Source organism: Miniopterus schreibersii, assembly GCF_964146895.1.
Source record: "Miniopterus schreibersii genome assembly, chromosome: 12".
Classification (NCBI taxonomy): domain Eukaryota; kingdom Metazoa; phylum Chordata; class Mammalia; order Chiroptera; family Miniopteridae; genus Miniopterus; species Miniopterus schreibersii.
Genome location: NC_138112.1, coordinates 25578514 through 25650602, shown reverse-complemented (window position 1 = coordinate 25650602; position 72089 = coordinate 25578514). Strand labels below are relative to the sequence as shown.

Sequence of the window (72089 nt, the reverse complement as noted above, 5' to 3'; positions counted from 1 at the left end):
GTTGGCCAAGTGTCCCTCCATTGAAAACTACTGCCTTATAACAGGCTAAGGGAAACCATTTACCCAACCTAAGTAATCTGTTCTCCTGAAAAATTATTGAAATATCAAATTACTTAAGGCAATATGTTAGGGGCTGTGGGAATGAAAATGCATAAAATATATTCAAAGAACTTAATAAAAAGGCTTTGGAATCAAGGAAAGGAAGCTGGGCTCGTGTGGGGACAATAATTTACTATACTGTTCACTAACCTTACCAGCATTATCAATATCCTATAATGATATAATAATGAGAATAAGAACAGTCACAGTTATGACAATAAATGTGTGATATTGAAAGTTTTACTGATTTTATAAATGAGGAAATTGAGGCAGGGAGAAATAAAGTAGCCCGCCTCAGATCAGGCGCCTGTGAAAAGAAAAGGCCAGGATGGGCATGCATTTCTGCCTGGTTCCTAGCATTCAAGAAGATCACCAGTGGTGGACAGTCACAGATGCTGGGACAACAGACCCAAGTGCAAGTGGTAGAGAGAAGCTTTGGAAGTGAAGGGCAAATAGCAAATATGGCATGAGTTGCAGTGCTGAACAAAATGAGAATATTCATTGTACATATTTGGAAAAGACATCCCAAATGTCTACATATTTAGCCTGTTTATCTACCATAAATGAAGACATCCCTTTATTTAATCATTTGAGAATCAAATTGCAATATGTATTTGCCTCAAAAAGAGGGGTGATTCTAACTAGTAACATATTACACTAGAGCAACTTAGGAATATTGAGGCAATAGAAACAAACTTATTTTAAAATATAATCTTAATTGCCTATAGGGAAAAAAACCTCAAATGAGAATATTTTATATTAGTTTGTTTGTAAATGGAACCCATTCGGGAGATTTTTCTACCCTTTGTGTATATGAGAAATTTCCCTATGCTGTAGAGAACTGCTCTGTATGATTCTGCACAGGTGTGAGGCCTGACTTCCTCTCATGTGAGGACTTGAAGTTCATGAGCAAGACCTGCCAATGCACTCTTCTGGGAGCTCATCTGGCACCATGAAGAGGTGTCACAATGAGAGTAAACATGTCATGCCCACTTTGCTGTCCTCTTCATACGGCTGCAGGTCTCCAATTCAGGAAGGCTGGATTCAGTTCACCCTGAAACAGGGTCATTTTTCTAACTGAATTTTTTTTATAATTTTGATGAGGGAGAGATCTTTTTGATCATTTTAACAGATGCCATACAAAGTATTTATAGTACTGGGGGAAATGTCATGAAAAGTATATATTACAATTTTGAGAAATATTTCTGACACATATAATAGAAAAGGGCCCTAGGTTTTTAATGTATAAAAAGCTTTTGTAAGTGTGGAAGACAAAGATGAATGAATAATTTTATAGAAACAAGATAAAATATAAAAGAATTTCACACAAAGAAATGCAATTGGCCAAACAATATAAGAAAAACCTGTTCACCATCATAAACTTTAAAAATTAAAGTGAGGTACATTTTCTACTAATTAGCTTGATATAAATTTCATACATAAAATATTGTCTTCGTTAATATCCTCTTAAATTTTGCTATTCCAGAACTATTGTTTCATTTAAAGTTCTCACTTCCTTGGAATTGTCAGATAAACATATCCTCATATTTTCCCATTACTGAATATAATAGGAAAGAAAGGGAGGAAAGTTCAATGAATAAAGAAAATTAAAGTAAAAATATTTAAAGAAATAGATTTGGCAAAGAAATACTAACTTTACAATGCTATGATTTTGTCTGTTTATTTAGTTAGTAAGTTACTGTCTCTATTTTTGTTTTGTAAATCTCTCTAGAAGTATCTCTACACTTCTTATGAAAGGTAGCACTTGTTTTCCTTAAAAAGTGATAAACATACAATAGCTGCTTAATCGAATTGCCCTTAATCAACCTAAGCAAGGAAAAAGAACTAGTCTAAGACTCCAGAGATTCATACAGTTGCCTTAAGAGATTACACAAGGCATACTTATTGGGGATCCCCCTAAGGTCTACCCTGTAATTCATTCCAAAAAAGTGAACTAGAATCGAATTACCAATTTTCAGACGTACAGTTGGCAAAGGAACAATTTACACATCGCCATGAAATTGTGAACAGGAAAACCCAAACTATAAAAAACTTTCTCCCACCTTGCCTGACTCGCCTGGAGCCAGCGGGTGGTTTTTCACACACCCAGCATCCAGCGAGATGCTTCCCGCACCAATGGAGCGGACGTATGCAGAGCGATGGTGGCGAAGCTCCAATGGGCGCTGCAGCTTCCCGCGCTGCTCCTACACATGCAGATTTATTCAAATCTAACAACTACTGCACCACCTGCAAGTAACCTCTGCCACAATACCTCAACTCCCCCAAGTCCCACGAATGCCGCCATCAAGGCAAGTGGTGGTGCTCTGCAGTCAACAGCCAGTGTCTTTGTGATCTCGTTCTATCTTCCACATCATCTACTGTTAAAAGGCTCGGGCTGAGAAATGTCTATACAGAGAAGTTAAGTGGCTTCCTAATACTGCAAGCTAGTAAGTGACAAGGCTGGGTGGGATTCAAGCTTCTGTCCAACTCTAAAGCTACACTCATTTTAATAGATCACTATGATCCCTACATTAAAAGACATATAAGGAGAAAGAAAAATAACATTATGTCTCAAAATGATAACATGTTAAGCTTAGTGCTTTCCACACAATATCTCAGCTAATCCTCAGAGAGGTTAGTTTTCTCCCCACTTTACTTCTGAGGAATCATACTTAAAATTTTAGTCTAACTTCAAATAACATCTATCTATCAAAAGAAAGAATACTTGGGTGAAATCAGATCCCAAAGACTCAACTCTCCCAAAACACTCCACAGAAGGCCAACTGAAATCTCAATATTTAGATTTGAGGTTAAAAAATGTGATCAAAGACTAGAGTTGGAAATATGGTATGGTGTTAAATCTAGGCAGAATATCCTTGTTCATTACATATGCATTACATATACATTCATTACATATACATTCATTACATATACACTCATCGCATATATATTCATTACATATACCCTTATTCATTAAAGCATAGGTGGGTTTACATAAACTATCTGGGTGTTGCTGAGTCATATTTACTTTGGATAGATAATAATCACTTATACTCTAAATTCTTGGAGCTATTTTAAAAACTCTGTTTTTTCTTTTATATATGAAGGTGTTGTCTGATCTTGGGATCTAGAACTATGGCAATGACTTATAGAACACTAAAGAACCTCATTGTAAAACAGTAAATTTTAAGACTAGGATGCAAACTGAGACTGAAACAGGATTTGGAATTTCCAGACCCTGTAAGAGATCATTCTATTTCAGCCATAAACAACTTCCTTTTCATTCAACTAATATTTAAACACAACCAAGTGACACTTTTCATTTTAAAAGTCAATATTTTTATGTTATTACAGAAATATATGGGCCCAAATCAGCATTTTATGTTATTATAAGTTTATACTTTTCCTAAAATGGAAAGTCAACCTTTTCAATCAGGCTATGCTAAACAATGTATTGCTATCTATATCAAGAAATTACAAAATCAAGAAATTTGGGGGGCCAATTAAAGTCAAAGGATCTTTAAACCCAGCTCCAATCCATTTTAATTTAATGAAAATACATATAGGGAGGCAATTTTCTCAGTTCACATAGTACTATCTTGAGTAGGGCACTAGAAAGCAACATGGGACTGACCTATTATAAGAAATGACCCAGAAATTAGAAATATGAATATCTTCTATATGATAGGTAATGTTTTCCTAAGAGTGTGTATGTATGTGTGTGCGTGTGTGTGTGTGTATGTGTCAGCATGTGTGTATGTGGGGGGAGAGAGGGAAGGGGGGAGGGGGGAGGGAAGGGGGGAGGGGAGGGGAGGAGGAGGACCTGAAGATTGAGGTCATTTATAAGACATCAGAGTATCAAAATGGAAAAAAATTCCACTTTCACTCTAGATGGTGAAAGCAGAAAGATAATGTTGTTCCCACCAAAACAACAAGAAAAAATACAACAAGCAATCTACAAAATTATAACTTTTCTGGAGCCCATCAGATAGCTGAAATTGCAAGACAGTAAGACCTGGATTGAATTTCAATGAGTGGTAAGTTCCTCCAAGAAGAGGCAGAGCACTTGAACTATGTCACTGTTTATAGAATCTGGGAGGAAAAGTGTCCGCGATAAAGTTGTTAAGAAAACATCAGGTAAAATTGTGATGGGTTTTTTAAGGACAAATGTGTGCTAGCATAAAAGTTTAAAATAACTGGGAGCCTAAAAGACTCAGGAGGAGTTCACAAGTATATACTCAAAAGCTCTTTTTCATGGGCCTTGACTAGATGCTCATAAGAAAGAGTATCAGGAGGGCAGGAGGGTGAAAACAGTCCTGCTACGTGGTGCAAGCATGCGGGTGCAAGCATGCGGGCCACTGGAGGATAAGCACAAAATTTTCTCTGCCTTCCAGGATGTTTCTCTCATAGAAGTCAAAAACTTTAATCCACTGGAGAGGGGAAGAAAGCTTTCTACACACACAATCACGGGCCTGGGCTTAGGCACAGACATACCACTTTTGAAGGAAAGATGGAAAGAAAACCATCTGCCTATGGAGGAAGGATAAGAAAACACCTCTCACAAGCACAAAGGCTGGCAAGATCTGTTGTTTCTAGGAGAGTGGCAGAAGCAAAAGCCACCTAACCTTGGTAAAGGAGCAGGGACTTCTCTAGGGTTTAGGATTCTGCACCAATTCAGGGCAGAACTCTGCTACCATTGCAGGTGCAGCAGGAGAATCTCTGCCACCTAAGGAACACTACAGTTAAAGGCACTGTTTGCAATTTTGAAAGTGCAGGAATATTGAGAAAGATCCATATGCCCACCTTAAGTTCCACAAGGGTTACCTAAAGCTAAGATTGGACAAGGAGATTTGAAGCTCTCCCCTCAATCCTGCCACAAGTAACAAGCATCACCAATCTACTGCTGAAAGGAACCAGAGCATAGAGGAGTAACCCCAAGGTGCTATGCAAATGCAGGGACTCCCAAAAGCTGAAGACAGATCAGGAACACTGGAAAGAGTCTTCTGATACTCCAGACCCCACACTACACACATAAGAGGGTGGATTAGAAGGCTTTGGTGCACTGAGAATAATGGTAGCTACAACAAAACCCAAACCAGCTCAATTTTTTATTAGAATCACTCAGCCTCTCACATTACAATCTGAGAGAGGAGACATGTCCATTGCAGGGCTTAGATATAATCTACCTGTACTTCTACCTTTCATATATACACAATGTCCACAATTCAATAAAAAATGACAGAACACACACAAACACAAGGAAAAGATATCCCATTATCTAAGAGATAAACAACCTATATTAAGAGAATCAGAGATAATTTATATGTTGGAACTACAACACAGAAACTTTAAAATAGTCTGATTCAGCCCAGCCGGGCATGGCTCAGTGGTTGAGCATCAACCTAGGATCCAGGAGATCGTGGTTCAATTCCTGGTCAGGGAACATGCCCGGGTTGCAGGCTCGATCCCCAGTCAGGAGGGTTCAGGAGGCAGCCGATAAATGACGCTCTCATCATTGGTGTTTCTCTCTCTCTCCCTCTCCCTTCCTCAATATGAAATCAATAAAGATATATTTTAAAAAATAATAAAATAAAATAGTCTGATTCATGGTAAAGGAGCTATGGGGGAATTTCAGAAGAAAGATGAAACTTATTAAAAAGAGTGCAATGGAATTGCTAGAAATAATATACACAATATCAGGTGAAGAATTCCTTGCCATGTTCATCACTAGACAGGACACAGCTGAGGGAACAATCAACTACTTGAAGACAGGTCAACAGTTATAGTGGGAAATAAACAAACACAAACACAAAGAGCATAAAGCACCACAGAGCTGTAAGACAATGTCAATGGCCTTACGTACATGTAACTGAAGTCCCAAGACAAGAAGACAGACTCATAAAAGTAATTACTTAAGATTCAATGGCTAAGAATTTCCAAAATCAGTTACAAGCTGAAGTTCCAGGAATTTCTGAGAACCCTAAGCAGATTGACTAAATTTTAAATAATAATAATCTATCAAATAAACACACCTAGGTCCATCATACACAAACTTTTGACACAACAAAGAAAAAAGGAAATCTTGAAGGTAGCCACAGGAAACAAAGAAACATAACACTTCCTTTTCCATAACTGCAGTTCAGTGAGGTCTACCCACTTGTTTTCACAGCTAGAGAAGCAATGGGGTTTGGTACAAAGGAAACATCTTTCAATTTACATATACCCAGAAATGATTGTTGGTTCTAACACTCAATAGCCCTGAGACCTGGGCAAACTGCCTAACTTATTTGGGACTCTAGCTACTCTCTTAAGGAATGGGGCAATACTTACTTCATAGATTTTCATAGAATTAATGCTTATCTCTTTCCCTGGAATGTCCTGTCTCTTCTTATTCAGAGGACTGAGTCTTCTCTCTTTCATAACCTTGTTTACGTTGCCAGTAGAGGATCCTTGCTTGGATCCTAGTTGTGCCTTATGCTTAAGTCTAGCTAGCCTAGAAATTTAGCAGTATGGTGTTCGTAGGTTACAGATTCAGGTCTGAATAAAAGTAATTTATTTTTCTTTACTGACATATTTTCTCTACCAAATTCCTATCCATCTTCTAACAATCCTAATCTCCCAATCTTTTCAGTAAAATAAGCATTTCTCATACACCATCCCCCCAAGTTTGTCTAATGTGACCATCGTGTGTGTGTGTGTGTGCATGTGTGCATGTATGTGTGTGTGTTTTGAGGGCAGAGGGTTGTTTGGGACCCTGGTATAGGCATCTCTCTATAAGGTAATTCAAAACATGTCATTATTCCCACATCTGATGGTCATTCTAAACAAGACACACCAGTGGTAAAACATTTGGCTCCTCTCAGTTCTGAGAGGCTGTCTATGGCCCCTCTGCCTAGATTGTGCCACAGCTGTTTCTGTTCTCCTGCTCCCACATGACAAGAGGTTCGGGGAAGCCTAAGGATTCACTCACAGGACTTAGTTATAGAAACACAGGGCCCTGTGAACTAGAACCTTCCATCAGGCAATCAATGTTCAGAGCCCATCTTCCTGGAATTGCTCATCTTTAATGGAAAAATTCCAGGAAAATGTAATCAACAACCCTCATTAGAGGCCTGCGTGTTGAGTTTCATAACATAGCTTTTAGTCAATGTGACTAATAAACACAAATGCCCCAAGGACTACAACTTCAAGTGTGCTTTTATATTACAACATATGAATGAGTCCTAGGAAGTTCACTCCGTCACTGGGAGAGCAGCTGTGACTCACACAACAGGCGGTTCATTGTAAAAGCATTTCACATGTGAGGTAGTTTGGCTTAGTGGTTGAGAGGACATTTAGTCTCAAATCTCTGCTCTCCTTCTCACTAGCTGTGTGACCTTTCTGTGTCTCAATAATCTCTTTGAAAAACGGTAATAGTTGGCCCACATCATGGATTTGATAAGGGGATTAAAAGAAGTTATGTATATAAAGTTCTTGGAACACTGCCAGGTATATAATAAATGTCAACAAAGTGCTAAATATTATTGTTAATATAGATAAAAACAAAATATTGATTTATGGAAAAAATGGGAAGTCACTAGATTCAAGTCCTAAATCTCAGGCTCCATTTTCTGCAAATTTATTAATTATAGACATTTTTCTTGTTGAACTTTTTACTTTATTGGATTAGACCTACATTTCAGAGTGCAATGGATAGCTAATGGTGGGGCAATGCTCCTAACAAGAGAAAAAAGGGGGGAAAAGCAATAATATAAAATATGTTAGAAATTAGCAGAAAGTTTCTGATACAACTAGAAGGGACTGAAATTCTGGAAAGAAAGACCCTCAATCTTATGGACTGACCCTCTGTTACATCCTTGACCCTGGGGGATATTTGTTGATTCTGGGCATGGACAGGAGGCTGACAATTCAGGCTCTGAATCTGTGGGGAGAAGGGGGTAGAAAAATTGGCAGAGTATTTGGAGGGGACTTGAGGGGCTTCAAGCAAACTGCCAGCTTTCTCCTCAGGACTTGTGCTGAATACTGGGCTACATGGCGCAGGAGGCTATAAGGCAAGTGAAAAGTCTCTAAAGAGCTGAGCAGGGTATTTTGGTAGTCTCAGAAACAAAGATGAGATTTCTGCACTCATGAGAAGTAGGACAATATTAGACTCCCAGCTGAACACCCTAGGAGGATAGGGAGAACCAGGGATAAATGAGAGCTTATAGGACTTCAGTTCAGCCTTTACTCAGCACTGCCTGTGATTGGATTAAGGCCTAGAAAGAGTAAAAATAACATCACGTGGAGTCTATATATTTTTAAAAGACAATCAGAACATTTAAAACATTAGTTAGACCACCAATAACACACAGACCACCTGGCAAAAAAACAAAAAACAAACAATAGGAAATTAAAACAGACAGCAGAAACAGATCCACAAGTCATCCACCTGCTGGAGTCAGGTAATGGGGGCTTTAACTATAATTAACATGACTCAGGTGAGGAACAGAGATAAGAAATGACAAAAAAGATTAAAAATTTAGCTAAAATTGAGTTTATAAAAGATAATTAAATGAAAACTCTAGAATTGAAATATATATCTGAAATTAAATTAGTTGAATTGAGGTTTTAAAAATAGAACTGATAAGACTCCTTCTTTTTCATTTATATGCAGTGAAATTGTGGTAGTAGGGTACTACATGCATAATGAATGATCATTCACTGTTCTTTTCCCCTTTTAGTGTCCTTTCTCCCAGCTCTGTCTCTCAGGCTCCAGTATTAATTCAACCATATATACAGCACTGAGTGCCATACACAAAAGGCCCAAGATGAGTGACTGCAGGTGGAAAGAGGAGCTGAGAGTTCAAGAGAAAAGACTGATAAGGTAGGGTCAGTCCCCTCAGAACAATGAAGCTCAGAATACACATTAGAAATGCAGGGAGTAGCTTCTAGTCCAAGCCACTTCTTAACTAGCTGTGAGACCTTGGGAAAGACTTTTTTTCTCTAAACCTCAACTGCATCCTGTGTAAAACAAGAGGGTGATCCAGATATCTATGCCTACGATTCCTCCCAATTCTGAGGTTTAAACTGAGCTTTAATGAGACATAGTTCGGCCTGGCCAGCGTGGCTCAGCAGTTGAGCATAGACCTAGGATCTAGGAGATCAAGGTTCAATTCCCAGTCAGGGCACATGCCCGGGTTTCAGCTCAATTCCCGGTAGGGGGCCTACAGGAGGCGGCCGATCTATGACTCTCTCATCATTGATGTTTCTCTCTCTCCCTCTCCCTTCCTCTCTCTGAAATCAATAAAGATATATTTAAAAAATAAAATAAGACATAGTTCAGAAACCCCCTATATAATTGTAAAAGAACCTACTCATGGTTCTCTTAAAGATGTTTTAAACTTAGCTTTGTTGAAGTATAATTTACATAAAATCCATTTCACCCATTTTAAGTGTACAGTTCAATACTCTTTGACAAATATACATATAGTTATGTAGCCACTACCACAATTGAGATATAGAACACCTCCAACAGCCCCCAAAGTCCCTGTCTCTCTCTGCAGTCAATCCGAGCCTCTGGTAATCACTGATCTGATTCATGTCAATATAGTTTTGTGTTTTCTAAAATGTCATATAAATAGAATCATTACAGCATGTAGTCTTCTGTCTGGCTCTTTTCATTTAACATAATGGTTTTCAAATTTATTATGTTAATGCATTTATCAATAGTTCATTCATTTTGTATGTTGCTGAGTTGTATTCCATCTTGTAAATAAAACATGATGTGTTTATCAATTCATCAGTAGATGTGTAATTGGGTTGTTTCCCATTTGGGGCTATTATGCATACAGTGGCTATGAACATTCTTGTAAAATTTGTTGTTGAGATATGTTTTCATTCATTTGGAGGAAATACCTACAGGTAAGATATCTGGTTCATATGACAGCTGTACGTTTAACTTTATTTAAAAATCTACCAAACGGTTTTCCAGAGTAGCTGTACTGTTTTGCATTTCAACCAGCAATGTATGAGAGTTCTGTTGCTCCATATCCTATCCAACACCTTCATGTGGTTTCAAGTAGCATTCTTCTAATAACTAATGATGTTAGTTCTCTTTTCATGTACTTACATATCATATGTCTATCTTTCATGAAATAAATGTCTATTAAAATCATTGGCTCAATTTTCTCATTTTTAATTGAAATTTTTACTGAAATAATTATAGATTCACATACATGTTTAAGAAATAACTTATAATGATCCCTTGTAAAATTTTCTTAGTTTCTACAATGGCAACAGCTTGCAAAACTGTAGTATAGTATCACAACCAGAATATTGATATTGATAAAGTCCACCAATCTTATTCAGATTTCCTGTTATTTGTGTGTGTTAAATTTTCTACAACTTTATCACCTGTGCAGGTTTGTGCTTTCATCCTCTCCCAGTTAAGATAATGAACAATTCCAGTACCACAAGGGTCCTCCTGTTACCTTTTTTTAAAAAAAAAAAATATATCTTTATTGATTTCAGAGAGAGGAAGGGAGAGGGAGAGAGAGAAACATCAATGATCGGCTGCCTCCTGCATGCCCCCGACTGGGGATCAAGCCCGCAACCCGGGCATGTGCCCTGACCGGGAATCGAACCTCAATCTCCTAGATCCTAGGTCAGTGCTCAACCACTGAACCACGTCCAGCTGGGCGTGCTACTCTTTTATAACCACTCCTATCTCCCCAATTTTCACCTCTCTCGTGTCCATCCCTAACCCCTGGCAACCACTAATCTGTCCTCCATTTCTAAAATTTGGTCATTTCAAAAAATTATATAATTGAAATCATACAGTATGTAACCTTTTGTGGTTGGATTTTTCACTCAGGATATTTCTTGAAGATTCATCCAAGTTCTGTGTTTCAATAGTATGTTCCCGTTTGTTGCTGAATAGTATTCCATGGTATGGCAATAGCACAGTGGTTAAACATTTGCCTAAAGGACATTTAGGCTGATTCCTGTTTTTGGCAACTACAAATAAGGCTGCTATGAAAATCTGTGTATGTAGGGACATTGGTAGAGGGATTCCACCGCACTCCTTTCCCACCAAGACATATCGGGTGGCCTAGTCTGGTGAAAGGTCTTCCACTCCCTAAGGCAGTATCAGCAGGGTTTCTATTATCTATGTACAGCACTACATGTCACAGACTGTTTTATTTTAATTGTCTATTGTAGCAAAGATTTTTTTGCCACATATCTGCTTTGCTTCTTCTACACATTTGCCTTATACCCTTTGCAGAAATTATTATTATTATTCCTCACCTGATGATATTTTTTCCATTGATTTTTTTAGAGAGTTGAGGGGAGGGGGGAGGGGGGAGAGGGAGAAAGAGATAAACATCGACGTGACATAGACACATCAATTGGTTGCCTCCCACATGTGGCCTGACCAGGGCCGGGGACCCGAGGTATGTGCTCTTGAGCCTTTAACAGAGTATTGAACCTGGGACCCTTCAGTCCATGGGCTGACAGTCTAATCACTGAGCCAAACTGGCCAGGGCAGAAATTATTTTGAATTAGATCATAGGTCTAAAACTAAAAGCTAAAACTCTAAGCAAACATAGAGGAAAATCTTTATAAACTTGAATTATGCAAACAGTTCTTAGGACACAAAACACATGAAACATAAAAGAAAAAACAATTATTTGTTCTTCAACTAAATTTAAACCTTTTGGTCTTTCAAAAACACTAAAAGTAATGTGAAAATGCAAGCCACATATTAGGAGAACATATCTGCAATTCATAGAAGTGATAAAGGTTTTGGTGTTCAGAATATTTAAAGCATTTTACAACTTTGAAGTCAGAATACAAACAATACAATTAAAAACTGGGCCAAATCAGGACAGTCAAGTGGAACAGTAAAAAAGGACTCAGGTAAATACGGACCTAATCCTGGAAATGTCTTTTACCCCGTGGGCCCAAAACTATCCTCTCCCATTTAGAGAAATCTGCATCTTGGAAAGGATGAGTGATCACTGCGGCTTGGGTTTTGGTTCATTAGCTCCACTGATGTGTCCAAATTGTATATGGTCACCTTGCTGTCCGTTTTCTCCCATATCCATCTATCTCCTGGGCCAGCATCTTCTGCACCACCTCCAACCCAGAGGCAGGTAGAAAGCATGGGGAGTGTTACTCCTGAACACGCTCCCTTTTCTATGCCACAAACCTCCATTTTCTGTTCTTCCAACATTTCCCTGCAGCCTAGCAACATCCCCCTGGGTCATAAGAGGGAAGTTACCTCTAAGGGCAATGAGACTGGCTATACAATGGGTCCCAGTTCTAGGGGTCAGGCATCAATGAGGGCTTGGTCTGTCAGTCAAAATCAGGAGCTAGAATAGGAGTTTCAAGAATTACTGTTTGAGCAACTGGATATCCACATGCAAAAGAATGAAGTTGGACCTCTTTCTCACATCAGAGTAAAAAATTAACTCCAAAGGGATCATAAGCATAAAAGCTGAAAGTTTTAAAACTCTTCGAGGGAAAAAAATAGATCTTCAGAACCTTGGGCTAGACAATGCTTTCTTAGATATAACACTAACCACATAAGACACAACAGAAACAATAGATAAATCAGATGTCATCAAAACAAAAGTTTTTATGCTTCAAAAAATGCCATAAAGAAAGGGAACAAACATATAATGGGAGAAAAGATTTACAAAACATATACCGGACAAGTGATCTCTATACAGAATTATATAAAGAAATCTTTTACAACTCAATAGTACAAAGACAAGGGACAAAATTTACAATGAGCAAATGATCTGAATAGATATGTTTTCAAGGAAGATGTACAAATGGCCAATAAACACATCAAAAGATACTCAACACCCTTAGAAATCAGTTACATGTAAATCAAAACCACAATGAGTTAACACTTTACATCCACTAGGATAGCTATTGTCAAAGAGAGAGACAATAACAAGTCTTGGTGAGCGTGTGGAGAAATTGGACGCCTCATACATTGCTGGTGGGATGCAGTCATGCTGAAAAAGTACTCGGCAGATCTCTTATAGTAACTGCATAGAGTTACCGTAAGAGCCAGAAATTCCACTCCTAGCTATATATCTAACAGAATTGAAAACATATGTCCACAAAGACATGTACATGAATGCTAAGTGAAAGAAGCCAGTCACAAAAGACTGCATATTGTATGATTCCATTTATATAAAATGTCCAGAATAGGCAAATCCACAGAAGAAAGTATAGATTATTGATTGCCAGGGGTTGGGGGTAGGTGGCAATCGAGAGTGACTGCTAATGGTTACCAGGTTTCTTTCAGGGGTCATGACAACGCTCTAACACTGATTGTAGTCATTCATCAGGCAAGTCTGTAAGTATAGTGAAAAACATTTATTTATGCTTTTTAAAAATATCTGTGGCAACTTGAACTCTCGCGGCTATTCCTGTTGTTGATTGTGGCGCTTCCCAACTCTTGCTTGGATTATGGCAACAGCGTCCAAACTTGTTCTACCTTCATTGCAGCTTTCAGCCCACCTTTCCCACTACAGCCAGAAGCAGCTGTCTAAAGTCTACAGCTGACGGTCCCGTTTAAAACCAATGGCGACTCCAGCTGCTTACAACACACGACCTCCTCACCACGGTCTTAACCTGCGGTTCAGCCCCAGCCTGGCAGCTCCTACACTCCAGCAGTCTCCCCGCCATCCACAGGGGATGCATTCCAAGACCCCCACGGGAAGCCTAGAAGTGCAGATACTACCAAACCGTATACTTACTGTGATTTTCCCCACACATACACAACTATGATAAAATTCAATTTATAAATCAGGCGCAGTAAGAGATTAACAGCAATACCTCACAATAATAAAGAGAACAATTATAACAATATGCTGTAACAAAAGTTATGTGAATGTGGTCTGTCTCTCTCTCTCTCAAAATATCCTGCTGTACTGCACTCGGCCTTCTTCGGAAGGTGCCGGCTGATGCAATGTCTCCCTGAAGGATGGGCCAGGGGACGGCTGCAGGCCCGGCGGCCTTCTGACAGTCTGGGCCATGGCGCTGTCATGTCTCTTACCCACAAAGCCAACGCCTTTTCCATCTCAATTCAGCTTTCTCACGCACTGTGCCCCTAACTTTTGCAGCTGGAGGTGCGACAGTAAAGCCAGCGCGGATCTCTTTTTCCGTCTTCACAACTTCGCAGGTAGATTTGTCCTTACCGTAGGTTTTAGCAGCCTCAGCATCGCCCCCCCCCCCCGCCCCCGCCTTTTCCCTTCCTGAAAGCGCCTTACCGCTGCTCCTTGGCACATCCGAATTGCCCGCCTCCCTGGTCGCGCGCACCGGGGCCGTTACGAAGAAAATAAACGTCACTTAAACACCGGCAGCTGTCCCTCGGACAACCGGAGAACCATGAAGGCCTCCGAGCGACCCTGAGGTGGGGAGCGTCCTGCGTGCACACAGCGTGTGCGGAGCGTGCGCGGAGCGTGCGGACGCTGGGCGGGAGGAGGAGTCACGTGGGGAGGGCGCGGAGCAGGTGTCGCGAGATTTCGCCACCCTCCGTGGGGCGGGCAGAAACCGAAACCATGGGGGATTCGCTTCCCGAGATTTCCGTTTAATATTTTCTGCCTGCAGTTGACAGAAGAGGCGGCCGCGAGGAGCGGGGACTGCTGTCCTCACCCAGGGAGCCCGCCGCCTCACGTCACTTCATCTTCCCACCTTCTCTGTCTCTGCCACATGCGCCTCCCTCTCCGTCCATCTTGAAGGATACGCTTGGCCTTCCCAGGCCGCCTGCTGCCGGACCTCGGGCCACAGCTGCCGAGTACCACGGGCCACTCCTGGGTCCTGCGCCCGTGGCTCGCCGGTCACGTAAGACAGGGCTCTCGGGATCTGTTTTCTGTCTCGTCCGCTGGCCAGAAGCCCTGTGGAAGTCGAGAGCCTGCTGTTTTCTGCACGTTGGCATCTCCGCGGCCGACACCCTGGAAGACTAAAGACTGAGTGACCGAGGGAATAAATGAAGCCAGCTTTAGGGCTTTTTGCAATATACCAACATTCTCTCCCTTCCCAGGATAGACAGAGCTGGAATATTACCCAGCCATGAAAACGAGAAAATCCGACCACTTGCGACACCACGGATAGACCTGGGAGGTATTATGCTAAGTTAAAGAAAGACAAATACTGTATGACTTCACTTATATATGGAAGCTAAAAAACAAAAAAGCAAAAACAAACAACCCCCAGATAAACTCAGATAAAAGGAGATCTGATTTGTGGTTGCCAGAATTATAGGGGGCAGGGGGCTGTGGATTAAAGAAACGTGGTCAAAAGGTACAAACTTCCAGTTACAAGATAAATCTCCTGTTATTAGAATTCTAGTTTATACAAAGTTAAGGTGTAAACAACTTCAGTATACATCTTGCCATAAATTTAAAACTACTAAGGTACTTCCATTGGTAGTCAAATAGTAATGAGCCTTTTGGTGGAACAGATGCACTATCACACTAACCATAAAACGCAAAGGCTTAACTTACTCATTTTAGGAATATTATGCGCAACCAGGTTTTGCAAGAGCCTGCAGGTGTCATCTTTCAAGTAGACAAAATAATTCTTAGGGAACCCCGTTTTCCCTTAAACTTATTCCGCATTTACTGCTATAGCACACCTTCCCAACACAGAAAGCAAATGGATCTTTCCCAGGGGTACTGCAGAGGAGGGAGAGAGAAGAGACTGAAGTCTGAATTGAACCTGCTCTCCAGTTGAAAGGGACACTGCTTTAATCTAGCGTCTTGTTTTTGGTGTCTGCAAAGCTTTCTTGTCTCATATGTTTACTTCTGATTTACCTCCACACTCACACACATTGGAAGACCTCTGCAGGAGATCTGCAATTTTTATGAGTATATGTAGAAGAGATGATCATAAATTTCTGTGCTCTTTGGATATTACCAGACATCCCTGATGAGAGTATAAATTGGTACAAACTTTCTGAGAGTAGTTTTCAGATTGCTTTAAAAATTTTGCATAATGTTTGATTCAATAACTTCACTACTGGGAATTTATTCTAAAGAATTAATCATGGATGTGCATAAAAATTTATCTCTGTAGCACTAGTCAAAGGCAAACTATTAGCAGTAACGCAAATGTCTAGCATTAATAACTCAGTTATAAAAAACACATGGTATATAGCAATACAACAAAATTTCTGTTCACCCTTCAATTTATGCTATATAAAAAGATTTAATGAATTAGAAAGGTATTCATTATTAATTATTAAGAGAAAAAATTAGGTCTCTAGATACCATGTTCAGAATAACTCCATTTAGAGAAAAAAGCTGGTTACTTTGTATAATGGAATCATGCATGAATTTTATATTAATTTTAATATTTTCTTATAAGAGGAAATAACTATAAAGACATTGCTGCTCTTTCATAACACAAAAAATACTGTTTTGACTCCCATTGACACCGGCTTGCTAATATTTTCAACAGCTGGTTATCAGCTGACCAGCAAAGAAATTTAATAATATACATAATTATTTAAATTATATGGTTTACATTCATGTTTATAATTATATTATGGTATTCATATACTATTTATATAGTCATTTGCTCATATACAAATAATTGGACACTCTGCATTATAGTTCCCATGACTTCAGGCATAGAAGATAAAATGAACCTGGGAATCATGGATAGCCAACATCTGTTCCTACTATGTGGCAGGCATGTTCTTCTACAAGTAGAGCACTCAGAACTGTGCCTGGCAAAGAGTAAATGCTTGATAAACACCTGATGTTGCTACTCCTATTTATTTTTGGGATATTGACTGTTTAGTTATTAGTATAAAGCACCTGTTCTTCCATCAGCCATATCGTCACATATTTCCCTACCAGTAGGATATTTGAAGTAAAGCCTCCAGTACCCATGAAAATCTCCCACTGAGGTGGGAGCTATTATTGTAAATAAACATCATGGTCAAGAACCTAGACCTTGAGGACCATGTACATAGATATACTGGGTGAGAGTCTAACTGCACTGTTAATGACTGTGTGGACATACTTGTCAGGAGAGTCTGCGTTACAAGTGGCAGAAAATCAACTCAATAGACCCTGAACAGCTGAACAAAGAGCCCAAAGAGGAAATTATTGCTTGATGCAATTGGGAAGTTAAAGGTCAAGTCAGAACTCACACACAGCCACACTAAGGGACTCAGATGGGGCTTTTATTTCTCCTTACCCTCCTTCCTCTCACTGTTTGACTTGTCATCTCTGAGTATTGGTATACTCTCACCTGTCACATGTCACATGGGGTGAGAAAATGATGGCCATTTCCTATGACCCCCTTTCCTAAAGCATTGGTCGGGCAGGGAAAGGCAAAGGAGAACACTTTGAATGGTCCAGTTGGCTCACAAGCACAACCCTATATGTGTCACTTGAGGAGGAGGAGGAGCGGGGTCCTCTGATGAGCCCACTGTGGCCAGACGGGCAGGTACACTGTTCAGAGGCCCAGAGAGTCACGTGATACATTTGGACATGTTTTCTATCATCCTGCTTGCTTCTCCACAAATGTGAAATCACCCCCTCAATAGGGTGGTAGCGATGATGAAAGGACATTATGTTTGGAAAAGACGTGATAGAGGACCTACGCAAAAAAATATCTATTAACATTAATTTCAATAAAATAGAAATGAAGAATGTTATGTAGCAGAAACAGAAACAACCTTCTTTTCTTGATCCATAATGGTATGTTTTGCCTGTCTTGTTAACCCACTCTGTTTCCCCAAGAGGATAGCAAACTTAAAGAGCAGGGACCCATGACTTTTATGCTTTGTGTTTCCATGACAACAGCTATCACAGAGAAAGGAAAGTAACATATATTAAGCGCTATGCATTTTAGTAGAAACCTTGACATGTGATCTATTTCATGCACCAAACACAGCAACTCGCTCAGAGCAGTCACTTGATAACTGTTTGATTGAGAAGTTCAATGAATACAAACTGATGTTACACATTTGGCATACGATAACTTCTTAAAAGTTCAAGACAAAACAGAAAACATTGATTTGTATTACAAGTAATAGCAACTCTTTGATATTTCACATTTGGAACAAAAACACATCTATAAGGTCTCCTTAAGCTCTTTTGAAAGAAAATTTTGTTCTAATAGAAAGTATAATCTGGGCCAGTTGGGAGTTTGAATTTTAGAGTCTGATGCTTACTATTAGAGTTTCAATGAGTACATTGCACTTAGGAATATACTAAGGCCTCTGCCTGGGTATTAATACAAATAATATTAATACTAATTCTGAAAATCAATCAAATTGAACAAAATAAGTTGGTTTGTTGAAATGGAAAATCCCATACTTATCACTGCAGTGAAACAATATGTACACAATTCCCAGAGGCACTTGCCCTCATCTTTGAGAGTTATAGGCTTAGTCCATCAGTGCTTCTTTTCTCTTCCAATATTACAGGGATTTCTCAGGCTCTTTTTCTCTTCCAATATTGGGGAATTTTATGGTGCTTGGAGAACCCATAAATCCCAGGACATTTTCATACAGAAACAGCACAGATGGAGCCGAATTTAAGTACATGCATTATGCTAGTTCCAATATCTGAGAGCAAGTCATGAATTCAGAAGTGATGACTAACAAGGCAGATGACAGCAGTGGTAAAAAGTACCTCCTAAGACTCCTTCCTATGGAATAATACCAGCATGATACTCCACAGCAGGGCTAAAATAATGCTCTGGGGGAAACAAACTCATACTGATTTCTCCTGTGGCTCCACTATTTTCTTGTCACAGTTTTATTATTACTTATTTGCATACCACACATTTCACCCACTTAAAATACACCCTTCAATGGGTTTTAGTACATTCAGTGTCATGCAAGCATCACTACAATCAATTTTAGAACATTCTCATCACCCCTCAAAAGAAACTCATACCCTTTAGCAGTCTCCCCCAATTCCCTCAACCCTAGGTAACCACTCATTTTTCTGTCTGTATAGATTTGTCCTTTGACACCTCCAAAAATATCTAGCATTTTAATCTGAGAGTGTTGTTTGCAATACTTCAATTTAATAAATAAGCAGACTATTCTATCTGCTTAGTTAATAAAAACATTCCTTACTGACTTGCTATGTTTTAGGCACTATGCTGTGTTTTGTGGTATTCATGACACCACCACCTTTCTCAGTAGTTAAGAGAAATGCTTAGCAGTGTATGGCATATGGTAAATTCAACTATCATTTTCTGAGCATTGTGCTCTGCATTCAGAATATTGCCCCCTCCAGACATCTAAGAGGAGACAGTTTAGCACAATGGTTAGATGGTTAGGAGCACAGAGATGAGAATTAGGCTGCCTGGGTCTAAATCCTTTGCCCGTTGTATGTGTGAGCTTTGGTAAGTTGCTCAGTATCTTGCTTCAGTAAGTTGCTTCAATTTTTTCATATATAAAATGAGATGAGTACTTTCACATAGGGCTCTGGGAATTAAATGACATAATAAAGGTAAAGTTACATATCAGTGACAGTCACATAGTATGTGTTCTGTAAATTACAGTTGGTACATCACTAGACTGCAGAATGTGAGTGTTTGGTGATGGAGTCAATCAAAAGCTGTGCATATATCTTTGTGAATAAATATTCTCAAAATTTTTCCAATGCTCATTGAAGCATTATTCCCAGTGGCCAAGACATGGAAACAACCAAAATGTCCTTCGATAGATGACTGGATAAAGAAGATGTGGTACATGTATACAATGGCATACTACTCAGCCATAAGAAAATATGAAATACTGCCATTTGTGACAACATGGATGGACCTCGAGAATATCATACTAAGTAAAATAAATCAGGCAGAAAACACTAAGGACCATATGATCTCACTCACATGTGGGATATAAAACTGAAAGTAACAAACAAACAAGAAAAACAAATAAGCAAAAACACATAGATACCGACTACAGTATGGTGATTATCAGGGGGAAGGGGCTGGGGGGTAGTAAAGGGTAAAGGGAGCCAAATATATGGTGATGGAAGATAATTTGACTTTGGGTTGTGGGCACACAATGCAATATACAGAGCACGTATCATAGAAATGTACAATTGAAACCTATATGATCTCATTGTCCCTCCAATAAATTTAAGTCTTAAATTTTAATTTTTTTAAAAAGAGCTGTGCAAGTATGGAAAGCAATTTGAATAACCTACAGAGATTGACAGACTACAAGGCTGTGCTGTTGTGCTGATCCTTGAAGATTAAATAGAATTTCCAAGCCAAAAAAAAAAAAAAAAAGAAATACTGCAAACAGCAGGAAGAGGTAGCTGAACAAAACAGCAGCATAGTGTGAATAGATCAGTGTTGGGGTGATAGGAAAAGAACAGCAGGAACATATATTCTATTTCCTTAAACGACATTGGCGCTGCAGTCCCTGCATTTAGAAACCAATCGTTTTCAGAAGAATGTCTTGGTTTGGACATTTGACTTCTCTTTTGATACTTGGTGAACTGTTCACGTTTGAGTCTCCTTCCTGATCGTCACACCTTAAGACCTGAGAAAACGACTTGGTCATTTGTATCTCTGCGAGAGTGCCTAGACCAGTGTAAGGAACACAGCAATCGTTCAACAGATATTTGGTGAGGGAGTAAAGGGATCAGTGAGTCAATGAATATTCACTTTGAAGACTGTATAAATAACAATTTTCTGTAGTGGAAGAGGGTTAGAAGACACTTAGTTCTGATCTTACAATACATACCTCAGAACCACATTTCAGTGGCTATTTCGAAAAAAATACATTAGAGATTCCATTGCAGTGAAAGTTTTGTTCAGATGCACTGATGTTTTAAGTACTACTTAGCAGCTGAAGCTCTCTCAAAAAGGAAGATCTCTTAATTGGGAGGTGATCCTTGGAAGCACTGGTGGAGTAGAGAAGTGAGACAGGGAAGAGACGGAAACCAAGAAGGCTGTGCTAATGAGCAGCTTACCGCCGTGGGAACCTTTGCCTCAGTCTCGTAGGGCCCTCTGACAGACTACAGAGCAAGCCTCAGGTTTATCCCGCCTGACGGGTGAGGGAGCTGGGCTGTTATTTACCAATTTATGTCAGTTTTAGATGAGACTGCTCTCGGAGGTGTTAATTTTATAGCACTCTGACCTGTTCAGCATGCAAGACAAATACACTTCATGCATCCAGAGAAAGCGTTTAGCCATATGCTGAGGATATAGAGACATTTCCTCTGCTATTGTCTAGTCCACACCTTGGCCTAGTTCATTCTGTGCTTTCACTGACATTTTATTAAGGAAGTCGGGGAGGGAGAGAGAGACAGCAAGAGAGAGTGAGACAGAAGGGGGTTTGGTGGGACAAGCTACAGTCTCCACTGTTGTACTTTATCTTGAGACCATAATTGACATTCATTATTTCCACGCTTTACCGCTTCTATTCCCTTGACCAACCTGCTTCTAGTCTAGGTTCATCGCATGGTGCAATATTGCCAATATTGCGGTCTTTTATCCCTGAGAGTATGAGTCTCAGGTTACCTGTCCTTGTAACCCAGTTACTTATCCTCACGGACTTTGTTGCTGCGATTGCCCTTTTGGTTCTTACCAGGAATGGAGTATCAAGAGGCACCCCAGTGAGTCCCATGATTTCCAGACATACTCCTCCCGGCTCCATTATCTGCCAGCCACCCTACGTCCTCTTGGTAATCAGGAAGAACTACCCTTGCCTGCAGAGTAACTGTCCTCTCTAACTGCTGGTCTGTGGACGTGAGGAGCCAAAAATAATTAGGCAGTAGCTGAAGCTGTAGATTTACTGGAATCCTTACTGTGTCCCCTGGTAGAACTTTCTCAGCTTCTAACTCTGTAGATCCTGAAATTGTAAAAAGGAGAGGCTCACTTTCTTAAATGGATTATTAAAAGTGATAGTGGGGGCTTCACTCTTACTGCCACCTTTTGAAGCTACCTATCCAGGACACAAAATAAATACACTAAGAGCATTTAATAGTAATACCGCATCTTAAGCATTACCCATGTAGCATGTCATTCCAAGTGAAAAACAGCAACATATTTACAATGTCAAACCTGGTCTACAGAATACAGTCACCACTGAGCTTCTCATTGATGTTTGTGTTCCTCTTTCTTTTGGGGACATTACTGATTGCTTCAGTGAAGGGAGTGCCTTTTGGGCTCTCCTGGGGAACATAATTAGCTGGTAGTTTCTCTGGCATCACGAATAAATACATTATAACATGCCCACATCTCTGAGACCTTGGAGCACTTCTCCAATACTTTGTAGTAGTTTGGCATCTCTATGTTATTTATTTTAAGCCAACATTGTTTCCAGCTTTAAAAAGCTATTCCAGTAGCACACTGGGATCAGCTCCAAGTGTCCTTGCCAGAATGTTAAAAAATTAACTCATGAAAGAGCATTTTCATAGAAAAAGATTACCTATTATTTGGTCTTACGTTCTGTTCTCCCTGATCCAGCATCCCAAGATCAATTTCTTAGAATGTTCTCAGGAGTCCTACTAGTACTTCCTAGCCAGGTTCTATAGCTCATTTGATTAATAATCCATTTCATCCTACAACATACCTTTCTGCTCAGGTCATGCTGAGAATTTACTCTAGTTATCTGTCCAGAAGCAATGAAGGAAGATGAGAGCAGAACTTAAGAAAGTAAAGCACCACCTTATAAAACATCCTACTGAGGTGGAGCTCTTATAAGCCCATTGGCTGTCCTCCCACTGGAAAGCGTAAGGGCCTCTTTTTCTGGGCCAGAGTTTCCGAAGAATCCCTGGGTTCGAGACTCTTAAGAGCATCTACCTAAATATCTCCTCCTACATTTCAGTGTCTGACTCCTTCCCGTAAAGGATCCTGATTTTAGTGGAGGAAACTTGCTAGTTTTGTGAATCCAGCCTCCTTTACAACTCTTCTCCTAAAATCAAATCTTAGGCCAAATTTTCAGTATGGTCTGTCCTGTAACTAAAGGAAAGGAGGATTATTTTGACTGTTGGTTGGAGGTCTTCAAGCTTTCACCTCAAATCCTGAATTGAATATTGGCTGATCGAATCTAAAATATTTTTTTCCTACAGAATTTCTATGGAGATTAACTAACTCCACAATCCTGTATCTTTCAAACACAAGAGCAATAGAATTTCTCTCCATCTATATTTTATCCCTGAGAGGAGTCTTGGTAATTATGAGGTTACATCTTGCCAGGGATTAGCCCCACCACATTATGCACCAGCAAGGAGGCCTTGCTACCACCTGGGTAGTGAATGATTCAAGAAGCTGGTATTGAGGAGCTGCTTCCTAACCCATCTCTGTCCCAACTAACTTAGGCTGGGCTTCCCCCATAAGACCATGAAATGAGGATTTGAGAGAAAGGAGTTTATTTGGGAAGTGAACCCAGGAAGCACCAGTAGAGGAGTGGGAAAGTAATGATAGAAGGAATGGAAGCTAATAAAGGATGAGTCAGATGGAAGGTTCCCCTGGGGGAACCAGGGATTTAATACCATTGGGAAGTTCTGAGACATTGCATAGCATGTATCTCAGGATTATCCTTCCTGAGGGGCAAAAAAAACAGGGTATTTATCCCACAATTCCTTGGTTGAGGCCTACTCCTGTAGACATGAACTCCCTGGCACTTCTGGTCTGCCTGCTTCAGGGGTCAAGTGCTTCAGAGATCAGGAATGCCCTCAGGGAAAGGGTAACCAATACTTATAACAGGAAGCTGTGTGGCTGGTGCTTATGGAAACAGTGAGTGCCAAAATAATATGGGTAGAACACACCAAAACATCTGTTACAAAAGATAAAGCTCCTATGAGTACATGACGAACATCAGTGGAAAACAATGCCCTTAAAAAGTAGCAACATACCAGCACCACAGGCCTTGTGTAAAGCAAGGTATCACCATGCATATTTTAGCTGGGTTTTTTCCTTTTTTATGTTGATTGGTCTGGCACCTTTCTTGATCAGAATATATGAGGATATATTTCTCTGCTTAACCAAAGAAATTTGTATACACTACTTACTTTCTTGGCCTAAATGTCGATATGAACAGTAGATACAGATGGAATAGACTCATCTGTTTTAATTGTGCCCAGGAGTTCCATTAAATGCACACTTCCAATCTCCTCTTCGAAACAGAATTTTAGAAATGAGTCTTGAGAACCATGGATACACAGTCAAAAAAAAGCTCACAATACTAAGAAAAGTGAAGCACTTTCAGAAATAAGGAAACAGCATCTGTTAATGTTTTATTTTTCACTTGTGAAAATATATACAATATATATTACATGTACAGAGTCCCATAGCATGAGTCAGAGGAAGCTAACAAAAAGGCACAAACAGGGCAGATCTTTTTCATACATTTTTCAGTGCAACCAACATTCAGGGCATGGCAAGTAACAACAAAAGCAACGAAAGCACAGGAAGCCTGTATGCATGACTCCGATGAGCTAAATCAGAGAAAACCCTTAGGTTTGTTGAGAATGCAGGTCATCTCTGGAGGAAAGACCATTTCAGCTTAAGAGGCCAGTTAGGGCAGCAGAGAATGTATTGAAATCTGGGCAAAAATATCAGAGGTAAAGCGAAAGCCAATGCTTAACCTGCCAGCCAGTCTGCTATTCTCTCCTTTCTCTTTAAAACCTGAGGCCTTGACTAATTCAAAGAAGCAAATAGCTCAGCCCACTCTGGTCCTGCAGAATTGTGGTCAGCTACAAGACAGGATTTTTTAACACACTAAATATTGTAACTGCTTGTAAACACAGTGCTGATGCTGGGGGAAAAAAAACATTAAAAGAACATTTGCTATTTCTCTCGTATAGGAAAGATACAGGCATAGATCTTTGGCTTGCCACGTGTGTGTCCCTATCATGACATTTTCCCAAATGGTAAAAATTGAGGCACAATTTATGAGATGATGGGGTTATTTCCACCATATGCCAGCAAAGAAGCCCACTAAGATTTGGCACAGCTGGAGCAGCTGACAACCCTGGGCGACGTGAGGTGGGGCTTCACGATGTCTGGCTCAATGGACTCCATCAGGTCACACTCATTTGCAAGAATGTGTTTCACCAGGCATCTGGAGGCTTCATCGATGTTTATATTTTCCTAAAGGGAAAAACAAAACAGAACAGCATTTATTATTCAATATTATAAATAATACTGGAGGAGAGAACTTCATGTGACAGAGGGCTGTATTTTCAGCAATTCAGTCAAACATCCCTTCCTATATCTTATCTACGAATCCTCTTTCTGTTCCCCTCACTTTCATTTATTCTTGCAAAGCACTTTACTTTTTAGACCTTCACGAAGGTACAAATATTTATTTTGTTTTCTCACATACAAGAAATAGTGTTTCGTAGACTCACTTAGTAAGTTGAATGTAAGTTAGAGGGCAATTTTCTCATTTTTCTCATACTCTTACACTATAACATAATATTGCAAAATACTTACTTCCAGGGTACCAAACCCAAAACCGTGATCTTCAGTACAGTCAAATTGGACTGTTTTTATCACAATTTGTAGAAACCTCTCTGATGTGTTTCCTCTTACTCAATGTCAAGAGATAAGGGGCTCCCTTGTCAAGTTGCTTTACTATAAAACTTTGCTGTCTAATCCAAACTGTAACTACTTAGCCCTAATTTGTGTCAAAGTTGCTGATATATTTTGAGATCACTGCATGAAGTCATATTACATGGAAAATGTAAGAGGTAGTGATGGTTTGCAAATGGAATTTATGGCTGATGCCGAATGGCACTGCATGTAATATTCATTAGCATGTTCCCCATTCTTCAAGCTCAGCCCTGAGTTCACCTGCTATGAAAGCTTAGGGTGACTTTTCAAGTTGCAGACAACAGCCTGGTTATTTTCTCCCACTTACAGAGCCTTAATAAAAGTGCTTCTGGGGGTTTCTAAATCTAAAACAAGGTATAGTTTTTGTGATGTTGTTCTTATTGGTTTTTTATGAGACCAGAATTCATATCTCTGAGTCTCTTCTTTCTTCCTCTATACAATCATCTGGATGATAAGACTTATCTAATAAAAATTGCTTCCGCTTACCGGATGTAGTGATCATTGGTGCTTTCACAGTGTGAATGTGCTAGGCATTTTATATACATAATCACTTTTTAAAAAATATTTTTAAATTTTTTTTTTTTGAGAGAGAGAAGAAGGGAAAGGGAGAGAGAGAGAAAGAAACATCGATGCGAGAGGGAAACGCCAATCGGCTGCCTCCCGAATCCACCCCTACTGGGACTGAACCTGCAACCTGGGCATGTAACCTGACCTGGAATTGAACAGGCAACCTTGCGGTGCCTGGGACGATGCTCGCCTGACTGAGCCACAGTGGCCAGGGCTACATAATCTTTTTTTAATCCCAAGATTTGTTTCCTGTTCTTAGCGATTCTGTTGTTATTGTTGGGGTGGAGGTGGGGAGGGGCCTGTCTACCTTCAGCTCAAGTACCTGCCTCATGCTGCGGAAGCTGGTCCATAGAGAACAGCTTACTTCCACCCTGTCCTCTGCTGTGCAGGGTCCCATGCTTCGCATGCCTCCTGCCACTCCTCTTCCTGGTGTCATGCCCAGTGGGCACACTTGAACTACTTGCTCCCAGGCAGTAATCTGGCCAAGGCAGGGCCATGCCCAGCTCAGATCTTTCCTCTGAGTCCAACCACTTGTTTATGTGACCAACTGGAAGCCAGGACCAGGTCCTCTGATGTCTCAGATTCAAGGAAAGTGGGGATGTGAATGAAGCCTCATTTAGCCTTCTAGGCCCTGGCCTCCTGGGCCAGCACACTTCCCTAAATAAGTCTCACATTTTAGGGGTTATGGGGTGCTTGCCCAGTCATTGCTAAACCAATACTTTGGTTCCCATTTGGATATTTCTTGTGTGTTGGAAAAAGAGGCAACAAAATCCCTTCCCAAATGCCAAACATGAGATATCATCACATCAGTTTGCAGAGAATAAAAGTGATGTTTAGAGAGATTAAGAGACTTCCCAAGATGGTGTAGTGGGTGGGATGGAGGGCCAGAACCGAGACCCAGTCTTTCTGACATCAAAGGCTGGGTCTTGCCTAAGCTATATTCCTTTTCAAGATTGTTTTGAAGATCGCATAATAACAAAAGTTTTTACTGCAGCATTAGGCCCAAGAAAGAGGTGCTAAATGAATCTTAGTTCCTTTCTCCTTCACACGTTAGAAGAAAAACATGTTTCTATGACAGGAAAGTCTAGTTTTAAGCATTAAAAAGGGCACTCCTTTATAAGTAAGTTAGATTTGGCAGTCGTATTTTTAAACCCCCACTCACATACTAAGATGCCAGTTCAAAGGGGTTTTCTTTCATTCATAGGCAAAGTGGCAAAATCTAATAATGAGGAGAGTGAAATGTGGTGTGGACAAATCAATAAAAATCCATCATCATTATGAGAAAAACAACTAAAACCTAAGCCCAATTAGTGGTAGCCCAGCCAGATCATTTTAGTAAAAGGTAAGATGAAACTGATGGAATTATTTGTGAAGGTTAACATACTGAGTAAAGGCTAGTTTATGTCAGAACTAGAACTTGGGACCATGTCTAGTCCCATCAAAGCCAGGGAGTGGCAGTGCCTGCTGTTAGAGTGCGTATAGGAACAAAGTGGCAGTTCATGGCGACCGAGCCATATTCATTCATTCATTAATATTATTTAGATTCCCACTAAGTACTAGACGTACAAAGGTAAATACAATAAAATAAGTCCTGTCCTCGACTGAGCTTATATATCAGCAAGGTTTATGGAAATAGCAAGGGCATAATAAGGTTAGAAATGGCATCTTGAGCCAGATCACTGTAGAGACCTGAATGCTAAGTTGGCCAGGTAGTCATTGAGTCATTGAGGTTGTTTTGCAGGTGAAGTGTCAATAAACACAATACAATACAAATCCATTACTAGACAAAACTATACAGATGCTTAGCACTCAGTTTTATTACTTAATCTATCAGTAAGCATTCAGTAAATACCTCTCACGTGTACCATGGTGCTGATCGCGGTGGCATACCTATTTCAGATTAGAGATTTCAAGAGGAAGCCAGAAAGAAGAGCAAACCCATTACGCACCACTATACTTACCACATACTAATTACAGAAAGGCCTGGTGGATAATGTTTAGAGCACAGGCTGAAGCCAGACTCATCTCAGCTCCCTCACTTTCTGTTTGTATAACCTTGGAAATATTCCTTTACCATTCCTTGCCTCAGTTTCCTCATCTGTAAAAAGGGAACTAAGAGATCTATTTTATATGTGATTGTAAGTTAATAATGTTAATACTGAGCACATGTGAAATGTTTAGACAAATACTTAGACAAGGGCATAGAAGACACATTCAATAAATGTTACCTATATAGTCTTCTCCTTTAACCATATCAGAACACGATCATGTGTGTGTTCTGTGCCTTCGTTTTGCAGCTGAGGGCACTGAGACTGGGAAGGGGGAAGTGGCTGACTCCAAGACACACAACAGGAGGTGGTAGGGCCAGCTGGGAGCCCAGTGAGGAGAGTAGACACTAATATTCACCATATGCTTACTACGAAAAGCAAGGTGTATAGTGTTTAGAGCCAGACCCTGTCTCAGTTCCCCCAGAAAATATTACCCCAAATAAATATAAGAACGGCATGGGCAAGGCAGGTGTTTCCAGCATAAACAGGGTAGGAGCATGCAGTCAGGGCCTCAGGCAAGGCTGGTTCCTATTGCTGGTCCTTTTACACACCACTGAAATCACAGCCAAGCGCCTAGACCAGGAGAAGGAAGAGCAATACAGAGCTAGCTTCCCACTCCCCTCTGTCCAAGGCCAGCATGGTTCCTCAAGCCCTGCCTGACAGAACAACAGATGCAGACCACCACAGGGGCAGTTACACCGCAACATAATTAGATGACTGAGCTGCTAGGCGCCCAAGCAGACACAGCCAAGCGCACAATTTGCAGGTGACTGTGAAGAAACAGAACTGCTGACGTAAGTGCGAAATACTACCTGGGAATTTTTATTTGTGTTTATTCTAGAGAGTAGTAACACCATCTCTAGGAGCATTTTTGGCTAAGAAGGAAATTCACACATTCTATGAGTTCCAAGAGAGGTACACTTAGACTGAATCCGACTGTGACTTATTTACATATTTGGAATTTTGGAAAGACGTGCTGACTGCTTTAGGTTGATGTGTGCTGATCTTTGTGCCTCTGCTCAGAACCTTTTCGTTTATATCAATAAGCATGCCTGAGCAACAGGCTTTGAAATTCCTAATAAAGCACTTCAGTAAAAACAAATGGTGGTTATTATTGAGTGTCTATGCTGGGCATATAGCAGGTGCTTTACTTATGAAATTATGTTCCCATTCAACCCTCAAAAAACCTGTTAAAGAGTTAACAGCCATATTTTAAAGGAAAGGAGACTTTAACCTTTAACATTATGCCCAGAGCAGAACAAGATATTGGCCAATCTGTCAACCAAGCCTGGCCCAACTCCACTTCCTATCCAGCTCCCATACATTACCTTACAGTGTCTCCCAGGATTAAAACAGCTATTAAAATAAATTTTATTTATAAATCAGTAGGTCTCAATACTGGGTGCATATTCAATTCACTTGGAAAGTTAAAAATAGTAAGTACCAGGGCTCTCCTCCCAGACATTGTTATAATTTATCCAGAATGGGGCCCAGTATGGTTTTTGTTTTTTTTAAAAGGTTCTCCAATTCTTAAAATGTGCATCCATGTTTGAGACATAGTTGTATAATTAGGAATATCTTTGTAGGCACACCTTTTTAGTTCAATAGTGAACTTTCTGGAGATATCATTTAATACAGTGATTTTAAGCTGCACTGATTCTGATCTTCCTGTAGATAAAGGCATATAAATCTAACTAGTTGAGGTCTTGGGAAATTGTCATTTTTTAAATTAGCTCTTTGGAACATCTGTCTGGTGGCAAATTATTTCATCTCTAACCCCTGGTGCCAGAGAGCAAAAATATTCTAGCAGGAAACCTTCACCTCTGCCTAGTTAGAACCTGGCAAAGAATTCATCGTCCCCTAATCTTTCCAAATGCATCAACTCAAACAAAACACCAAGTGTACCAGAGGCTCTGAGGTTAGGGCACTAAATTCCTCAGCCCTGTGACATTTTAATTAGAGCAGATGGCCCCCTGGATAACAGCACCACTCTAAGAAGTCTTGCACAGAACAGGGGTTTTAAAGTCCTAACTCTAAGATTCAGCATATGTTTATTGAACACATAAGTGCCAAACGTTTTGCTAGTTTTGCTGCTCTCATTTTACAGTTGAGAAAAGAAGTGAGGTTCAGGGAGGTTTAATGACATCAAGGTCTCAGTAAGGGGCAGAATCTGGCTTCCAACTTCCATCCCAGAAGCTTCCATATTTTCTCTTTTTCTTCTCCTTGCTCACTTCTTAGAGTCTATGGCCAACAACCTGTAAGCGCTCAAGTGAAGTCTGCCTGAACCCAAAGCCCAAGGTTTTGCACATGTCACACTTTTTCCATGAAAGGAAGTGAAGAGTATGATTCATACAAACCAGGTCCTAAGAATGACCAACTCTCTGAAAGTTCCCAGACAGCATAAACTCTGCCACCACTGTTAGAAAAACACTGTTTGAGTGAAAACATAGGAACAAAAACTATGTGTAAAAATAGATGTGTTGATAAGACTAAACAAATCTATTTTTAATTACCTTTTTATATTTGGAATGTCATGATACTAGCTACCTACCAGAACTCTGGCTTCAACTCTAGAACCTAATCTCCCTCTCCCTACCAAATCCCTGATGCCAAACTCCTAAATTCCAGAGTCAGATAACAAGTCATTTTTAGCCTGAATTATCTCCCTTAGCACGTGCTATATAATTTATTTCTTCCTGATGTGGACTAACACCATCCTTTTTTTCATTCTACAAACTTTTAATAGCAAAGAAAGAGGTGATACATCAATTTGAAGTTCTTATCATGTAATATTGAAATATGTATCATGTAACTAAATGAAGTCATTTATTATTCAGCAAATAGTCACTGAGCACTTCCCACGGACCAGGCACTGTTCATCAGTCTTTATACTCCTTGCTTTAATATGTGATGGAATCAGCTCTTAGGTGACCTTATTAGTCCAGGCCTCTGCCTAGAGATAATGACGGTGATGTGCTCCCTTCTCACAATCACTGTGACACTTCATCCTAGGTCAGGTCAGGTCTTATGTAGTCCCTTCTTCGGTCACATGCCTCCATTTGTTCACCATGGCAATCACCTTATATATTCCTTCTAGACTGTCTCCTGATGACTCTAATTTAAGTGTAGCTACAGTCTTACCTCGTTCCTAATTCCAAGTCTAAAAAGACTTTGTTGGCTCACATTGCCCACTCAGAATCAGTCCAGATCACTAAACTGACGGCCAACCAATATGGTCCCAACTCAACTGTCCTGTCTCATCTCCACTGGCTCCCCTTACTTGGCTGTATTCCAACCGAACTAAACCACAGGTCACTCCCTTGAGGTACTTTGCTTAGGTTACTTTTACTCATCTCTATCGGTGGATCCCCTGACCATCCAGAGCGGGCATATCTCATCTAGTTTTCTTTTTATTTTTTTTAAAAAAGTTTAAAGGTTTTAAAAAATACATTATTTTTCAAATACAGTTGACATTCAACATTATTTTACATTAGTTTCAGGTGTACAACGTAGTGGTTAGACAATTACATAATTTATGAAGTGATTCCCCTGACAATTCATGTAACCACTTCATTTGGAAGTGTTTAGCTACTGACATCTGATTCACAAGGATTTCATTTTATTCTGCTTTGAACTTTTAGATGTAATTCAGGTATACTTCCCAGTTTCAGAATCTTCTGGTCATCTTGAATTTTAATTATTTGTGCATTTGATTACTTAAGAGGAAAGGTGCAGTGGAAGGACTCAGAATTAGCCTAGCTCTGCTGATTGCTAGCTGTGTGACCTCAGGGAAGTCACCATAATCTCCCTCCCAACCTCAGTATCTTTACCTATAATCTGTGATAAAAATAATGTCAGCTTCATAAAGTTGTTGAGGATACGCATAAAACGAGATGAGATCTGGGAAAGAACGCGGCAACAGTGTTGGCGTACAATAGGCCTTGAAAAAAAAATAACACTTGGGAAACACTACATTGCATTAATATTATTAAGCTATATATAAGTATGTTTGGCCCTGGCCGGTGGCTCAGTTGGTTGGAGCATAGTCTCGTGCACCAAAAAGGTTGCGGGTTTGATTCCCGGTCAGAGGACATGCCTAGGTTGTGGTTCGATCCCTGGTTGGGAGGCAACTGATCAATGTTTCTCTCTCTGCCTCCCTTCCTCTCTCTAAAATCAAGCATATCCTCGGTTGAAAATTAAAAAAAAAGAGAATGTTTGGAGAGAGAAACATATTTCTTTGTTACAGTAACATATCTCAAAGTGGGCTCTGAAGTTACATAAAATAGTATAGGATAAAAAGGCATCTTATGGTTAAATAATTTCATGAAATGTTAAGTTATAAATAATTCCAAAGTGTTTCTTTTTCACAGGATTCCTCAGAGTCCTAAATGTTCGCAGAATGGGGCTTGCATTTAAAATTATTGCATTAAATGGAGGAGAGGATTAGCATCCTGGTGGGAGCACATACGGGGAAGCAAAGCAACCTGTCAGAACTCGGGTCGGAGGGTAAAGGTCTGCAGCGATAACGTGAATCAGGAAAAGGCAGGTTGTCAGAGGAAGGCTAGAGGAAAGCAAGCAGCTCCCCTTTCCTCTCGTCTCATCTCCAAGCACAGAACGAGTTTCATAAACTTCTCTGATCACAGAACTCATCTCCTGCTCTGTCTTGCTGGGCTGGTGTTCCTCTTTGCAAAATTCGGCAACTACTGCGCTGGCCAGTGTGGCTCCGTTGGATGGGCATCGTCCATGCACAGAAAGGTTGGTGGTTCGATTCCTGGTCAGGGCATGTGCCTGGGTTGTAGGTTCGATCCCCAGGAGGGGGTGCGCAGGATGCACAGATGGACTGCCTGTGTATTGCTCTCACATTGACGCTTCTCTCTCTCCCTCCCTTCCTCTCTCTCTAATCAATAAAAAATCTTTTAAAAAGTTTGGCAGCTACTGATCAGGAGTAGTGGTGGTACCTATGGGAGTGTTTGTGGATGGCGGGGTGAGGTGGGGATTAGAGGTAGTTATGAAGTGATTTTGTATTACACTTGTGGATTTTTACTCTTATACCTAAGTGGTGCTCCCCACAATTTTACCTTATTCCATTTTTCTGAGCCCAGCCCAAAATGAAGTTCATGTATTTCTTCTCCTATGATTTCAACAGAGTAGAGTGAGATAATGCTAATAACAAAGTTGGAAAAATGCCCAGCCAGGCGTGGCTCAGCGGTTGAGCGTCGACCTGGGATCCAGGCGATTGGGGTTCGATTCCCGGTCAGGGCACATGCCCGAGTTGCGGGCTCGATCAATGACTCTCTCATCATTGATGTTTCTATCTCTCTCTCCCTCTCCTTTCCTCTCTCTGACATCAATAAAGATATGTTAAAAAAAAAAAAAAAAAAAAAAGTTGGAAAAATGGGCCTGACCCGTGAGGGCAACGTCCTGACATTATGCACCTCATGTGCCTTCTCTGACCAATGGCCTACCTCCCACCTGAGCTAGTTCGAGCGGGTGATTCACAGGTGCTTGCCTCGCAGTCCACTACACTGGCTGTTACTATGCACGATTGAAGAGGTTTTCAGGAATGTGCCTTCTCACTAGATAGTAAACTTCTTGAGAGCAGAAGTGGCACTTTTATGTACTTGGAGTGTTGCCAGCATCTTACACAGGGCCTGTCAGCACGTACGGGCTCAAGTCATGTATGAATAAACTGGCCTATGAAAGGGAAAGAGAAATGGACCAATACCACTTAAAAATCACAAAAAAATACTGTGAGCTGTTCTATGTTAAAATCTATTATACTGAAGTTTTTAAAACTCAGGACAACTTTAGACAGAGAATTAATAGATGTGGGTCCTAGCCCCGATGTAGCTACAAACCAGCTTAGTCACTATAAACAGGTCAAGTCCTCTCTCTGGCATCAGTTTCATCAATTGTGAGAGGACAGAATTTAAACTCTGCCTGTTGCCAAACGGGATTAAAGGTGACTCTTGAGACTATCTCCAGCCCTCGACTAATGTAGTTAAACCTGTGGGAGTTCTGAGAATAATGCTCCCTTAATGGGAAAGATTTCTCACATTGAGAGTAAGTATAAGACGTTTATTTAGGCAATCATTTATTACTGCAAGTGCCCTCTATCAACATGATTAGCCATAACTTGTTAGTTGCAAAAATCAGAAACCCACTGAACTGCCTAGGTCATCTGGAGGGTAGCTCCCAGGAGTGATGGAATGGCTGAAAGATTCAGGCCATTCCAAGAAACTTAGGAAATAAAATTAGACTCTGAAACACCATCAGGTCAGCTTCCCTTTTGCTTTTTGCCTATAAAGAGGGAGACAGCTGCCAGCAGCCTCTGAATTACATTCTCACAGCTTTGCCAACCAAGTGAAAAGGCCTCTGACCCTCAAACTGGGTTGGAGAAATCCGATGAGTCTGGCTTCAGTCACATGTTCACGCTGGAGACTAAAGCAACTCTGAGTCCAGGAGAGTGGTACCAGAGAAGGGCCCCGCTTAGGTTATCACTATGGCTTGAGAGACAGAGCACGTGGGAGAGGGTACCTTCCATTTGGACAACCTGTGGGGGGAGCTGAAAGGGTAGGAGCACAAAACTGGCCATGGAGAAATCTTTGCAAAATCAAGAAACCCTCAGTTGTATTTACTTTATTGCTTTATGGACATTCGCAATCATCTACGCTAGTGTAGATGTATGTATTTACATTTAGGCAGACATTAACAACTTATGATTTTAAAAAGAGACAGAAAAGTATTTTTCATAGAGTTGTGCATTATAAACAGATATATATCTACTGGCATCTGATGACTTTAACACATGCAGAATAAGTGGACAGTTCTAGCTCTTTTAGTCAACATGCAAAAAGAGAAAAGCAAAGTTGCAACAGAAGTGATCTGAAAAAAAGTGTTTCTTTAGAAAGGCATAAAATAATTGCTTAATAAATTTTTCTGGGGTAAAGAAAGAAATAAAAGAGGCTTCTTGGAGCTTAAGACTTAACTTCAGTTCTGATTTTCTGGTTGTTTTTACAGAAGTCTACCTAATTGAGATTCAAAAGGACAATAACTTTGCCAGATAAAGGACCCTTCTGCTTCAAACATAAACTTTAAAAATCTTAATTTTGTTCCTGCGAACCATTTAAGATGTATTGCATACTTTCTTGCATTATAAAATATTTAGAAGACAGCTTAGCTTTTCTTGCTTATCATGGGTACCTTTTACTACTTCTCTCTTCCCCCTTCTGCTGGTATCATGCATATATATCTATAGGTGTTTAAGGTAGTAAGCCAGTTCAATAGGCTGACACTTTAATAATAAATATAGCTTAAAAGGAATAGGATGAAGTTCTTTAAAACATACACATATTCCTAATTAGAAGGAAACAGACTAAAATGTTAGTAAAATCAATTGGTGATTTGATTACAGATCATTTTAATCTTCTATTTTAGAATTCTGGTTATTTTCGAAGTTATTCCTAAGTCATATATATTGTGTTAATATTCACATCCAAAGGTGGGGAAAAAAGAAAACCAGAGTGATTAATTTTGAACCATGAATAGTTTAAGAAGTCCTAACGTCTTTCTCTTACCCCCTCAAGCCCAGTCAACAGGTATATGAAATTTATACGTATATAAATATTTCATGAACTGTAAAATAGAACTATGTAAGAATGAATGAAAAATTATTGAGTTTTTTCTCACAGATGAAAATAAAATCGTTAAGATTGAGTCTGGAGAAAAAAAAGGGCAGGAAGCTCAGATACAGAAATTCTAACTATACAAGCACGAGTAATCCAGGAAAGAAGAGAGAGCAAAGAGATCTAAGAGAATGCAGCTTGACTACAGGAATATCTCAGGTAAGATCAGGTTTAAAAATAACATATCCCAAAGATAGAGGGAGAAGAGAAGTGAACTCAGAACAGATTCAACAAGGGTGGTCCGAGCTCATCCAAACCAAGTATAAAGACATGCTGGGAGAAAATGCTACAGGCAGAAAATGATAGTAATGGGGTTTATTCAGAGCAGAAATATCATCATGGAGGAACAGACTAATGCTTAAAAAATATGGCGCAAGGTTAACAGTGACACAGGGAAAGCAGAGCTAACACAACAAACTAACTTCATTTGCTCTTGTAATAAAGATTTTGGGTCGAGCTATCAGGAGACTACCTTTCACACCTTATCGTTCATGTAATGCCCCTCACAGTGTCCTGTGGACAGAGTGGGTATGGGTTGGCTCCAAAGTAAAATGGGTACATTTAATTGGCTCAAATGGTGGCTGAGGACTACTAATTATTTAATTACATTAAACAGGAGGAGTAGTTTCTAAGGAAGTGGCACAGAGCTCACACCTCAGACGGGAACTGACTTCATTTTTATCAGAAGTTTGGATTAAGTCAAAATACCTGTGGCCTCTGCTACCTCCCCTCCCTGTGGCCTCATTTTCTCGTCTAGATGTGGGAGTGCCCAGGGCTCAGTCCTCGATCCTCTTACCTGCAGCTGGACTTTTCTCCTGAACTCCACAAGCACAATCACCTACCTACCTGCCATATGCTCATAGTTGCTTTCTAAATTTTAACACGACAGTAGTCCCCCGCTTACCCGTGGTTTCACTTTCCATGGTTCCAGTGACCTGCAGTTAATCATGGTCCAAAAACATGAAATGGAAACTTCCATAAATAAACATTTCATAAGTTTTCATTTGCAAGCCTTTCTGAGTAGTGTGGTGAAATCTTTCATTGTCTCACTCACATGATTCATCTCTTTGTTCAGCTTATCCAAGGTGTATACCCCACCCACCTATTAGTCACATAGTAGCTGTCTTGGTTATCAGATGACTGTCATGGTATCACAGTGTTTGTGTTCAGGTAACACTTATAATAGCCTAACACTTCACCACAACACCTATGTCATTCACCTCACTTCAGTTCCTCAGGTAGACACAGTATCATCTCTCATCATCACAAGAAGAGTCAGTACAGTATAAGATATTTGAGAGAGACAGCCCACGCTCGCAAAACTTTTATTACAGTATATTGTTATAATTGTTCTATTTCATTATTATTGTTGTTAACCATTTACTATGCCTGATTTAAAAATTTAACTATCACAGGTATGTATTATAGGGAAAAAATACATATGTAGGGTTCAGTACTACCCCCAGTTTCAGGTATCCAATGGGGGTCTCGAAACATATCCCCTGCAGATAGGGGGGGACTACTGTATACAAAACTGAGCATTGTATGTCTCTCCATTGACCCCTTTACATCTCAGGACCCCTACCTCAGAGAACTTCAACACTATTGTTCCAGTTGCTCAGGCCAAACACTGTGGAGCCATCCCCAAATCCTACCTTCCTCTCATTATCTTTACCCAAATTGTCAGGAAATCTTCTCTGCTATATGTTCAAAAATACACGTAGAGTTTGACTAAGATACCACAATTCCTCTTTCTTAGTGCAATAGAGTCCTAGCTGATCTGTTTCCAACCTTCCCCCATATATTTCAGGCTCAACATAACTGCCAGCATGATTGTTTAAATACAATTGTATCACATCGCTGATCAGACCCAATGTCTTCCTATCTCACTCAAAGCAAAACCTAAAGTTGCTACAATGCTCTAAAGACTCAACATGACCCCATTATCTACCTCCCTGACCTCATCTTTATCATTCTATTCAAGCCCAGCTCTCAGTTCCTGCTACAGGGCCTCTGCACATGCTACATACGCTCTCTGGACCATTCCCCTCCCAGGAATCGATATGGCTCAATACTGTCCCTTCCTCAAATCTTAAATTTAAAAATAAAGCACCTTCACCGTAAGACCTTCCCTGGTCAGTTGTCTAAAACTGCTCTCCTCTTTTTGAACTGCACCCTTACATCCCACCCCTATATGCCACACAAGCTCTAGACATCTTCCCTTCTTTAATTTTCTCCCTAGCACTTAGGTCATCTGACAAACTATATATTGCTTATATTTATCTTTTGATTACCTGTCTTATCCACTACAATGCAAGCTCCAAAAAGCAGGGATTTTTGTCTGTTTGTCAACTGGTATAGTCCTGGTGCCTAAAACAGTGCCTGTCACATAGAGGTGAGGTGCTCCATGATTATTGAAGAATGAATGAATAAAACTATAAAACAAGTAGTTAGATCATGAGATAATTCTGAACTACTATGCACATATGATTTTCCTGTGTTTCCATGCAATGGTAGAAGATATTATAGCATGATAATTTGGGGGTTAAGTATGGGGTTTCTATTACTATGGTAACATTAGACCTCTTTAGACTTTCATATTACATGGGTAATGCTAGGCACCCCGTTGCTGACACCCTCTCTTTATTTTGGGACCCTGGGAAACATGAAAGCTAAAAGACTCCCTGTGGTTCTCAAAGATTGTACCTGCACTAGAACATTCGAAATGACCAAGAGTTATACAAGTTCTCAACCAAGAACTTCCTTTCTCCAGAGCAATTTTTGATGGGCAAAATTATTCTCAAAAGATGACTTTACTTCATTTAGTTCAAGGAAATGGATTTACAACTCTTGAGTTTTCTCTCGTTGGCTTTTTCCAAAATACTCCTAGGACAATCTAATCAACTCAGAATATCCCTGGACATGTCTGGCTAACCTAGTTTTTAAACAGAACCACTTGCCCTGGCTGGTGTGGCTGTTACCTGGGAGTCATCCCCATGCACCTAGAGGCTGCTGGTTCCATTCCAGATCAGGGCACATGCCTGGGTTGCAGGCTTGATCCCCAAAAAGGGGTGTGCAAGAGGCAGCCGACTGATGTTTCTCTTTCATCAACATTTCTCTCTCCCTCTCCTTTCCTCTCTCTCTCTAAAATAAAATAAAAAATTATAAACAGTACCCCAACATGTTAGGTTGGTGAAGAGCTGCTCAAGAGCTGCTGCTGCTGGCTTCTTACTTATGTCTAATGGGATATTGATTTTTCCCCAATCCCTGCATGCTCCCCCAAGGAATCAATACCTCACTAGTCAGTGAAGCAGACGGAGATGAAATAGAAGACGTTGGGAGAGCAAGGCTGTCACCCATACATCTAAGGGTGCTTCAAAGATGGCAAACAAGACACATTAAAGAAGGTAACAGACCACAAAGCTGGGGACAAACAAATCAATACTGAAAAATATGAAATAACAGAGGAAGGGAGAAGTTAAGCATGTTAGTAACAAACCCTCTCCTGAAACAAGGAAGCAACCCTTCCTGGAAGGTTCTGGCAGTGGTCCTAACAGAGACAGAGCCTTGCCTATTTTTTTTTTCTTTTAGAAATAGAAGCTGAGCCTTGGCGAAGTGGCTTGGTTGGTTGGAGATTATCCTGTACACCAAACGGTTTCAGGTTTGATTCCCGGTCAAGGCACATACCTAAGTTGTGGGCTCGATCCCTGGTTGGGGCACATACAGAAGGCAACCGATGAATGTTTCTCTCTCACATCAATGTTTTTCTCTCTCTTTCCCTTCCTCTCTCTCTAAAATCAATTAAAAAAACATATCCTCCGTGCAGATTAAAAAAATAATAATAATAAAATAAAATAGAAGCTGAGATAGAAAGCACCAGGTAGATGCAGAATCAATCAGACCTGAGTTTAAAACCTTAGTTCCGACACTCACTAATTTTGACTTTGAGCAAGTTACTTGCATCCTGCTGTACTTTGGATTCCACATTATAAAATGAGGATAAAATAACTCGACTTTTAAAAGAAACTGTAATAATTAAACTATATAATAACTAAGATTGAGTCAGAAATAAAGGAGACAATCGATAAAAGGTCAAAGGGCATGGCCACCTTCTAGCTAATCATGACAGACTGAGGAAATGCATTTTTCTTTTCTTACCAAAACTCAAAAATGATTTCCAAGAAACTAAACACTTCAAATAGAGTCTCAAGAATGAAAATAATGAGAAAATGTGCATCAGCATTCAAGAGATTTCAACACATTTTTAGAAATCTGAAAGTAATGGAGGATAGCAGTGGGTTTCCTGGTGTGTACACAGCACGGTCTAAAAGCTGTGTAAAGGGAGATATGGACAGTAAGAAAGCTCAGTAATTATTCCCCCAGGATCCAAGACTCATGTATTGAGAGTGGCTGAAATCAGGGGGCCGGGTCAAGGTCAGAGCAGAGAATGTCAACAGCACCTTGTCCGGTTCTTCCATGTAGACCACCAGCAGCGAGGCATCTACGCCTCTAGGCAAGTACTGGCTTATCCTCTGAATAAGCAAAGAACAGAAACTTGAGACTCAAGAGACACCAAAAATTTTCCTATGTAGGTGGTGTGGGCCTGAAAAATGTGTCAACTGAAAGCCTGCCAATACGGCAGCCGGCTACCCCTCCCCGTCACAGAGCCCTGGCATCTTCCCCCCTCCCAGGAGAGATTTCTGTAGGAAAAAGACCTCCAACAGCCGACATCTGGGAGTCCTCCCGGACCACCAACCTAAAGTGAAATCCACTAATCGGCAATCGACACGGCCCCTAAACAACAGGCCTACTGTACACACAGAGCTTAGTATCTGCTTTTGATGGTCTAGTTCCTAATAAATGAATGTTCTGCCAGGGATCATCGCATGTTTAATGGGAACGATCTACATAAAATAGAGGAACAAAATGAACTGTAAGAACAACTCTAATGAAATATCTAATGCAAGAGACAAAAAACACTTTAGGAGACTAATTGGTATCTTCACAAACACAAGTAATTACATTCTTAACTGAAAACAGGATTCTATGAAAAAGAATAATTGGAATCGGAAAGCTCTTCAAATTAAAAGTATGATTGCTGAAATTAAAAATTATAATAAAAGATTGGAAAATAACCCAAAGAAATGTAAAAAATGAAATGAAAATTGCAAAGTGCTGAAAATATGAGGGGAGAAAAAGCATAGAAGGTGCAGACTTAATTCAGGAGGTTACACCAAACCAGGAGTTCCAGAAAGAAAGAACAAAAAAAAATAAAGGGGAGAAAACTGCCAAAGGAATATTTCTCAGAACATAAGCTGAAAGAGCTCACAGAGGGCCCAGCACAATTAACAAGCAAAGGTTCACACAGAGCATAGGATTGTGGAATTTCAGATTACCACGGGTAAAGAGATGATCAAACATTAAGAAGATAACAGCTTCTCCTTCGAGGGCTCTCATAGAGGCCAGCAGTTTTTATGGAACTTCATACTATATTATAAATATTCATTTATGTCAGTTTTCTTCCAGGAGACTGGGAACTTCTTAATGGGAAGAAACGATGCCCTTTATCGTCAGTGCCCCAGAGCTTAGAAAAGTGCCTACCTGAATACTACCTGAAAAATAGCAGTTATTCAAGGAACACTTCAGGAATGAATGAATGAATGAATGAATGAATGAATGAATGAAGTGTAACACAATGCATCTTAACCAGTGTGCATATGAAAATCACCAAAAAACTGTTTTCCAAAATCATACATTCTATGCCCCTACAGGCATCTCTAAGAGTAGGGTCGAGGTGTCTTAAATTTTAACAAGCTCCTCGGGTGTTCCTGATGTACAACTCTGTGCAAGAATCACAACTCTGTTCATTGGACAGAGCTCTGGACTAGATCTGAAGTCTAGGCCTGGTTTCTCCAATACAAGTCAATAAAATGTCTCTCCATTTCATTATTAGTAAAAAAAAAAAAGAAAAAAAAGAGAGAGACAAATATGATAGTCATTGTGTTTGGCTCAAATGACAGCAGCTGAAACAAATGATAGATACGTGTCAAACACAATTATGAGAGTTTCAGTGAGCAGAAAACTGCTAAATTCTGGTTCTGGGTTGTGAAGGAGGAATCAGTGAGATAATAAGATCCACAAGCTAATGGTAGGGTCTGCAGGATGCTACACACCATTACCAACCAAAGAATTCCGCAGTTTCCAGCCCAGGGTGCAAGGAATTAAGGGGGGCTGTTCCCTCATCTTAATTTTTCTTCTCTACTCCCCCCAGTGCGCTGTGTGGCACTACAATCCCTGCTGTGTAAAGTGTCTAGAGATTTCTGGATGAAAGGAGTTACATAATGTGGAGTCCTCCTGGGAAATACAGCAGTCAATTAATTTTTCTGCTTCTACACAGCTCTCTAAGTATGGAAATGCTCCCTCGAAGGGCAGGAAAAAGAATAACACAGTAAAAGAATCTTCTGAACGAGTCCTTGAGAAGCAGCGCAACAAACAATTCTGTTGCATCCAATAAACAGCGACTAAGTGATCACCCTCCGTGTGCGAGCCACTGTGTAGAAGACAAGGAGGATTTCACAGCCCAGTGCAGGGCTCAGGCCCATCAAGAAAAGTTGAACGGAACTGTGGTAAGAGACAGGACAGACTGCCCGCCTGACAGTCAGCGACAGGTGATGCTTGAGCCAAGTCACGAAGGCAGAGTAAGAGGCAGGTGAACAGCGGAAGGAAGCGTGTTCCAGGCAGGGAGAAAATAAAGAAGTGAATAGGTTAGTGTCGCTGGAAGATAAACAGAAGCACAGAGTAGCCAGAGGCAGGCCTGGGGAGGCGGAGAACGGCTGGGATTTCCAAGGTCAGGAACAAGGAGCTTAAGGATGAGTGACTGTGTACAGGGGCATGGCTTGGATGGCTGGGTGGATGTGACAGCTCCAAACCAGAGGCTCTGATCTGCAGAAGAGCTGATACAGTCAGTTTCAGACATAGGTATGAAGAGTTGTCTGGGTGATATCCAAAGAAACATGGAAACTTGAAGTTTGAGAAAAAAGTCATGGCTAGAGAGGGGGATTCAGGAGGGAAGAATCTGGTTGTAACCGTTCCCTGGATCTGAGAATGGAGACATGGTCTACATGAAGACTGGGGACCACATTCAGTGTGGTCGGCACCCAGCTGCACGCAGGCAATGTTTTCCTTCCCAAAGGAACTAGGGCTCTACCTGCTTTTTCCATCTTCCATCGCCTACACTTTCCGCATAGCTCATCTCGGCTTCGGATTAAGCTCAAGATAGAATAGGGCCTGAGGAGCATCTTCCTACTTTGAAATTCAGAAGACAGGCACATGGATCTTTTCCTTAAAAGATTTTTACAGAAATAAATATAATAGGGAGCTATGGTTATATCCTCTGAGAGTCCATTTCTATTTCCCTACAATGTCTTAGTTGCAGTTGGATTTCAGATTATCCAGTAAATTATACGCATAGACCTAGACAACCTCTGGAGAACTAATTAACTAAAGATAAAAATTTAAATGTTATTATTAATTTTTAGTGATTCTTAAGCAAATGAGTAGCTTGAGTTTGAGACTCTTGTACTTAAGCTACTCTCAACTTCAAGGAACTATTCTGTTTTTCATGTAGGACATTAAGAATCTGTCAGAGCAACGATTCAAAGAGCTATGCTACAGGCTAGTACATGATCGTGACTATTAAACATTTCCTTTGAACGATGCCTCCTTACCTTTGCTGATTTTAGATCTCAGATTGAGCCCTTTCTTTTATGTCCCTAAGTTCAACCAGCTCTGATCAGATCAGCGAAAAATGCAGGGTTAAATGTGCTGTGACCAATTAAGTCAGCGGAGGCACATTGTACAACCTTATAAATTCTTTGGAGATGGGTACCTAAAACTTGGAATACCTATTTCCCATAGGGAGTTTTAACAAGAAGACATTTTAAGAATAAGAACCGGCACCTAATAGCATGCTCTGAACTCAGAAAGGGCTCAGTATACATTGTTCAGAGTGCAGACCTGGACAGTCAGTAATTTAATACAAATTGTGTTGAATCAATGAATCCATCAGTGATGGTCGAGAATTTTTTCATTGGTTTGATAGTTGAAAAATGGGAATAATCAGAGATCATCTACTACCCAACTTAAAAATAGATTTTTAAAAAATGATGTTCTATACTCAATCCATTAAAAAATGAATTAGAATAACTATCTACTCATACCCAAGTGTAATTATCTATACATTTCCAGTTTGTATAAATACTTTATGTATAAGTGCACATTTCCTTAGAAGCCTATAAAAAGAAATGATGTGTGATACTTCTCTTAGAGCAGCTACCAGAAAACTAGCCACTTCTTAACTGCTGCATATTTCAGCTTTGCAGAGCAATTTAAAAATAATGATAATAATAAAAGCTCAGTAAACTCAATAAAACACAGAGAATTTTTCCTCCACATGAAAATTTTAAGCCAGCATGTCCTAAATGTGTTCCACTGTTCTGTTAAGTGTTCTATGTGGCCAAAAACATTTAGGAACTGCTGCACGGTGTAGTCCCCTTTTGGAGGAGATAGTGAAAAAGCCATTATGTGTATGACACACCATCATTTCAAAAATCCACACTGACATAGGACATATCTTGATTTTAAAATATTAATATATAAAGGAACAAAAAGTACGTTAGAATAAAAAAAAAAAAAATAGGTAGTAACCTAATTAATATAGCACCTAAGTCTCAACTGCTTTTTTCTTAAATAGTAATGAAAATAATGCCTACTTTATAAGATCCTGCTAATGACTGAATGAGCTCATACACATAAAAATCTTCGCACAAAGCTAACATATAGCAAATGGCAAGAAACAGAGCCACTGTTAGTACTGCAGATTCTGAATGCACATTACAATGTCAACGTCCTGAGAAGTCCTGCAGCGAGAGAAGAATTTGGTTAAATTGGTTTTCTCAAATGTATTTGACAATGTATATGAATCCAGGTTCTTAGTTGTAAGATATAGAAGCTGATAATGAAGTAGTTTATTCAAGGATGTTGGGTAGCTTCCAGAATTATTCAGTAGTATAGAGAAATAGGCTTCTAGAAACTTAAACCCCACATAGAACAGGTCTGATGAGGACATGGCTACAGCCACCACTGAGCAGGAATAGGTCCTATAATCTGCAAATCTCTGAGAAACTCACCTGAATACAACTCTTCCTGGGGCCACCAGGGATCCTGTTTTTTGTGTCAAGCACAAGACCCTGAAAACTCTGCTGTCTACCAAGGATGGAGGCCTGCTCTGCCACTGCCCTGCCTAGAAAAAATGGATTCTGCATTGCACCTTTTTCCTCTAGTTGCTTACTTCTGGATCAATATGCTTGGTGGAATCTAGAAAGCATAGGAAGAGAGTTTAATGGGTTCTTTCTGGGGAAGTGAGCCTGAATGGCTAGAAGTTCCCCAAAGATAGCAAATGTATTTAATAGTTGCTGAAAAGCCAAAACACATGAAAGATTTCCACTACCCTGCAAAACACCTACTCTTCCCCCTGAAAAACTAACTTCCTGTAGAGAACACGACTGGACATATGTCTTCCTTCTCTCTGCAGAACATCAACATTCTTTTTAGCTTCAGGGAAGAGACTCAAACTGAGCAAAATTTGAAGAAAGCTTCTTCCTAGGCACCCATTGATCTTAGAACATTCTGAGAAGAGGGTGGGCCTAAAAAGTCACTTTAAGTAGGACAAAAGAAGCCAAGGAAATCTGCCAGGAGGAGGGCAGAGGAGGAGGGGCCAGGAGAGTTTTTCTTTCTGTGAGTTTGGTTCCTGACCCACAAGAGGACGAATAATGCTTGTTCCGTTATTTCCCATCTACACTGGTGTTCTCCTGGTGTCCTGTTCCTGAACACAGTCACACACCAATCACTGCATCAGAAGAGCTGGATGGAGCAACCTGGAAAGGGCTGATATACAGAAACAGACCCTTGTGCCGAGTGCAGGTGCTGTGCACCTCAGAGCCACACACAGATGGTGACACCCAGGCCAGCGGGTGGGCTGTGGAAACACATAATAGGGATGACAGTGATGATGAAGGTGCGTGTCTGTGTGGGATCAAACATAACACATCCAGGGACACCATATATATTATGTCACTTCTTGCTCAAAGCAACCCTAGGAGGTGGGTGGCTACAGTCAGAGTGAATCTAAAAGGAGCAGCTGGTAGAGATTCCAGCAATGAGCACCAAGAATGCAGCAGGTAAATGAGTCAGCAGATAGCGGAGCCCCATCAGTCACTGAGATGGGCCCATAAGACAGGAATCACAACTTTGGGGATGCACTGACAAAGGCAGGCCAGGCTCTCATTCTAAAAAGACAAATCTACCGAAGCGTATTGTAAAGACTGGGCTTGGGCATAAGGATGCATAAAATAGCCATTAGTAGAGCTCAGGTGTGATGTGGACAGAGTAATGTATTGGAGCTCCTGATCTATAGGGTGACCATGACAATTTTTTTTAATCCTTACCTGATGATATGTTTTTATTGATTTTTAGAGAGAGAGGAACAAAGAGAGAGAAAGAGAAACACCCATCAGTTGCCTCCCGCACACGCCCCAAATGGGGATCAAACCTGCAACCCAGGTACGTGCCCTTGACCTGGAATTGAAGCCGAGACCCTCCAGTGTGCAGGCTGACACTAACCACTGCACCATGCTGGCCAGGGCTCTTTCCTTTGGTTTTAATATTGGAAGACATGAAGTAAAAAATCAGAGATGCTAGCATATATTTAATTTTCCTTTCTTCTCTCTCAGTTCACAGACAGAAGCTACCAGGATTGTTCCAGCAACAGCACAGGGCATGAAGGCTCTCATGGAAAGTTCCTCCAGAAGGTTGAAGAGCAAGAGGGTCAATTTGCCTGGGCGATGGGGTCAGCGGTAAGATGGAGGCTGGTCTCAATGACAAACTCACCCTGCTAGTTTCAGCTCCAGAGACGGAAAAGGCGAGGGTGATACCCACAGGGTTTCTGCCTTTGGCTTGTTAGACATTTCAGAGGCAGAAAAAAGGAAATCAGATGTTTATCATCAGACTGCCTATGACGTCATTCAAGGACTCTAACTGTTGGCAGATTCACTTTCTAAGAGAAAGGTCTCTATGGCAAATGTTCCTGACCCCAACTGTAATCAAAGAATGAATCGGTAGCTGTCTCCAAATGCCATCTGTTTCAGGCCAACAGTGTGACCTGGGCCTCCGTTTTGTAAATGCAGTAACACTATCCTCAGAAAGCAGGCAGAGCTTTGTGAGATGCTTTAAAAAAGGCCGTTCTGAACGCGGACACTCCAGCAGGCCAATGCTGCCGTATCACCCCTGAGCTTCCAGGCGTCCGCTGTGAACACCAACCTGGCACTGGGGAGCTGCTTTCACTAGTGAGATCTTCAGAAGGGCAGCTCCAATGGCAGCATGTCTGGGGAAAGAGAAATGTTGGCTGCAGGTTCTGCCTTTTACAATGAGGCCTGTATCCTTTTGCTTCTATTAACAGCTGAGTGCGCTTTAGGCTTGTGGAACCCCCTCCACTCTATCTCTGCACAAAGTTTCTCATCCAAGTTTACATTTGCAGAGATTTAGAGGATTATATAGAAATCCAGGATGGAGGGTCAGCGGGGCCTTAAGTTAATGAGCATAATGACCCTGAGCAGAGTTCAGCACAGCAATGGTCAGCGTGGGGGGAGATGTCCAGGCAGCCTCAGTCCCACAGGCAATTTCAAACCCCCCCCCCCCAAACCCACAGGCTTCTTCCTTTCTTTTCTTTTTTTCTTGCTAGCACTTATTCACTATCCATCACCCCATATATTTTACCTATGTTTCGTTGTTGTTATGATTATACATGAAGTCAGTTTTGTAAATACCTCTGTTCCTAGTCCCCGCTGTATCACAAGTGCTCAATCATTTCTGTTTAATGAATAAATAATGGAAGATTCCCCTCCCTCTTTAAATTCAAGTCATTCATTTAGTTTTCCCTTCAGATATAAAGTAACCAATTGAGAAAAAGGGTCCTCCAAAATCCTACTTCCGGGCTGAAAAGGGACTCTAGAGAAAGAAAGGAATTTGAAGGACTACACAGGAGCTGTGGAGTAAAGTTGAGGGTGCGGCTAAGAGATAGGAGAATTTTTTAAAAAGCCAGTCTAACATCCAAAAATCAGACCATACAAAATGTAATATTTTCTTAAATTTCTGCAACTTAATCACACCTGTGAGTTTTGCTCTACCTGTCTCTCTTTACAAAAATTAATTCTTTAAACAAGCAAACCAAAAAGGTTCAGTGACAACCAGGATGCAGAAAATGATAAATATACTGTGTCTTAAATAAAAGGAAACAGCCTAAAAAATAGAGAAACAAGGAATTTTAACAGGAAAGAAAGGGGAAACATGCACTGAGACCCTCAGAAGGAAAACGAGGAACTGGGAAGTAACTTCTAAATGTAAGTTCAGCTAGAGACAGCACAGAGAGAAGGTAGGAAGTGAGGCGTGGCCTGAAATGGTGGAAACAAAAATAATCCCAACTAGGACAGAAAGTGTCACCCCCGTCTCCATTGTCTCCCAATCCAAGCAGCTGCTTAATCCTACTGTTTCCACTTGAGTAATATTCTCAAATCAGGTTTTCCTTTCCATCCCCAAAGCCATTAGCTTGGTTCAGAGGCTTGTGGTTTTCCCATAGCAATGAAATAATGACCATGCCGCTCTGTCTCCAGGTTTACCCACCTGGAATCTATCTTTCCCTAGCCTCCAGGGCAAATCTGACTATTCTACTCTCCAGTGTAAAACCAGTCAGAGGTCTCCCCTCAACCTATCAGAATGATGTCCATTCAAGTTATATTTTCAAACCATTCTCTGATAATGCACACAAATATTCACAATTTTTGCCTAAGTGTGAATTCCATAATTAGAAATTGTACAAAGACAATGCCTATCTTTATTGATAGCTGAACCTCAAATAACTAGCTTGTGCCTGCGCTCCACAAGTACTTAATACCCATTCCACAAATAAATAAAAATGGAAAAAATCATGATATAAAACTGTAGAATGCAGTCCTAATAATGTAAAACACACACATCTATGCATACAGAAAATATCAGAAAAATAGAGCAAAACATTTATTTATATTTATGCATTTTTTTAACTTTCAAAATTACCATTAAAGTTTTTTCCCTCCTCTGATAATGAGATACAAAAAAAACAAACAAAAACAAAAGGGAGCAGAGCAAGAATCATATACCTGACAAATCAGAGAGCAGCGGGGTTTAATGGGAGGTACAACACACTCATCACCCACAGAGCCTTCACCTTCCAGCTCTGGCTCTGCCCCACTCCCCGTTTCCCGTTTCCCCTCAGCCACCCAAGAAAGTGACCAGAGCCAAGCCACACATGGTCTTCACATATATACTTGCTGTCTACTCTCGCTCCACTACCCTAGTATTGCCAATGTCACAGTCTGTGTTCCCGCCATCTTTTCATTTCTAGGGCACAGCACAATTCTTGGTACAGAAGAACATATTTTATGTTGATGGAGTCAATTAACAAATACATGAATAAGGCAGAAACACTGAATGTGTGGCCCATTTCTTTCATTTATTCTAAAATCATACTTACCTAATAGGGTTGTTAAGAGGATTAAATCAGAAAAAGCTTGTAAAACATGCCTGACACAGAAGCACTCAATAAACGAAAACACTTATTAACTATTATCAACAGGATGATGTACAGGATGCTTCGCTCCCTTAGCCACAATCATCTTAAATTGTGGATAACAGTTCCTGCCCCGCCCATCTCACCGCTTGAGGTGAGAAAGTACTTAAAGCAGTTTGGGAACTATAAATCATGAGACAAACACATATTATTATCGTGATGATGATTACATGCCATTTTCTTTGTAAGTCTTGCCTACAATAAGTTTATCATTTAAGGTGACATTACCTTTGCTGATGTTTCGAACCATCCTACGAAGCCATGCTCCTTGCAGAACTGGTCCATCTTGAGGCCATTGTTCATGAGCATATCCTTCCCCTGGTCACATTTGTTGGCCAACAAAACCACGGAAACCGGTTTGCCATTAGGGAGACTTAACTTGGAGTCCAAATCATTTTTCCACTTTGTCACTGCTTCAAATGTAGCTGGCCTGGTGACATCGAAGACAATGAATGCACCCATGGCTTCTCGGTAATAGACCCTTGTCATGTTTCCAAATCTTTCTTGACCTATCACCGAAAAGAAACAGAAATCAAAAACGTATTGCAGTTATAAAACAAATATATTGCGACCTTATGAGGCCTCCGGTAAGAGCTGATCACTTAGTAAAGTGCTTCATTGCTTATCTTTAAGGAAGGAGCTAAATACGCAATCATACAGCTTTGTTCTTGATCTTTGAATCTAGAGGGGATTCACTCACTTAACAAGTATTTAATTGAAACTTCTGTGTACCATGTTATGTTCTAGAACTGTGCTAATATAGTATCCCAGTAGCCACATATGGCTCCTTAAGTTTAATTAAAACTAATTAAAATTTAAAATCAGTCATGCTAGTTAGCTACATTTTAAGTATTCAACAACCACATGTGGGTAGTGGCTACAGCATCACACAACTCCTATACCTAACATTTCTATCATCACAGAATATCCTATTGGACAACACTGTTCTCAATACATGAGATTAATACATGGGATACAATGATTAAAACATGAAAATCCCTGTCATCGTGGAGATTACATTTTAGTGGGGTGATACATTATAGTGATAAACATAATAAATAATGTAGTATATTTAAAAGGTAGCCACAGTCATCTCTAATTAAGGATAATCATAAGAACTAGCATTTATTGTGTCTTTACTAACCATCAGAAATGTAATTTACATAAATGATCATAAAGGTACAATTACTGTTCCCATTTTAAAGTGAGAAAATTGAGACTTAGTGAGGCTAAATAACTTGTTAAAATTACACAGATTAATAAACTTTGGAAGTTGGAATTCGATTCTGAGATTTTGAATACAGAGTCCAGTCATTTATCAATACTGAATATTCTAAACTAATAAACCATAGTCCTGTACTAGCTGTCCTCCAGGCTTTCATACCAGGAGTGTCCCATTCAACTCAATTGAACAGATAACAGATATTTACGTGTCGATGCCAGTCCTAAATAAGGAAGAGGTTTGGTCTTTTTTAGAACAATCACCTGGAATAAATTTCACTCTGCTTCTCAATTTTCTAAGTGAATTTTCACAAGTTTATTAAACACTCTAAGTTTAGCCTTCCTCATGGGCAAAATGGCAATAATAATATGCGCCTCAAAAGGCTGTCATAAGAATGAAATGAATTAACATGTGTAAAACACCCAGCACGGTACATTGAAACTAGCTAGTACTTAAGTTTTCCCCCTTTTTCTCCAGCATGTTAAAAATTATAAAATATAATATGATACAGATAGTAAAACCATAGTTCCAGACCAGAGTTTACAACAAGAAATTACAAGTATTTCAGCTGATTAACAAAAATGAACAAAATCCAATTGCTTGCCACTCTGTCCACCAGTAGCTGCTGAACACAGGGACTAATGAAAACTGGGTTTATATTTTCTGAACCAAAAACCTCCAGAGGTATATGATCAGACAAAGGAGTTTTATTTTGATTTGAGAATTTATGTTCAGAGTCGTATAAAGTTAAATAAATTAAAACAAAGTCAGATATGTATTCAATTAGTCAACATATCTTAAAAACAATTAAAATGCTGAAACTGACATGTATCTAAGAACATACAGGTCAAGATAACTCTGAGAACACTGGACGCTTACCTTGGAGCTCAAGGTTTCATGATGCTGAGTTTTTATTCAAGCTACCAAACTCTTTCCTAGGTTGTTCTGTTCATATTGGCATTAGCATTGCAGATTGTAAGAGAAAATGGTCCATAAGCCACAAGCACTAAGTGAAAGTGGATGAAGGTAACGGCTCCATCCTCATGTGTAAGCCTGTGTGCTCAGTGGCTCTGTGAGAGCCAGCGCATGATGATCTTAAAACATTTCTTACGTGGGTTATATCACAGAACCATTTTTTATTTTATTTTTACAGTCATCCAGTCAATGAAAGAAAGGAGTATAATACTCTTCACATGAAACACAGCCCACAGGTAAACTTGCCTTCTCCCCAAAGGAGTTAATGAGTTTAAAATTTCTTTTCTTTCTTCTTTGTGTTCTGATGCAAAACAGTGATCTCCTTTGATACCATTCAGGGTGGTGTGGCCATGACATTTCAGGAATATGGGGTGGGCAGGAGGGAACTCTCTGTGATCATTCAGGACTCGGAAGGCCTCTAGGCTTTGTAAGGATGTCTTATGATCCCTTTCAGGGAACTAATCAGATGAAGGGAAGTCATGGGTTATTCAATAATCTACTTGTCCAGAGGTTTTCATAGCAGAGTGAGGCAGCCCTCAAAAAGAAAGATTTTACATTTCAAAAATATGGCAAAAGGTCATTTTCAAGACTATGCAAAAAAGCAATATACATAGGTTTAAGACATGCATGAGAATTTAAAAAAGAAAATGGGTGTGTACGTTTGAGTTTGTGAGAGTGCGTGTGTCAGATGAGAAACAAGGAATAAAAAAGTGTGTTTCTAGAAAAAAAAGACCTTTGTTTATTGAGGTCACTGGGCCAACAGACTTGGAACATTTGTATTTTGGGCATTCCAGCCAGAGGTCACATTCAGACCAGGGCATTTCTAGCACACATTTTATCCTGTCCATCCTGTCAGCTGACAGCCCTCTCTGCTGTTTCTTATTAAAAGAATGAGAACCATGTGATTTTTAGTGAGTGCCTACATATGGGCAAAGTAGAGACCTGATGAATTTATCATAGGTAATTTACTGTAATAAAAAAAAAATAGACCATAGGTCAAAAATCACCCTTGAGGCTAGATCGCTCATTTACTATACATTTATCAAGCAGTGAATATGGCCCAGGCTCTGTGTTCTGTGCTGCAAATGTAGTCTTTTGTACTTGAGGAACTTCTAAACTAAGAGTGTCATACTGGACGCATGCCCTGGAAATGACCCCGGGGTTCGCCATGTAGGCGCCTGCCTCTCTTACTCTCTAAACACACAGCCACGTGCATGTGGCTCATGATTCAGCTTCCACCTTCGAGTGGTATTAAGTGGCAATCAACTGAATCAAGAAGGACAATGGCTGCAGTCACAATTTGGATAACCTCACTGCAGAAGGCAGTAACTAGATTGGGTCAGAAAACACAGGTCTTAATTTTAATCACTGGTCACCTTAAACAAATGTATTTCTCAATTTTAATCACTGGCCAGCCTTAGACAAATGTATTGCTCTCCCTGAGACTCAGTAAAATGAAGTTGTTCTGAGATCAACACTTGGCCCTCTGTCCCAACTGCCTGAAATTGACCCATTTGTGTCATGGACTTGGCTAAAAATACATACAAGCAACACAGCATAATGTGTATTTAATGATATTTTCATTTGATAATTAGTACTATACAGATGCTCTCAGTGCACTTAACCAAGCAGTGAATCTTCTAGACAGGCATAAAAACAAGAGGAAGTATGTCTGGTTTTCTATTAACCAGCTAGCTTTGTAACCTGAGATTAATCACTTTACCACTCTGAGCCTCAGTTTCCTCATTGGTAAAAATAGGAAAATTTGATTGGATACCCTAAAATAAATTCATTATTGCCTCTGGCAACCCCTCTAATCAACCTTCCAATACACAGGCATCCAAATCTCTGCCTATCATTCCTCCTGTATTCCCACCTGGTTCACATCATCACCACCACACTGCCACCCAGAGTGGTACCTTCAAGTCATCTTCAGGCTCCTTCCTCACCCCCATACCCAAAGGGCCTTCAACATCCTACCAACACTTCTATTTCAGAAGCGGCTCTCGATCTGTCCCCTCCTCTCCATCCTCATTGCCACTGCTCCAGTTCAAGTCCTCATTGCTTCTCCTCTGGACCCTGACAGCTCCCTAATGGGGGCTCTCAGCATCTCAGATCTCATCACTTCTATTCTCCCTTAAAATAAATATAAAAATAAATAAGTATAAACACAGGTTTCAGACAGTTGCCCTGCAGCAGAGGAAATCACCACTACCTTGAAGACATATCTGCAAACCTATGTTCACTGCAATAATACTGGCATCAGCGAAGACATGGAAAGAACCTAAGTGTCCATCAAAAGATGAATGGATAAAGAAAATGTGGTGGATACACACACACACACACCCCAGAACATTACTCATCCATAAAAAAAGAAGGACATCTTGCCTTCTGTGATGACACAGGCAAATGCTATGAGAGCATTATGCTAGGGAAAGAAGTCAGGCAGAGAAAGAAAAATACTGTATGATGTCTTATATGTAGATGTTAAAAAAGTCGAACTCATAGAAACATAGACTAGAATGGTGGTTGCCACGTGCTGGTGGTGGGGAAATAGGGAGATGTTGGTCAAATGGAATAAACTTCCAGTTATAAGGTGAATAAGTTTTGGGGATCTAATGTACAGCATGATGACTATAGTTAAAAATACTGTATTATATACCTGAAAATTGGTAAGAGAGTAGATCTTAAATGTTCTCACCACACACATACACACACACAATGATAATTATGTGAGGTAATGGAGGTGTTAACCCCACTGTGGTAATCATTTCACAATATAAGTATATCCAAACCATCATGTTGTAGACCCAAAATTCACACAATATTATAGGTCAATTATATCTCAATAAAGTTGGAAAAAAAGGAAATCATCTGAAGTATTTATATAATACTCATTCCTGGGCCAAGCTCATCAAAGAATCTTACTGTGTTGGCTCTGTGTGGGGCCCAGAAATCTGTTTTTTTAAGTACTCTCTAGGTGAAGTCTTAAAACTCTATTTCTATCAGAATGTACTTTCAAAATGTAAATATTATCATTGTGTTCTGCTGTTACAGCCCTTCAATGACACATGATTAAAAAATGATACCTTTTTTGACACTACACATGAGGAGTCTTTGGCTCCAACCACCTTTCCAAACTCTTCTCCTGCCACTTCCTTCCAAGTGCTCCATGGCCGAACCACGCTGGAGCACTTCCGAAAACACATCCTGCACTACTCCCTGGACTTCTTGGGTTTTTTTACATCTCTGTTCCCAAAGCTTAAATTCCCTCCCCATCCTCCTCTCACTCTGTTCAATGAAATCCTACACATCCTCTGATTGTGCCCTGAAATGTCACACATTTCTGCAACCTTCCCCGTCCTGCCGGCTGGAAGCAGTGCCTCCCTTTCTCTCAACCCCAGGGCAGTTTCTTTATTGACACCATTCACAGGTGTCACGCTGTATATTCATGCTTCTGTCTCCAACATTGTGAAAACCTGCAGAGCAGGCTGATTATGTTTTAATGTTGTATTTCTCCACTCTTTGGACATAGTAAGAGCTCAAGATACTATGGTAGAAACTAACAGAAATTAAGATCCCTTCTTCCTCTAGCATAAAACATTTATCATGTATTCATGAACTAGTGATATATAATATGAATGTGCTTATTCTACATTCTACCTGAATTTCCGGCAAGTAATCAATAGATGTTCAATGACAGAGAATATTAACATTATTTTTACTGGGTTGTGTGCATGTCTGTTGCAACAGTTTTCGGGCTGGAATGTCATGTTTCCATCTTAAGAAATAATTCCTTGGAATCAATTTACTCTAGTCCAAAGAATATATATTTTGGGGGTCATGACACAATCAGTAAAACTAAAAGTGCCACAAAGATGTGGTCTTTATTTCTAGGGAGTCATAGTATGAAAAGTGGGAAGATAAAACCAAAAGTAAATATGGACCTTGCACAAGGATCTGGGGGGAAAAACAAACTATTCAATTGACAGGATGATCAAATGGCCACTGAACGTATAACGGCTTCAACTGGTTTCCAGGAACCCCACAGACAAGGATCAGAGTCTGGCTCACTTCCTGGTGATTAAGGGTTTCTCATTTTTAAGAGCCCACCTGACTCTCTGGCAATGGTTCTGAAACTCTTTCATCTTCTTTCTTCACTTCTTGGCTCCACCAATCCATTGACAGAAAAATGTCAGTCACCCAGGGTTATATCCTGAATTAACCTTGTATAATCTTTCCCTATAAAATTACTCCGAGCCCTTTGGCCAGAACCATGACAAACACACACTGCCTCTGTATGGAGTTCAATTAAGTCAATTAAGTCTCCTTGCAGAGTGGAGAAAAAACCTGCAATTCTTTACCCCCCCCAATGGATACTTGCAGACTTAAGGAGTCTCTAAGAGCCATTCTCTGTCACCACTCTTGTGCATTCATCACTTTCTTCCACTCCCACTAAAATCACTTCAGTTAGGCTTGTCTCATCTCAGTTCACCTCATCTGATCGTTTAACAACACATTTTGAATGCTTATTATTTTCCGAACACTGTTCTAGCAATAGAAAAAAAAATTGAAAACCTTTGCCCTCATGAAGCTTACATTCTAGTGAAGAGATAACAGTAAACAAAACTAAGTAAGAGACATGCAATACGACATTACCCGGTGAAAAGCGCTATGGAGAGAAATCAAGCAGGAAAGGAGGAAGGGGCATGTGGGTGGGGAGGGCAAAGTTAAGCAGCATGGACAGTGACGACCCACTGAGACGGTATCATCTCAGTAAAAGCCAAAAAGAGGTCAAGGAGCAGCCAGATGGATATTTAGGAGAAGAGGGTTTTAGACAGAGAGAACAGCAAGTCCAAAGATGCAGAGGCACAAATGTGTCTGGCAAGTGTTTGGAGAACAGCAAGGAGACTGTTGCAGGCTGTGCCATGAGGCAGACAGAGACCAGAACGCAGACAGTTTGGGACCATGGTACAGATGCAGCCTTTTATTCTGGATGACAGAGGAAAGCACTGAAGGATTGTGAGCTGATGAGAAACAAGAACTGACAGAAGAAAATGGTTAAGGCTGGCTGCTGCCCTGAGGAGCAACTCGCAGGGGTCAAGGCTGGAAGTGGGGAGACGATCCAGGCAAGAGAATGATTTGGACCAAAGTGGCAGTGGTGAAAGTGGTAAAGACGGGTTGTTTCTGGGTCTGTTCGGAGACAGAGATGACAGTTGGGATGTAGATTATAACAGGACTCAAGCATGATCCCCAGACTTTTGGCCTGAAGTATTCAAAGCAAGGAGTTGTCATTCGCTGAGATGAAGACGGCTTTTTGGAAGTGACGACTTGGGGAAGTAGTTTGGGGTTCTGATGTGTTAAGTTTGAGACGTGTGTTGGGCAGATGTGTCAAACAGGCAGCTGTGTACTTGAGGCTGAAGTTCCAGAGGTGATCAGAGCTGAAATTTAACTTGTACTTTAATGTCTGTACACCTCTGCCACTTTCACCTTTCAAAGCCCTGTTTCCGCCCTATCATTTCCCTAATTAAACACTTCCAGGGACCCACTGCTGCCTACAGGCGATACCCAGAACTGAAGACAAAGCTGCTAACACGTTATATGAGCCACAGGAGATTTAAAGCAATTTGAACTATTTCCCAACAGTCATAAACGGGAAGGTCTCTAATAAAACAGACACTGCAACATCTTAAAAACCAAGAACATTCGGAAATACGGGGTCCATGTCATAGGACTAATGCCTAAGTATTAGTTCATTTGATCTGACCAGTACCAAACACCCAATTTTAAAGAAGTGTTGCTGAGATACTATTCCTTTCACCTTGTTTTATACCACAAAAACACTGCCTTAAATTTGTGTATTTATATCAACTTTAGAAAAGTAAGTCTAATGCAAGATATTTAGAATTCAATGAAATTTACATAATTTTAAAAGAAACTGTTGCTAGAGACTCATTTTTCCTATTGTAAGGCTCTTATAAATGGTCACCTAGAATCCCATGCCTGTTTCTTTGCATCGAAACACTCTTTAACGCACTTGGCCTTGTTCCAGTACATCCATCTAGCTTCACATGGAATTTTGTGGAGGAACAAAATGCAAGCCAGGATGATGGGGAAGCTTTGTTCCCATTTCCTAGGGAAACAGGAGCTCAGGGGGTCGAGGATTGAGGACAGAAGCTTTTGAAAGGTGAACAGGTAAGCATCTGCCAAGCAGAGAAAGAGTTCATTTCTTGTACCCTCTGGGCTCCTATGGGACTTTCAAGGTTACACACCTTGACCTAAAAGGTGAAGGATAATCCTCAGACTGAGATCAGGATACCGCCCAAAACTATGCCCTGCTAGGTCCTGCTAAGTTCTGCTTCTTGCTTTCATGCCACTCACTCCATGGTGCCCCCGCTCTTCCTGGCACATAACCTCTCCCTTCTCCTCTGCCTAAATCCTACCTGGTCTTCAAGGGTGCACCAAGCCCTACCTTCTTGGAGCCTTTCCTGACTACTTGGCCCCACACTCACCCCTTTCCTCCTCTGTCCTCACACAGCTCTGACACTGGGTGACTTGCTTGCCCTGCCCTGCTTTCCAGTGCTGCAGACGGCTGCAGCCTGCGTCCCCAGCTACACGGCAGGCTCCGAGTCCACGCCGAGTGACTCAGTTCCTGCCCCTTACGTCTCCCCAGCGCACACTCCGAGAGGCTCTGAGTCTATGCTCGGGATGGACTTGCGAAACGATGGAACTGGTGATGCAAGTGCTCTTTACATAATGAAGTAAAATGAACAGTGACTTACTATCTGGGAGAGGGGACCCCAGCAGGGACAGGAGTGAACTGAATAAAGCAAGGTCTCTGCTCCAACTCATTTACTTTCTATGCCTTACTTGCTTGTCCTTAAAATCCACTCGGAAAAAAAGCTGTCCCCAATTCAGAACTACCCAAACTCTTTACGCAATTTCTTCAGTTCCCCCATAAACAATGGCTCTCATTTCATCTTACTACTAGTTGTCATCTCTGGTAGAAAAATCTTACCTCTATTCAACAAGAAGGTAAATCTAGATGCGGTGTATTAAATTACGGTAGCATGTGCAAGAGAAAAAGATGACATAAAAAGTAACAATTGGTTTCTTAGGCATCCATAAATTATAGAAAGGAAGGGTAAGCAGCTTATAGTGATCTCTTTTTAAAGTTAAATTTCAAAAATACATGGGGGGGAAAGTGGGTTACAGTTGTTTGTATGGAAAATAACACAATAATTAATAAGTAATAATGCAAGAATAAACTGTGTTTCATGTACTCACAACTGTAAACCTACTTTTGTCCCACCTTGCATTTTCATTAAATTCTGAATTTATACTTAAATTTAAGGCACTGTGTGTTTTTGTGTGTGCTTGTGTGTGAAAATGAGCTTCCCAGTATCCCAGGAGATTTTTGTCAGAATTTATTTTGACTCAGTTTAAATGAAATAACTCACTTGGATACAGAAATAAAATCATATAGTAATATAATGTCCAAAATTGGATGGGGAGGTGGGGAAGAAACCAAGTCTCCGTAGAGAGGTTGGCATGAATCAAGATAGAACAATCAGCATCTTGTGTTTTTAATTAAATTAATTATAACCTAAACAAATGCCTACCAAACTACCTAAAAATACCTGAATTGTAAGCCCAAATGTATCGGGGGGAAAAAGCTAACTCTGAATTACTTAGCATTTGAGACATTACCTCTAAGTAAGCTTTAAAGATACTTTTACAAGTAACTCAAAGAGTCCCTGGACTCTAAGGTTTTCACTCTTTAAAAAAAAAAAAAAAAAGTTTATTGATTTGAGAGAGAAAGAGAGAGAGACAGAGACACTGATTCGTTGCTCCACTTATGCATTCATTGGCCGATCCTCATATATGCCCTGACTGGGGGGTCAAACCCGCAACCTTGGCATATTGGGATGACACTCTAACCAACTGAGCTACCCAGCCAGGACCAGAGTTTCACTCTTAAGGAATTTCCAGATTCCTCTAAATCAAAAATTCCCAAAATGTGTGCCAAGGTACTCTGGGATGTCTCAGTGAACTCACACGAGGATATTATAAAATTTCAAGGCAAACACAGCGGCACTTAAGATCAATCAGAAACTACTAGCTTGATGTAATTCACAATTTGAATATTAGATTGAGCTACATTTCTTTTGATATGATCATAACATCTTGAAACTAGGGTTTTCACAGTTTGTGTACTAAAAAGCAAGAGTCATGTGAAAATAAATGAGAAACAGGAACTGAGAGTGGTGGTATCTGAAGTATTGTTTTCCTTAAAATAAAAAAACGCAGACCATGCTACCCATATATGACAATTTTTATTCCAATACCATCAAGCATCATAGCTATTTTTATCTTTAACACTCAAACCAGAGACTTGTGTCCCTCAGTCACTGTGTATTTCCTGGCTAAAAGTAGTATTTAAGATGGTTGTTATTAAGCCAAACCAACTACACGTCTGCAGCAGTGCTATGTGCAAATACAGCTGATTCAACTTTTAGCTCTATCCAAAAGTGTAAAGGTTTAAAAACATAATAAATTATTGCTTTAAAATCAATAACGTGTATCTTCTAAATGCAACTTAAGCAATTAATCATATGTGAAAACTACTGCATTGTTATATCACCCATTAGGAAATAGTTGAATAGAGTGGTTAGAAAATGGGATTTATAAACAGACAAGTGTCAGTTTATATCTTAGCACTATCCCTTACTAACTGTGACTCTGAAAAGTTTTATGTGGTTTTTTGCTGGTTTACGTGTTTTCTAGTCTGTCTAAGCACAGTTTTCGTCTCTATGACAAGCTCATTGTGCGCAATAAATGAAATGATCCATAAAAACGCTAGCACCATCATGACAGACAATAAATGGTAGCTATTAGTGCCATTATATTGTAGGGAGGATAGTCCTCCCAACAAGTAATTTAAATTAACTTGTTCTAAACTTCACCCTATGAATTAGACTGAAATTTGTTTGAATCCCTCACACTCTAGATAATTCCTCCGTTGCCATTAAACTGAGGAGCTAATGTAGACATTTTCAGAAAGTGAAGCTGAGCTTCTGCATGCCACAGAAGCCAAGTCTTTCCCCCCTCTTCTTGGGAGCAGATGTAAGCAAGGCTGATGCAGAAGGGAGGCTAAAAAATGCATCAGGGAAACAGAGTGAGCAAAAGCAGAGAGCAGAAAGCAACAATTCTGATTTCCCTCAGACGTTTGAAATAACTGACTTTCCTCTTCTTTTTTTAATTCTCACCAGAGGATGTTTTTATTTAGTTTTAGAGGGGGGAGGGAGAGAGAAAGAGGGAGGAAGGGAGGGAGGGTGAGAGAAAGAGAGAAAGAGAGGGAGGGAGACTGATGTGACAGAGAAACATCAATCGCCTCCTGTACCCGCCCCACTGGGGATCGAACTGCCAACCTAGGTGTGTGCCCCGACCCAGAAGGGAACCCGCAATCTTCGATGCATGGTATGATGCTCCAACCAGCTGAGCCACCCAGCCAAGGCCACCCTCTTCCTAAAGTCTCTCCCCTTCGCTTTCCAACCTGCCCCTGCTTGCTCTCCTCCCACTCGGTGTTTCCCCCTCTTCCTGCTGACTCTGCAGTCACTAAATTATGTAACGAGGTCTGCTGGAAGTGAAAGATATTTGGAGAAGTACAGAAGAGCTGTAATATATTGATTGCTAAAGGCAGGAGTGCTAGAAGGGAATAAAAAGAAGTTGCATGTGTCTCAAGGCAGGAAGGCCTTAGCACCGAAAGGAGAAAACTCGGGAAGCCTCTGTAGAGAGTGACCCTCTGGGACGGGGCTGGACAGCAGGCAGGACTTAGACATGTGGAAGTGGAGGGGAGGGCGCGCATGCGAGCCAGCAAGAGCAGGAGCAAAGGCACTGGGACAGTAAACGTGGGGTGTGCACAGGAATTCAAATGGCCAAAATTGAAGCCTCACAATGGAGGGTGGGGGAGATTATATTAGGATTAGGAATGTTCTTTGAAGCCAGGCTGTGACTCTGTGCCTTCAATGGGATACCATCATCCTCTCTTCTTCATTGCATGAACTCTCAGAGGGCTGGGTGTCTACCAAATTCAATTACTTTTGTGCTCCAGTACTTAGAACATCAAAATATCTGCTGTTAAAAAATAGTTTTTAATTATTCAAATCTCATCATTAGTAAACCAGAGGTGCCTGCATTCTGGTTCCAGTTCTACCATTAACTTTCTATGGGCCTGAGAAACTAATGTGACCAATCCCCTCCTTTCAAATCATAGCTTCCTCATCTATAAAATACAGGATTTGGTTTGATGAGCCCTCAAGGTTTTAACTCTGCGAAAATGATCTTTCAAGAAGTTATTTCATCTACTGTATCTAAAAATCATAAAGATGATAGTTCTGTCATTTTACCTCCAAGTGAATCACATTTCACTCCAAATTATGAAGACTTTGTCAAATGAAGAATCCCAGTTTTTAAGAATTGTCTTTAAAGTTACTCCCCAGTTTTTATGGTGAAAAAATAAAATAGAAAGCCCCCTTAAGAAAAGTGCTTACCATATTTATTGATTCTAAAACATATGCATTTTATATGTTAATGTTCAAAAAATTATAAAGCCTTTCAAAATCATTATATGTTAATGTTCATAAAATTATGAAGTCTTTCAAAACATAAAAAAATAAGTTTATTAATTTTGTTTCATTGAAGAAAATTTTTATCAATGATATATCTTAGAATTACAGCAATGATTAAATAGTTGACTGAAAAACTTTTTATTGAACAAATACTCACTGAGCGCCAACTAAGCACCAAGTACAACGCTAGGTCCTAGGTTACAGTTTGGAGGGACATGACATTCCAATGCAGTAGTAGAGGACTTCCAATCTGGGGCAAGCATGGGATATTACAGGAGCAGAAAAACAGTGTCTCTCTCAGTCTCATGGGCTCAGTAGAGACTTCCTGAAGGAGATGGGATTCTGAAGGTGCTGGGGACCCACTAAAGGGTGACAAACTGGAGAATATCTACCTGGAGAATGACACCATGCTGAGAAGTCTCACCTCTGTGGATTACAAGCTGATGGGTGGGAAAGCCTGAGGAAGGGATGGGTATTAGGAAGCTGCTACAGCAGTTCAGGTGAGTTGTGAACACGTGGCTACTGAAAGGAGAGATAAGAGTTCTTTTTCAAGGTGGATGGGATTTGATTAATACCTGAGAGTGGGAAACGAAAGGGAGTGGGGGATGGGGGAAGTTAAAACCTGAGTTATTTTCAAAGAGTAATTTATGATCATATCATTTCTTAACCAAATTCTCAAACAGCTGAAAAAAATTAGTGATACTTCATAATTTGGAACTCCAGGCTAGCATCACAGACATGACCCGGTCTAGTTAAGGAAGACTACTCTGTACCCCAACCTAGAAGGTGAGAATCCTCCCCTGACACAATAAATTTGATTTCCACTCTAGGAGCAGGAGGGCGACCATATCCCTCTGAGAATGTCCATCTCAGAATCAAAGAGCATGAAAGAAAGAAAAAGGGTCCTCAACGGTTTGACAGCTTTGCAGGAGTCCCCAAAGCTAATCATCAGAAAAGGGGGAGAAAGGGCCCAAGCCTACCATGAGACAACTATTCTCCAAAATGTTTTCAGGTGAGTCATGACTCTGATGTCAACCCCTTAATGACTGCTTAAGGCCAAACCACCTTTATTGAGCAACCACTATGGGCCGGGCACCATGTTCTACTTACGCTTGGCCCAGTTTCCTCCCCTATAAAACTGGAAATAGTAGGACCTAGTTTCTGGCATTACTGTGGTGTTAAAACTGCAAAGATTACTGCGGCAAGTTGGTAAGTGTAAGGAATTATCACTCTTAGCCTTTAGTTTAGCATACACGCTCTCTCCTAACTTGCTGCCTCTCACCACCTCTCCTCACACACTGTCATCTCTAGCGACGCCAGCTCACCCGCAGTCCCCGCTGTGTCTCCTCGCCTCCACACCATGGCCAGGGTAAGCCCCATTTTTCACTTTCTTTTAGCACCTGCTACTTCCCGTTCAGAGTACTTATCGAAACAGTCATTAAATAATCATCTCCGTGATTATGTTTTAGTATCTTTATGCCCCACTAGACTATCAGATTCTCTAAGAGCAAAGATTGATCCATTTCATTCCCCCAAAATGCCTCTGCTAATCACGTGAATGAATAAATCTTCTTTTGCAAGAGCTTATACCTCTCAAACCCTCAAGTTTTAAAACTATTTTAATAAAATGCAGTAAAAAAATTACCTCAATGCCACTTTGCCCTCCTGAGAGTAACTGTGTTCCTGACAATAAGGCCGCAATGAGACAGATCCTGAGTGTCCTTTTGTCATGGCCAGGCCTCAATGACTCCAGCAACCTTTTACTTGCCAGAACCCCACGAACCGCCCCCCCCCAATAACTCTATGACTTAGAATCTGTCCCCTTTTAGTCTTGAGCCCTCCCAGCACTTTTATTCCTCTCTTCTTGATGTATATAATCTATAGGCAATGCAGAGCCACCAAAGTGATGTCCTGGGAAGATAAACTTCACTTTGGTACATATAAAAACTGGAGGAAGAGGCTGCCTCCCTCTTTCCTTCCGCCAGTTGGATAGTTAATGTTCTCCAATGCTTCTCGTCACACAGCTTAGGCTGAGAAAGAGTACAGATGTGCCCTGCAGGAAAATATTTTTCTTGTAAGTTGGATCTTGTTTTAAATATTTAGAGGCATTGATCATTTCGTAGTGAAACTTTCACATAGTGAAGAAGCCCTCTCTAAATTACCTGTCAACTTAATTTTATTTTCCACTATATTGATTAAATCTAGAATTGGGTTTTCTGCTGTTCCTGTTTTTCTTGGCCACTTGCTAGCTCTTGTGACCTTGGGCAAGTCCTTTGCCTTTCTGACTCTTAACCTTCTCTAATATAAAACAGGTTTAACACCAACTCTCTGTCTATACCCTCAGAGATGCTGGGAAGATCAAGCTGGAAAGCATAGGTGAAAATAGTTTGTAATAACAATTAAAACAACGAGAGTAATAGCTAAAATTTATTCAGCATTTACTCTGTGTCAGGCACAGCTTCACGTGAATTAATTCACTTCATCCTTTTAACAACTCTAAGATGCAGATTTTGCTATTGTTCCCAGTTTACATACAGGAAACCAAGACATAAAAGCTAAGTAACTTGCGCAAGTTACTTGGAATAAGAAGTTGAGATAAGTGACCACCCACTACCTGAACACAGTAGAATATATTAAAACTGATAGAGATGACAAGAGATAGGGTAGTATAGATATGATATCACAGGAAAATTTTAGAAATTGCCATTTTATAGATGTGGCAACTGAGGTCCAGGAAGGTTTCATGGCTTGTCCAATGTCAAGTATAATATATTTATAATATCTATAATTTATTATTTATCTAGAATATGTCTAAAGTATTCCATTTTTAAGTTGTGGAAAGTAGAGCAAAGCTGTTAGAAACCTGGGTGCTGGATTCAATGGCCAAGTTTTAAATTCCAGCACTACCACTTAAACGGCTATTTTACTGGGAAGTTAAAAATTAAACATGTGTGGACAATTATAAGAATGAATGCTTAAGAAATGTTAGCTACCATTACTCTGTCCCAATCCCTACAGCCAAGTCCCAGAGCACATCAAGAGCTCTAGAGAAAACTGTGCAGTTCGCTTTGAAAGTGCTAATAGCATTAGGATTTGGAGAGGAATAGGAAAAAAAGAGTCTTGAGGGTGAACTTTTTGTTTACTGTTTTTCTGATAAAACTGTAAAAAGAATAAAAACTATAACCAAGAATCACAGTTTCAGAAGTATGTTTTCATTCCATTTCCTTCCACTGTCAGCACAAGGGTACTGAATAATACCCAAAGCCCATTAGAAATAGGAAGGAAAAGGCAAAGTTAACCATCTCCTGAAGCAGCAAGGCCTTCAAAGGGGAAAAGGGCACGGCCCCTGTGGGCTGGGCCACCTGTACAACAGGCAGTCACACGCCTATGGCGATAAACAGCATGGCTTGATTCCAAGCCAGACAGAACTGGGTCAACTCTGGTTCTTTAACTTATTAGCTGGGTGGCTTTGGGCAAAGCAATGCAATTTTTCTATTAAGAGCTTCTGAACCCACAACTGGCCCAGCTGCTCCTCGAGGGTGTAATCACTGGGACCCTGGGTGATGGCTCTCTCCTATGGGGTTTGTGGGATTTATCACATTGGTTTCACGGCCAAGTTCACAAGCCCTGAAAGGTACTTCCTTTCTGGATCAGACTGGCCAGTCTAAGGGGCCACAGGAGAGCTATCATGAGAATCTGTCCAACAAATAGCGCCCCACTTGGCATTGAGCCAAAGGAATATCAGGAGTCTAACTGAGCAAGGATTCCCTCTATTGCAGGTTGATCTGATACCCCATCAGGATAGGGCAGGTCTCTATCTCATCCACACTCCCAACCCTCTCAAAGCGAGGCCCACCAGCCCTCACTTCCTGTTCTTTCCCAATACACACCAGAGTTGAGCCCAAAGGCGAAAGAGAAGCATTTCTGTTTGAAAAGTCAGGCTGTGATTTAAAGGTACTATAAAGTACACTTAGCTAACTGGAGTCTGGGTAGGCGGCTGAGGCTGGATTTCATGAATTCTTTCCTCACAAGGCTAACTATGCAGCCTGCAACATGTTAGTACTATGCTCCAGACATCCTTTCCCACAATGGCCCAACTTCCCCCAACTGGCTTTGCCTGCTGCCCAACTTCTAACTCAGCCTACAGGGCCTTCGGGCTGGAGGCTGCCGAAGACAGGTTACCGCAGAACATCAGAGCTCTGGGACAAAGAAGCTCCCTCCCCTACTGAGATGCTGCACACCACTGTATCTGTAGGGCTGACTTGCCAAGGCTCCTCAGATTTCTTACCTACCCAAGCTTCTGTAACTACAGTCTCTATGGTAATCTTAGTCCAGAACCATGACTCAGGAGGCATTTCTAAGCTTAGGAATTGAACTGCTCATGACAGTATGTTGTAGTGTGGGTAAAGCTGAAAAGTGGAGCTATAGGTGTTTTGGAACAGATTATATGGAATATAACATAGGAATATAATATAGGAATCATCATTTATTAGAATTTAATCAGCACATTTATATCATTTCCTTCTTGCCTAGCATTCATACATGCTCAAAAGAAAAGGCAGCTACTGTAACAATAATCCTTGCAGCTCTCCTAGATAGAAGACACTATTGCCTTTAGCTAACATTCGTTAGTTGCTCATCTCTAATTTGTTGGGAGAAAGCATTTCACCTATTTACAGATAAGGAAACTGAGACCAGAAGTTTAGGGAACTTGCCTAAAATCGCCCAAGACATATGGGATAAAACAGGGATTCAGACAGCAGCAGCTTGGTTCTGGAATTTAGGCTCTTAATTACTGTGACCTTCTTTCTTCCCTGTTAGGTGAGGACACTGAGGCCTACGGACATTATATAGCATGCTTGAGGTCATATCCTTACTTACATTTGACACAAAAGTCTAAATTATGTCTACAGTCTCTTTCAAACAGGACGCTAATTCTAAACCCAAGTCCTGGAGACTTATAACTCATCCAAGAGACTTTTCACACACTAAAATGCAACAAAGGCCCAGCTGGGTGTGGCTCAAAGGTTGAGCATCTACCTTGGATCCAGGAGATCTCGGTTCGATTCCCAAGTCAGGGCGCATGCCTGGGTTGTGGGCTTGATCCCCAGTCAGGGACGTGCAGGAGGCAGCTGATCAATGACTCTCTCATCATTAATGTTTCTATCTCTCTCTCTTTCTCCCTCTCCCTTCCTCTCTCTGAACTAAATATATATTTCAAAAATAAATAAATAATAAAATGCAACAAAGTACACAGACTCATAGTGGATTTTCTAGATGAAAAGCCCAGTCAGATAGTGGCTGATGACATCTTCCGGTCTCTGATAACCCTTGTGCCACTAAAACTGCTGAAGATGACTCTAAATGCATGAATCTGTCTCCATGCCAAGAGTTTTATCATAAGACCTGGCAGCTGATGATTAAAGAGGCAATGGCATCCCGGAATCAGAAATGCCCTTTCAAAAATTTTCCACATTTCTTCTTGCTTCAAGCCATGATAAAGTGTTTCAAATGCATCAGCTAAAATGAACCTATTTTCTGAAAGAGAAGCGGCTAGCTTGGGTCCAGCACTTTGAAAGGTTCTTGGTGCGACAGACCATAAAACAGAGGTGAAGTGTAACTGTTTGAAGTGATTCACACCAGAGTCCCAGAGGACCTTAAAACTTCTGCTCAGGAAGATTCCTGAGCTGTCTGTCATTGTCCAGCGCCTCTCCATTTAACAGGGATGCACTGAGCTGCAGGGACTTGTCTGAAGCCTCTGAGCACGTGAGTGAGCGACAGAGCCAGGATCTGAAATGAGGAGTTGCACACCACCAAGCTGCAAACAGCCTCAGTCCAGGGACTGGCTCTTGGAGTAGATGCTCTGCATCTTCACATTCGACTGTGCCTAATTCGTGGTACAAACCCTGGGAATCAAAGTCTGATTTCAAACATTGTAAAGAAGCTTCTCGTTTTTCCAGGTTTTCTCAATGAAAACTTTAGGACCAAATCAAGAGATCTTATGGTTAATGTCATAAACCCTTGGACAAAAGTGCCCCTGCATTATATACACAAACTCCTGATAGAGGAGAGCCAGAGAGAGAGAGATGGGGTGTGGGCGCAGGGGAGAGAAATAATCCTTTGCCCCCAGGAGTACACAGAAAGGTCTTTGGTTTCCTCAAAGGAGGCAGCCTCAAACTCGCTCGACTGAAGGCAGAAAAGGGGGTGAAGAAAGTTGGAATAAAGTGAGCAACTGAAGCCAGGAATTGGTAAACTCCTCTAGCCTGGAACTCTCTCCGTTCCCAGGAACCGATCTAGGGGCTTCCCCTCGGTTGGACTGGGCACGGAAGGGCGAGCAGGACACTCAGGGTCGCGTCACCAGCCCGGAACAGGAGCTGGAGGCCAAGACTTGACCCCAACTGCAGACGTGTCTCCCCCAGTCCCGGAGAGGCCCGCGCAGGGCGGGAGGAGAGGGTGCGCGACGCACTTAAAGCCGCAGCTCCACGCGCCGCGGGACGCGCAGCCAGTTTCAGCTGGAGCGAGAAACTTTTGTTTTCTTTGAAACCAAGTTTCCAACCCACCAGGGAAGGGCTCTTCCGGCGCAGCGCCCCGGAGACCCGGCTCTGCCCCTGGGCCACGGCCCTTCTGCCTCGGGGCTGGGAACCGGCTGCGACGCGCTCCCGCCCGCCCGCGGCCTCCCTCCCCGGCTCTCACCTGCGATGTCCCAGAGCTGCAGGCGCACCACGGTTTCGGGGTCCCAGTGAAGCACCTTGAGCGCGAAGTCCACGCCGATGGTGGCCCGGTAGTGCGAGGAGAAGTTCTGGTGCACGTAGCGCTTGATGATGCTGGTCTTGCCCACGCCCAGGTCGCCGATGACCAGCAGCTTGTACAGGTGCTCCTTGCTCGCCGCCTGCATCCTGCCCGCCCGCCGCCCGCCGCGCTGTGCGGTGCCGTCGGCCGGGGCGCGCGCCCGGGCTGCGCTGGGGCGGGACTCCCGGCTGGTGCGCGCGGGCGCGAGCGCGGGAGAGCGGGCGGCGGGGCGGGGGCGGGGGCGCGGGCGCGGGCGCGGGCGGGGGCGGGGGGCGGGACTCCTCCCCGCCTCCAGGAGAAACGCCCAGGCGGGGCGCGGGGGTTAGTCTTCCTCTCCACTGCGCGCCCTGCGGCCTTGGAGCGCCGGGCAGACCACAGGCGCTCCTGGGACAGAAAGTTGGGGGTTAAGTGTTAACGCCTGTTGCAGAAGTAATGCCTACAGCGCTTCACGGGGCCCAAAGGGTTCTTCCGCGCCTGTGATCCTGGCCATGAAGCTGTGAGGGGTGGGTTTTCTTTTCCATGTATTAGAGCCAGAAAACCGAACGTCGGAAAAGTTATGTGAATGGCAGGAGAGGATAGTGACAAGTTGCCTGGCTGAAGACACCGTGGAGAGCACATGGAAGGAGAGGCAGGGCGTAGCAGGATTTCAAGAGGCAGGACTCTTGCACACCCTGGATTTTGAGGCAGTGACCTTGGGCCAGTCATTTGAGCTGCCCCAGCCTCCTGCAGGGACATGGCAAGCAATGGTGATCCGCACCTACCAGCAGCCTTGGACTGTGAACGCTGAGCGACTTCACACCCATTCAGCTGTGTACAGTCCAACAGGAGGGTAATCGGGTTGAAACACTGAGGACATCCACAGTTTTTAGTCTACTCCTCTCCTAGCCTAACAGATGTGTGTTTCATTGAAAGGCAAGTTAAACAGCTGGTCAGATTATTTTCAGTGATAAAAGCAAACATTTATCCAACACTGGCTATGTGCCAGTTTTTATACATATGTCACTTAATCATCCCAGCAGGCTTAAAAATAGAAACCATTACTCTTCACATTTTACAAAGGAGGAAACCAAGGCATTTAAAATAATTAGGATAAACAGGTAGTGAGAGAGAAGAAAAAAAAAAAAGCCAAATTCAAACCTAAGTCTCTTGGTGCCAAAAAGTTTTGGGGTTTTTGTTTTGTTTTCATTCATTCTTTTAATCAATATGTATTTGTGCTTGGGGTGATACAGAAATAACATGAGGATTCCTGGTCTCAAAAACTTTGCCTTCTTGTGGGTGGAGAAAGACAAGACAAAGATAAATAAGTACAGTTTTTAATATATTAGTGATAGAGTAGGGAAGGGGGGATAGGAAGAGTTGGAATGGGGCTGGCCTTTTAGCCAGGGAGGCCAGGGAAGGTCTCCCTGAAAAGGTAACAGTTCAGTAAAAACCTGAAGTTGGTCAGGAAGTGGCATGCGGATCCAGGGGATGAGCATGCTCTACCAGAATGAGTCACTTTGTGGCTGACTGTGCTGGAGAAATGAGCAATGTCCACATTATCTCAGTTCACCTTTGCAATTGTCTTATGAAGTGGAGAATTTTGTTCAATCTATAGAACAGGAAACCAACAGAGAGCAGCTTTTCCAAGGCCACACAAGTGTTAGAACTGGCACTTAAATCCAGCTCAGTGAATCCCTGTTAAACCAAGAATGGAAGGTTTGGCACACCCCTGCTTTCTGTCTTCCTTTGACGTTCAGCTGCCCCGGGCAGAGGGTTACCCTAGATGCCTGACCTGGACAAATCACATAAGCTCTCTGAGCCTCAGTTTCCATGTCAACAACATGAGGCTAATATCTGCCTTAGAGGGTTGTTGAGAAGACTAGAGAAAATATAATAAAATGTGGAGCCTATAGTAGGTGCTGAATAAATGGTAGCTATTAATATCAAATGTGGAACAAGCTTTTTATGCCATGCTTTCTGATATAAATAAACACTGTGGAACAGGCACTATATCTTACCATCTGTCCTCTCAGAGGGTAGCTCAGAAGCTTTGTTCATAATGGGCACTGAGTGAAGGTGTATAGAGTTGCACTACTTTGTGTTTATTGAGTATTGAGATAGACAGTCATCGCTCCTTCATTTCCACCCACACAGGGACGCACCAGGCAGATTATATCTAACAAGTGAGCCAAGGATTCTTTCCACCTGCTTAACGTATTGGCCAACACTGTGGCTCTGCTTTGCAGGGAAGGGAATTCACAAACCTGAGGTGCCTAAGCCATTCTCAGAGCCTACAGAGCTTGGGATGACAAAATAAGACTTGCTGGATCTAAAATCCTAGTTTTGTAGATCTGAGAGGCAAGTCTGGTCTGGGCAAGGAGCTAATAGTGATAGAAACAAGGAGGGGGTGAAAGTTTGAGACATACTGTGAGCCAGCCCTCAATCTTATGCCTGACCCAACTTTTTCACAGGCCCCAGCCTGTTTGCCCAGCAGGCCTGGGCTGAGTCATCCTCAGTCTCACCTGATCTCTTCTGATCAGGAGAATGTTGGAGCATCAGATGTTTCTATTTACTATGTGGGGCAAGCAGGCCAAGATTCAGGTTTTCTGGGACCTGTAGTTTATAAAATTAGGGGGTAGGGGACTCTTTAAGCAAAAGAGTACAAAATTGCCCTGGCCGGGTAGCTCAGATGGTTAGAGCGTTGTCCCCATATGCCAAGGTTGAGGGTTTGATCCCCGGTCAGGGCACATACAAGAATCAACCAGTGAATGCATAAATAAATGGAACAACAAGATGATCTTCCTTTCTTTCTTCCTTTCTCTT

At 41.0% G+C, this 72089-nt stretch overlaps 1 protein-coding gene across 1 annotated transcript; it reads right to left on the bottom strand.

Moving 5' to 3' along the window:
* Nucleotides 1-24304: 24304 nt before the first annotated feature.
* RAB38 (RAB38, member RAS oncogene family) lies at nt 24305-69475 on the bottom strand. Its single transcript, XM_081154298.1, has 3 exons — nt 69192-69475; nt 49899-50179; nt 24305-25185 (listed from the first exon to the last, which is right to left on the bottom strand). The coding sequence occupies exons 1-3, from the start codon at nt 69391-69393 to the stop codon at nt 25033-25035; spliced, it is 636 nt and encodes a 211-aa protein (XP_081010424.1). The 5' UTR covers nt 69394-69475; the 3' UTR covers nt 24305-25032.
* Between the last annotated feature and the right edge of the window lie 2614 nt (nt 69476-72089).

Excerpts from the sequence above, each read along its gene's own strand:
- RAB38 (XM_081154298.1), bottom strand. The coding sequence starts at position 69,393 with ATGCAGGCGGCGAGCAAGGAGCACCTGTACAAGCTGCTGGTCATCGGC. Across the intron at positions 50,180-69,191 it reads GCAGCTCTGGGACATCGCAG|GTCAAGAAAGATTTGGAAAC; the intron begins GTGAGAGCCGGG and ends TTTCGGTGATAG. Across the intron at positions 25,186-49,898 it reads GGTTCGAAACATCAGCAAAG|GAAAATATAAACATCGATGA; the intron begins GTAATGTCACCT and ends TTTTCCCTTTAG.